General features: G+C 44.7%; 1 protein-coding gene and 1 long non-coding RNA gene across 2 annotated transcripts; one reads left to right on the top strand and one right to left on the bottom strand.

Annotated features, from left to right (window-relative positions):
• Positions 1 to 20293: 20293 nt before the first annotated feature.
• On the bottom strand, positions 20294 to 27684 carry LOC136159766 (uncharacterized). The gene is made up of 3 exons (XR_010661508.1): positions 27477 to 27684; positions 26461 to 26489; positions 20294 to 22060 (listed from the first exon to the last, which is right to left on the bottom strand). It is a non-coding gene; the product is annotated as an uncharacterized lncRNA (long non-coding RNA).
• Positions 27685 to 27926: 242 nt separating this feature from the next.
• Positions 27927 to 61477, top strand: ABCB10 (ATP binding cassette subfamily B member 10). Its single transcript, XM_065922331.1, has 13 exons — positions 27927 to 28460; positions 38184 to 38384; positions 39265 to 39467; positions 43484 to 43618; positions 44359 to 44505; positions 45616 to 45751; positions 47933 to 48028; positions 49162 to 49371; positions 51124 to 51203; positions 52335 to 52515; positions 56761 to 56804; positions 58829 to 58863; positions 59315 to 61477. Exons 1-13 carry the CDS (start codon positions 27980 to 27982, stop codon positions 59544 to 59546), a joined length of 2181 nt encoding a protein of 726 aa, XP_065778403.1. The 5' UTR covers positions 27927 to 27979; the 3' UTR covers positions 59547 to 61477.
• Positions 61478 to 61938: the final 461 nt, after the last annotated feature.

The following is a 61938-nucleotide window of genomic DNA, read 5'->3' as shown; positions in this document are numbered from 1 at the left end:
GAACCCTTGAGGAGATGAAAGGTGGTTCTTCTCTGTGGAGCCCCACAGTGAAGCAGCAGGACTGGGCCTTAGGTGGTAATCAATGTTAAGCCAAAGCAAAGCTATGTTATTTACACAAAGTAAATAACAAGAGACTCTCCGGGGCAATGTTCTGGTAACTGAGACATTTGGAGGTGGGAGGGGAGAGGGGAGTAGATAAAAAAGAAGGGAGCAGGGTCATAATAAAAGGTACCACTTATAGACTCTACTGTGTGTGCCAAGCATCAGGCTGGACACCAGAGGCTCTGTGATAAATCAGATGAGCTGGCACAGGGCTGGCACCTCCGTCTTCTAGTTACCAGAGAGGCCATGGTCTCAGTAGGCACTCAGACATCACTGAACTTAAATGTTTGCTTATGGGTGGAATGTCAGTAGCGTAATAATCTACCTGCTTCTTAGAAGTGTGCACAACAGCCCACGAAATTCCTGTCAGCTGTGATACTGCATATCTGACCTCTTATCAAAAACAAATACCTAAAATACTCCCAGCAGGTCAGCGGGGGTGAGGCAGCACAGGGCGCTGTCTACTGATGTGGTATCCTGCAAGTTCAAAGAGAAGAATGTTAAGTGTGTCCAGGAATTTTAAGATAATGTAAGAAAAAATGTATTACACTTAGAACTACATCAACTAAGTCCTTTCAATATTTGTGGGTGGTGCCCACTTCTAGAAGAGGTTATCAAGACTGTGTCATGTAGGGTAACTATTTCATGCTTCCAGATTTGTTTAACTGGTACCTCCATCTTTCAGTTAACAGAGAGGTCAGAAATGTGACTAGGTACTCAGATACCTGAAATGTTGGCATGTAGGTCGAACACTAACAACATTTGCTAAGCCTTCCCAGTAACTTGTTTTGTGGGGGCTTTTTTGTACCCAGTCATTTAAGCAGTTCCAAAGAACTTGAATGCCCTAGATCTAGCCTATTAAGTAAAAAAAAATTTCTTCTTAAGGTTAGTTGATTTAAAACAATGCTCATGGGAGAAGGTGAGGGTGGGATGTTTCAAAAGAACAGCATGTATATTATCTATGGTGAAACAGATCACTAGCCCAGGTGAGATGCATGAGACGAGTGCTCAGGCCTGGTGCACTGGGAGGACCCAGAGGAGTCGGGTGGAGAGGGAGGTGGGAGGGGGGATCGGGGTGGTGAATATGTGTAACTCTATGGCTGATTCGTGTCAATGTATGACAAAACCCACTGAAATGTTGTGAAGTAATTGGCCTCCAAATAATAAAATTAAAAAAAAAAAAAAAAAAAAAAAAAACAATGCTCAAAATTGAGTTTGATGACAAATTTCAACACTTTGTCTAAAACTTAACTCATTTTTTTTCTCATGTTATATATTCTCTGACCTAATGATCTGGTCCCATACAAAAGTGGAAAATTGGCAAACTATTTTTCTTAATCATTCATTTACTGCTCTAAGACCACAGAGATGTAGGTCTTGTGTTTCTACCACTTTATGTGCCTGAGTCAACCCGTGAGAAGGCAGCCAACCCTTCTAGGCATATACAACATGCAGTGCTGGTGTCAAGCTGGTCCAGCTGGACAAGCAAGCAGTGGCCAGCGTGCTGGAGCTGTGATAAGACACAAAGGTAATCCCCACAAAGATTCAGGAGCTCGCCCATCAGGTCAGGGGCCTGCTGGGACACACGTGCTAAGTAAAAGAACAATTGCAGCCTCTCTGAATTCTGGTGAGACATTCCACCCTCAGGGCAAGCCCTCCAGTCCGTACACCCCGTGACACAAAGGTGCCCCTGTGCATGGGGCATGGAACAGCGAGAAACTCTTCACCAGGCCCAGGCTACAGGCAAAACAGTTCTGCGAGGGCCACACGATCCAACAGTCCTGAAGCTAGTGGGGATGAGGCTGTGAGGGGCTGATGGCCAGCTCAAGGGAGAGGCATGATGCAAGCCCAGATGGGGAACAAGGTTGTCCTATATGCTACTTGAAAAATAGCTCCTGATTACGTGATTCGGAATGTAAAGAATCTGCCTGCAATGCAGGAAACTTGGGTTTAAACCCTGGGTCAGGAAGATCCCCTGGAGAAGAGAATGGCTACCTGCTCCAGTATTCTTGCCTGGAGAATCCATGGACAGAGAAGCCTGGGGGGTCCACAGTCCATGGGGTCACAAAGAATGGGACAGGACTTGAGTGACTAACACATTCCACTTTTCATTTTCATGCTACAGGCTCTGGGATGGCTCAAGGGCCCTGCATCAGCACTGCCCAACATGTGCTAGGTTGTATCAGATGCTTCAGTTCACAGGATCAGGGGAACCGAGAGATAGCCCATCACAAGATGTTGCATCCAGTTTGAGCCCAGGCAAGACAAGTGGGCACATGTGAGCCATGTGGGCAGTAGCCAAACCCCCACCCACCACGGCTGCAGCAGCACCCCTCCCTCAGCCGCCGTGGACAGCCACCTGAGGGGCTCCCCTACAAACAGTTAGTTAAACATAGAATGTGTTAGTCACTCAACAGTTGAAGCAGGAAGAAAGTGCCCTGACTCGATTTATGAGGCAGGGGCTCAATGAGAAAATTCAAGTCAGAAAATGGATTGCAGCTTCATTGTAGCAACACTTGGGAGTGACCCTGAAAGACAGCAGAAAGGGGAAATCTCCTAAAGCGCAGTATACCTGGTTATGTGTGCTGAGCAAAAGAAAGGCAGCTCAGAATGAGAATATATACAGGCTCATGGGCAGTGGTGAATGACCTGGCTGGCTATTTCAGAGCCATGGAAGACCAAGGACAAGGAGGTTGGAGATGGAGGACCTCTACGTGGATGGCCATCAAGGCCTGGGCTCAGGGTGGGAAGAAGTGGGAAGAGCATGCCATGCTCAGCAGAAAGCATCCACTGCAGAAGAGGCATCAGTCAACTACATTCATGACCAACTCAGCCTGTGGATGTCAGCCGATCTTTGTCATCAGCCACCCCAGCGCTGGAAAGACAGACACAAATGTGGAATGACCATAGTGCCAGAGATGGACGGCTGACATGCAGCTCGTCATGTGGACTTGCACTGGCCAAGCCTGACCTAGCTACCACTGTCTGTGAATGTCCAGCCTACCACCTCCCTGAACCCCCACGGTGGCACTATATTTTGATAGAACCAACCACCTACCTAGTGGCAACTTCGTTGTAGCACCCTGGAAAGGTTCACAGTTTGTCCCACAGGAATAAACCCTATTCCAAGCAGGATTGCCCTTCCTTCCCAGAGAACTCCAGCCAGCCCCAAACTTGGGGGCTCTGAAGAGCCTGACCCACCTGGCGCTTGCCCTAGAGACCCACTTCAGCATCCCATATGTCCCAGCACAGGCAGGACCCAGGCACCGAGGGGAGGCCCTGCCCCAGCGCAGTGGAGGAGCCCAGCTGGAAACAACACTCTGCCAGAATGAGACGCCCTCTTCCAGGCCTCGTGTTCTGGGTCTGAGACTTCTGTGCAGCTGTGTCTCCACTAGACAGGATCTAAGGATGCAAGAACCAAGGGGCTGACGTGGGAGTGGCCTGCTCACCATCCTTCTCCAGAGCCCACTGCCATCCCTACCCTTCTGCACTCTGGAGAGTCAGGGGTCCCAAAGGGAGCCCACCCTTGCCACAAAACAGTGTATAGAATGAAGTGGATACGGCTGCTATCTGGGAGCTTGGTACCCGTGGGTCCAGAGACCCAGAGGTAAGAGGACAAGCCCCATCGTGGCAGGAGTACCTGGCTGTGGGCATCAGGAAGAAGCAGATCCGCTGCCGGACCACAGGGGTGGTGGTCACTCAGGTGGTCAGCCTGTGTTGACCTGTGGACTCTCCCTTCCCCATCGTGCCCACAAATGTTTGAGTGAAACAACCCCAAGCTGGGAAGGAGATTGTACCCTCAGAAGTGAGGGCTGGGGTCACACCAGTCAGCCAGCCACCAGGACTAGCAGAAATGACAGGTGAGGCAGGGGGAATTAGAACAGCCAGTGGGGGAGGAGTCAGTGTGTGCTGGTTGTGGCCCCAAATTCACGAGCAGTGACATGCTACCATCCCTGGGTCAGGAGCCCCTTGGGGATGAACACACCCAAGTGCCCTGGAGCAGCTGCTCCCCAAACCACAGGTAGTGTGAAGCCCTGTGGCATGGAGGCAGCCAGGGCTGCCAGGAGCTGTGTTCCCGAGCCTCTGTCCAAGCCAGAGCTCACCGGCAGCGACGCTGTGGCCACAGTGTCTGGGGGCTCCGTCCAGCCTTCCATCTGCCGCCACGCTCTTCCAGGACCTCCCAGTCAAAGGCTGGGCATGACCTTGTTTGCCCAAAGCTGGACTCCTTGCAGGGACAGCATCAACCGCAGCATTACCACTGAGCTGAGCAGGCTTCGTCAGATGGCCATCCTCTGCGAGGCCCGCCCCGCCTGTTCTGCCTCCTTCCTTCGCTCCTTCCCCGTGGGTCAGGCCCCCGTTGTGACTGTGAGCTTTCCTGCTCAGCCTTGCTTCTTGCTCCTGCTTCTCTGTCTTTCCTAAGCTCTGCCTCACTCCCTGCCTTCCATGACCACATGGCCGTAAATTGGGTGGCAACCCGCAACAGCAGTCTGGAGTGCCTGAGTTCTGGAGCCGGAAGTCCAAAGTCGGGGTGTCGGTAGGCTGACGGAGGGATGGGCCCATGCCTCTCTCCTGTCTCCCGGGGTGTTCCTAGCTTGGTCAGCCCGATCTCTGCCCCAGCCTGAACACAGTGCTCTGTCCTGTGTGGTGGCTTCTTTTCTCTTGAGGGCACCACTCATGTCGGACTAAGGGCCACCCTCCCCGAGTGACCACCTCCCAATTTACATCTTAATTATATCCGCAAATATCCTCTTTCAAAATAGTCACGTTCACAGGTGCTGGCGGTTAGGGTTTCAACATATCTTTTTTCTTGGCAGTCGGAACATGATTCAACTTACACACCGCTAATAACTCACTTGCGTTCAGTGTCTGCTTCCAGAGGCCCTAACTAACACAAAAGGTAAAAAGGTGGGTGACATGTCAATTCAGTTTACGCAAAGAATTACTCAGTCGTCTAGCAGGATGTACCATGTTTGACTTTGCTATTTATCATTTCATTGTAACCCCGATACTGTGAAGCAGCAATATAGATTTCTTTCAGTTGATAAGGTTGGCCCAGAGGTCATTGTCCTGTAGGACATTAAGCCATTAGCCAGTTCAATAGTCCCTGAACTGACTATGTAAATCTCTACTTCTCAAATTCCTTTCTGAACCAAGCTTGTCATCTTACTGGTTCCCCACTAGTCTCAAGTTGAATACAATCTCTGACAGTTGTTCCTTTTGTATTTATTTGAGAGTCACATTGTAAACCTGTTAACATTGTACTTTACCATCACCTTGGACCTCCCTGTGACTATGAATTCACCTCCTGGCACCTGCATCCCTCCTCCCAGGAGCCCTGGGCATCCCACACATATTTTGTTTCTTTCAAGAACAAATTTTTGTGGGTCAGCCTTGCAGAAAAACCACGAGCCCATGAAGTTGACACTAGAAATGCTTAAAGGTCAAAGATGACAAATTTCCATTGTGTTTTCTCAACTGATAAATCTAAGAAGTTGGTGAATAATAGAAAATTGAAGAAGGCCACTAACAGAGTTGTTCAAATTCAGATTCTGCATGCTAGAATAATGCAATGTCTACAGTTTGAAAGGGCTCTGGTACCTAATTCAAACCTCACTATGAGTGATATTACACACACTTTTACAGATGAGAAAACTGAGTCTCAAAGGAATGTAAACAATCTCAAGCTATCACCTGGCATGGCTGGGAGTCAAGTCTACATTTTCAGTCTCTACACCAGCCTTATTCACACCTCAACTGCTGGAAAGGTTACTCTTCCTAAAAGTTGCATCACGTGTGTTTTACCCATGTTGCCAATACATGTGAACCTAATAATAATGCATACAAAAAAAGTAATGGGACATCTACCAGGAATTTCTAAAGTAAATATCACCATTATTTCTCTATATCTTAGCATAATATAAACTATTGAAAGTGAAAGTCGCTCAGTTGTGTCTGACTCTTTGCAACCCCATGGACTATACAGTCCATGGAATTCTCCAGGCCAGAATACTGGAGTGGGTAGCCTTTCCCTTCTCCAGGGGATCTTCCCAACCCAGGGAATCTAAAGTGAATCCAACTCAAAAGGAAATCATATTTCTTCTTCTTCTTTTTTTATTGAAATATATTTGATTTACAATGTCTTCTTAGTGTCAGCATACAGCACAGTGACTCAGTAATACATATGTGTGTGTGTGTATATATATATTCTTTTTGACATTCTTTTCCCTTATATTAATAGGCCATTATAAAATATTGAGTATAGTTCCTTGTGCTATACAGTAGGGCCCCGTTGATTACATATATATATATATATATATATATGTATATATATATATATATATATATGTGTATGTTAATTCCAGCCTTCTAATTTATCCCTTTCCTCACCTCTTTCCCCACTTTGTTAACCATAACTTGGTTTTCTATGTCTGTGAGTCTATTTCTGTTTTGAAAATCATTTTTCTGGATTCCACATATAAGTGATATCTTCTGATATTTGTCTTTCTCTAACTTACTTCATTGAATATGATAACCTCTAGGTCTATTCATGTTGCTGCAAATGGTATTATTTAATTCTCTTTTATGGCTGAGTAATATTCCATTGTATATTTATACCATATCTTTTTGTCTATTTATCTGTCAGTGGACTTTTAGTTTGCTTCCATGTCTTGACTGTTGTAAATAGTGCAGCTCTGAATGTTGGGATTTGTGTTTCCTTTTGAATTATAGTTTTCTCTAGATATATGCCCGGGAGTAGGGTTGCAGGATCATATAGTAACTCTAGTTTTGGTTTTTTTAAGGAACATCTGTACTATTCTCTATAGTGGTGCAATTTACGTTCCCACCAACAGTGTAGGAGGGTTCCTTTTTATTTACACCCTCTCCAGCATTTATTATTTTTATACTTTTTGATTATAGCCATTCTGAAGGGAGTGAAGTGATACCTCATTATAGTTTTGATCTGCATTTCTCTAATAATTAGCAATGTTAAACATTTTTTCATATGCCTGTTGATCATCGACATGTCTTCTTCGGAATAATGTCTATTTAGCTCTCTCCACTTTTTGATTGGGTTGGGTTTTTTTTAATATAAAAAAGTTGCATGAGTCTGTTGGTATATTTTAGAAACTAATCCCTTGTCAGTTGCATCATTTTCTCCCATTTTTGTTTTTATTTTCATTACTCTAGGAGATGAATCAGAAAAGATACCGTTGCAATTTATGTGGACAAGTATTCTACCTATGTTTTTCTCTAGGAGTTTCATAGTATACAGTCTTACATTTGACTCAAGTTTCTTTAATACAAGGGTAACATCTTCCCCTACCACCTTTCATTCTGTGAGTGTATGGTTATGCCAGTTATTGAGCCTGGAAAGCAGACCCTGAATTTGGAGATGTGGCAGACAAGTGCTTGTTTCTACCTAAATGCTCAAATGGGGTGTGTGCACAAGATGAGCAAAACTGTGCTGGGATTAGCCTCCACTCCCAGCATCTGTCAGGATGTGGACCAGACGGGGGTCATGCCAGAGTGCCCTCATGTGGTCATCATGTGCCCTACAGATCCTCTGCGAGGCCAGAGGGGACCCAAGGCTCAACTAGAAGGGCTGAGGACGGAGGACCAAGTGAGTACTTCCAGTAGTGATGCATCAGCCTGGATCATGGCAACGAGGATCCCCAATAGACTCTCCTGGGATCCTGTGGTACCACCTGTAAGAGGCAACTGACTCATTAGTCACTGAAACGTCTACCTGCCCAGAGAGCAGAAGGCAGCCTGAAGATTGTGCCAGTTCAAAGAGGGGCTCTCCTACCCCATCTGCCCCTCCACATGCCTCTCCACCCCCCACATCCTTTTCCAACACTGGAGGGGGGAACCAAGAAACTGGATATGATGTGGGTGCAGGAAGACTGGGAGAGAAGAAGAGGCTGACTGCAGGACAGGGAAAAAGGGACAAAGCCTTGTCCTGTTCCACAGGGACCTGCCCTGATCCACAGTGGGGAAGGTAAGGAGATTTGGTGCTTAGTTAGAACTTACTGTTACCTCTGAATAGCAGGAAATCCTTGTGCCTGCCTGCCTTTTCTTCTAAGAACAAGGGAAGATTACCTCTGTTCAATAAACTTTATAAGGGCTGTGGGAGACGAAAATTAAAATTGAATTTCAAGTATGTTACAAACACTGCTTGTTTCACATACCAGTTGTATGCGTATCAACACCCAGTAGGAAGGAAACCTGTTTAGTTTTGGCTTAAGGTGCTTACTAAGAAAAGTAATCCAAAATTTGGAAAGAGGCAAAGGGGATTACTAGGTGCTATTTCTGTGTTCAGCTCAAAGTTTCTAACAAGCTTGCTAGAAAAATCTTCTTAGTATTGATCAGGCTGTTTTACAATTCTAAAGAAGACTAATGTGAAGAACAGCAAATGATATTTGTCTTAAGAGTAGAGACGACATCCAAAACCATCATTTATTGCTCTGTGGGAAATTAGCCATGCTTATAGTAATGGAGCAATCTCATTCTACATAAAAAAAAAAGTCTTTCCTGATTAACATATGGACTTTTGTTCCTCAAATGCTCCTTGAAGCTTTATCACCCTGCTGGTCCCCTCATTAATGACTAAATCAACCCCTGACACATTGTGATTTTATATATGGATGAAATAGTCATGCTTTGTGACTTTTTGAAAATTAAACTTCACAACTGTTTCCAAAACTTACTTGGTTGTCAAAACCCTATAAGCTTTTTTCCTAATCTCATTAAGCCCACTGACATCCCTGGGAACCATATTTCAAGGAATTTACTTTGGAAATAGCTGCCAAGGCAGTGTATTAGAAGAACAAAGGAAGTGCATGGCTTGTAAATAGGCATGATAATCCTTGAGACTCCCTTGGACAGCAAGGAGATCAAACCAGTCAATCCTAAAGGAAATCAGTCCTGAATATTCATTGGAAGTACTGAGGCTGAAGCTGAAGCTCCAGTACTTTGGCCACCTGATGCAAAGAGCTGACTCATTGGAAAAGACCTTGATGCTGGGAAAGATCAGGGCAGGAGGAGAAAGAGGTGGCAGAGGATGAGGCGGTTGGATGGCATCACTGATAATGTACATGAATTTGAGCAATTCTGGGAGACATTGGAGGACAGTGGAGCCATGGGATCACAAAGAGTCAGACACGACTTAGGAACTCAACAACAATGAACAATGATGATCCTTATTGATTAAGCAAAAGGAAAATTTCAGGCAGTCCAAAAAGACTAAAAATCGAGACAGCACCCAATTCAAACACTCCTTTCATCCCCCAATCAACCCTGAGAGTAACGTGAGGTACCACTATTTGGGAAGATGGAACTAAAACATCCTCATGTCAAACATTTTGTTAGGTATTTGAATTTTGGCATAGATACATAGATACATGTAGGAACATATGAGATTGCTTGTAATTAAAAGAAGGTTCTTAATGTTATTGATGCCTACTTGGAGAAGACCAATAATCATAAAACTATATATTGGAATTACAGGTAACTGCACCACTCAGAGACAACTGAGCAATGTTCACCTGTTTAACCAACTGATTCCATTTGCAGAATCAGGATCAAACCTAAGATGCTATTAATGTCATCTCCTTACTTCATTTAACAATTTGTCATAAATATTTTCCCTTGTCATCAAATATTGTTCTGCATGATTTTTAATGGCCTCAAAGTTGTCCATTCTAGGGAGGTACCAAAACTTATTTGACGAAATATGGACCACTGAATTATGGACTATTCAGGTTGCTGCAAAGTCCCAACAATTTCTTTAGCCTGCATTCCTAGAAGTGGAATGTTAAAATGAAGTGTATTTGTCAAATACTTTTTAACATGTTGCCAAATAGTCTTCCAAAAAGATTGTACAATTAAGAAGTCCACCAATAGATTTATGAATCTGCTGGGGTTTTTTTATTCTCCACAAAATGGGGTATTGTACTTTAAATATTTTGGTTTATTATAGTGGTTAATATAACTGGTTATTTAACAGACTGATATTTCATGACTTTAATTAGCATTTGATTATTAGTAAGGTCAATACTTTTCCAAATATTTTGGCCATGTTTTCCTACTTGTGTGTTTATTTTTCCACATGAACTTTAGTATCAAATTGATTAGATCCTAGAAAGACTACTGGAATTTTTATTGAGGTTGTGTTAAATTGATAAGTTAAATTACAAAGAACTCATGTGTTTCTGATACTGAGACGTTCTATCCAGGAACACTGGACGTATTTCCATTTGTTTAAAATTCATTTTTGTATCTTTTAGAAGTGTTTCAAAGTGTCCTCAAATTCATATTCATTTTTAGTCTCCATCCTTAAATACATCTGCTATATTAAGCTGTCTAACTCTATGTCTGAAGGCCCTGTTTTGAGTGCTGTTACTGTGTTTTGTTACCTTAACGGAACCTCTTGTGGACTCAGTTTTACCATTTATTCTGACACTATTGTATTATCTGCAACAGAGATAGTTTTACTTCTGCTTTTTTACACCAATTCTCCTGCCTCTAGTTGACTTTCTTTTCTAATTAGCACTGGCTAATACCTCTAGTACAATGTTAAATAGTCATGTAGATAATGGACATCCTTTCCTTTACTTGACCTAATAGAAATGCCTCTAGTATTTTCCCTTTAAATGAGATGGCAGTTTAGAGCAAAGATATATGACATTACATATAAATATATATATGGAAATTATCCATCAATTTCTATTTTTAGGATTTTTTTTAAAAATCAGGAGTAAGAGTTGAAATTTGTCAATGATTTTTCATAGTCTAGGGATATAATATTATTTTTCTCCTTAAATCTGTCAATATGATAAACAGCTGACCCTTTAACAACATGGTTTGAACTCCAGGGGTCCACTTACACTCAAATTTTTTTCAGTAGTAAATATTATGAAAGTGAAAGTGTTAGTCATTCAGTAGTGTCCAACTCTTTGTAACCTCATAGACTGTAGCCCTCCAGGCTCCTCTGTCCATGGAATTCTACAGGCAAGAATACTGGAATGGGTAGCCAACCCCTTCTCCGGGGGACCTTCCTGACCCAGGATCGAACCCAGGTCTCCTGCACTGCAGACAGAGTCTTTACCATCTGAACCTCCAGTGTAGTACTACACAATCCATGACTGGATACCTCCATATCCTCAAACAGGAACTGGGGATGTGCAGGAACCTCAGACACAGAGAAACTATATATATACTAAGGGTCAACTATAAATTATTGTTGGATTTGCAACTAACAGAGGATCAGTGCCCCAAACTCACATGTTATTCGAGGGTCAACTATATTATATTAATGAATTTCCTAATATTGTACCAACTGTGCATTTCAAGATTAAATTGTATTTGGACATGATGCATTTTTCTTGACCATACTTTCTGGCATGTGACAAACCAGGGATCAAACCTGTGCCTCCCTGCAGTGGGAGGACGGAGTTTTAACCACTAGACCATCAGAGAAGTCCTGATGCACTGTTTTCTTAATGTGATATTTGATTCTATCCACTAATACATTGTTTAGTATCTGTCAAGGACTGAAGTGTGTCCACCTAAAATGTTGAATCATAGCAAACACCCTCTTCCAACAACACAAGAGAAGATGCTACATAGAGACATCAGCAGATGGTCAACAAAGCTAGTGGATGGGATGGAATTCCAGTTGAGCTATTTCAAATCCTAAAAGATGATGCTGTGAAAGTGCTGCACTCAATATGCCAGCAAATTTGGAAAACTCAGCAGTGGCCACAGGACTGGAAAAAGTCAGTTTTCATTCCAATCCCTAAGAAAGGCAATGCCAAAGAATGCTCAAACTACTGCACAATTGCACTCATCTCACACGCTAGCAAAGTAATGCTCAAAATTCTCCAAGCCAGGCTTCAGCAGTACATGAACTGTGAACTTCCAGATGTTCAAGCTGGTTTTAGAAAAGGCAGAGGAACCAGAGATCAAACTGCCAACATCCACTGGATCATCAAAAAGGCAAGCGCGTTCCAGAAAAACATCTATTTCTGCTTTATTGACTATGCCAAAGCCTTTGACTGTGTGGATCACAACAAAATGTGGAAAATTCTTAAAGAGATGGGAATACCAGACCACCTGACCTGCCTCTTGAGAAATCTGTATGCAGGTCAGGAAGCAACAGTTAGAACTGGACATGGAACAACAGACTGGTTCCAAATAGGAAAAGGAGTACATCAAAGTTGTGTATTGTCACCCTGCTTATTTAACTTATATTCAGAGAACATCATGAGAAACGCTGAGCTGGATGAAGCACAGGCTGGAATCAAGATTGCCAGGAGAAATATCAATAACCTCAGATATGCAGATGACACCACCCTTATGGCAGAAAGTGAAGAACTAAGAGTCTCTTGATGAAAGTGAAAGAGGAGAGTGAAAAAGTTGGCTTAAAGCTCAACATTCAGAAAACTAAGATCATGGGATCCAGTCCCATCACTTCATGGCAAATAGATGGGGAAACAGTGGAAACAGCAGCAGACTTTATTTTGGGGGCTCCAAAATCACTGCAGATGATAATTGCAGCCATGAAATTAAAAGATACTTACTCCTTGCAAGGAAAGTTATGACCAACCTAGCATATTAAAAAGCAGAGACATTACTTTGCCAACAAAGGTCCCTCTAGTCAAGGCTATGGTTTTGCCGGTCGTCATGTATGGATGTGAGAGTTGGTACTACTTTATAGTAGTACCAAAGTAGTACCAAAGCTGAGTGATTAAGAATTGATGCTTTTGAACTATGGTATTGGAGAAGACTCTTGAGCGTCCCTTGGACTGCAAGGAGATCCAACCAGTTCATCCTAAAGGAGATCAGTCCTGGGTGTTCACTGGAAGGACTGATGTTGAAACTGAAATTCCAATACTTTGGCTACCTGATGCAAAGAACTGACTCCTTGGAAAATACCCTGATGCTGGGAAAGATTGAGGGCAGGAGGAGAAGGGGATGACAGCGGATGAGAAGGTTGGATGGCATCACTGACTCAATGGACATGAGTCTGGGTGGACTCCGGGAGCTGGTGATGGACAGACAGGGAGGCCTGGCATGCTGCAGTTCATGGGGTCGCAAAGAGTCGGACACAACCAAGCGACTGAACTGAACTGAAAATGTTGAGTCCTAAACCACAGTACCTCAGAATGTTTGGAGACAGAGTCTTTATAAAGAGGTGACAAGTTAAAATGAGGTCTTTAGGGTGGGTCCTAATCCAATGTGACTGGTTTCCATACAAGAAGAGGAGATTTGGACCCAGACAGGCATACATATGGAAGAAAGGCCAGGCCATGTATGGACTAAAGGAGAAGGTGGCTGTCTGCAAAACAAGTAAGAGGCCTCAGAAGAAATCAAACTTGCTGTCCTCCAGGACTGTGAGAAAATAAATTTCTGTTCTTCAAGCCACCAAGTCTGTAGTATTTTGTTTAGGCAGCCCTAGCAAATAAGTATCTTAGCCTTGATAATCATAAGTGACATCAATGTGTAATTATTTTTGTTATTATTTTATGCAGAAAGCAGTATAAATGCTATACTGACTTTATAAAAGATTTCTCCAACATCTCTTTGTTGAAGTTAATCCTCTAATAGACTCTTCAAAAGGAGCTCATAAACTCCATACTTCCCAAGCTTTTGCACACTCAAAACAATTTTTCTATCGTTTTAAGACTTGAAGAACAACATAGTGGGTTGAATCAGTTCAGTTCAGTTCAGTCGCTCAGTCATGTGAGTGGTGTCCCACAAAAAAAGATGTTCAAGTACTAACCTCTGATACCCGTACATCAACTTATTTGGAAAATGGGTTTTTGCAAATATGCATGTGTGTGTACTAAGTCACTTCAGTCGTGTCTGACTCTTTGTGACCCTATGGACTCCAGCCCACCAGGCTCCTCTGTCCATGGGATTCTCCACACAAGAATACTGGAATGGGTTGCCATGCCCTCCTTCAGGGGATCTTCCCAACCCAGGGATCGAACCCATGATCTTATGTCTCCTGAATTGGCAGGTGCATTCTTTCCCACTAGTGCCACGTGGGAAGCCCTTTTGAAATAAATAAATATCTGCAGTGTTGGGATCAGAGTATCCTGGGTTTAGTATTTTTGCATTGCATTGCATCCTGAAATGCAATGGCTGATGTCCTTCTAGAAAAAAGAAGGTGAGATTTTAAACACAGAGACACAGAGGGAAAGACTCTGTGCAGCCAGAGACAGATTGGAGCCATGCAGCTACAAGCCAAGAATGTGGAGAGCTGCTGGCACCTACTGGAAACTAGGAAGGAGGCTGGAACAGATTGTCCCTCAGGGCCACCAGAAGAAGCGAATGCTGTCATCACCTTGATTTCAGATTTCTGGCCTCCAGCACTCTGAGAGAATAAATGTCCAGTGTTTTACCCATCAGGTTTGGCAATTGACTATGACAGCTGTAGGCAATAACACGGACTGAAATCTTCAGTTCACACTTTTTTTTCAGTGCTGTTCCATGATTGCCTGCCTTGTATGTTACTTGGGAGAAGTCTGAAGTCTGATGGCTGTCTAATTCTCCTGGCCTTGCAAGTTATTTAACCCTTTTGCCTGGAGGCTCTGAGAATTTTTTCTTTATGGTATAACTTACTATACTGGGTCTCAGAACTGACCATTCTGTGTCAATTTTCTCAAACAGTTGTGGGTTCTTTCTTTCTTATAAAGAATGATGGAGATTAGTGTTTTATTTGTTTCTTTTTTTGGCTGCATCATGGCTGCAGGATCCCAGTCACCCAGCTAGGGATGGAACATGAGCCACAATAGTGAAGGCCTGGAGACCTAGCCGTGAGGCCACCAGGGAGCATCCAAGTGGGTTCTTTATATAGTAGATTCAAGTTATTTTCATTTTTGGAATTTTTCTTGGATTATAGGTTGAAATATTAGTTCTGGTCTATTGTCTTGATTTGCTTCTCCAATTATAGAAACTTTGGAGCTTTATTACCTACCTGCCATTTCAGTCATTTATTCTCTGGCCCTTTATACTTCTTTTTCTCATTTTTATTCTTTGATGGCTTTTCTGACTTTCAATACCTCTCATCAGATTTTTTAAACTTTAAATTATTCTCCCTTGGGCTTGGGCACTTTGGCATTTTTTTCTTTAATTTGAGATGAGCTTTTCTTCCTTTTCTTTCTTGAGTTCAATCAACTCATTTCCTACTTTTTATGAATTTTGTTCTTAGTTCAGTAATTTCTTATTCAAGACATTCTTCATATCCCAAATGCTTATTTGGAGATAATTCATTTGTTTTTGTGTGTTGTATTATAAATTTCTTATGCTTTGTGCTCATTTAGGGGGAAGGAGGGCTTCCCTGGTAGCTCAGACAGTAAAGAAGAATCTGCCAGCAATGCGGGAGACCTGGGTTCAATCCCTGGGTCGGGAAGATCCCCTGGAGAAAGGAATGGCAGAATCAGACATGACTCAGCAACTAACACTTTCACTTTCCATTTTTATCAGCTGAAGTGCTTTTATTTTCCTTATCTGTTTCCTACTTACAATGATTTTGTGTTGATGAAAATTCTCCATTCCATGAACGGTGGTTTAGAGTTAGATCATAAAATCATAGCTCAGGACTGCCCTCTCTTGTCAGTGTAATAAAGTTCAATTTCTTTAATGAATGACTCTTTTGGAAAGGAAGAGAAAAAAACTGTTTATGACCTTTGATTTCAGTTCTTATAATGCCAAATTTCCTCCTCTTTCTTTTTTTTCTCTGTAACACCGAATCTTCAAAGAATACTTTTCCTTTCCTTTTAAACTTTCCTCCTCTCTTCTCCTTTTTCCTCTTTGAGGCAATTACCTTGGTCCAGCTCACGTTTAGTTTCTTGCCTTGTAGTCAGTGTTTGACCCACTAGAACACCGTCTTTTTTAAAAACTTAGTTTCGTCCTTAAGTTCTCCTTTCTCTTCTGATCTTAGATTGACTTTTTTTTTTTTTTTTTTTTTTAAAGATAGTTGGTGATCAGAATTTTTTTCCACTTATTTCCTTTCACTTTTGGTTGTTCTGGATCACTGTTGCAATGCTTGGGTCTAGTTGCCCCATGGCATGTGTGGCCTTAGTTCCTCAACCAGGGATTGAACCCCAGTTCCCTGCACTGGAAGGGGGACTCAGCCACAGGATGTGGTACTTATCAAGAGACTAATTATATTATAGTCATATCATCATTCAGTCTTTACTTCAGGAAAATTTTAATTTCCTATTTAATTTGCATCTTCTTATTTTCCCCTCAGTAAAATTTTATTATCTTCACAATTATCTTACCTTTTGCTTTTAATTTGACTCCTGGGCGTTTTATATTTGTATTGCAATTCTTAATGCTATTTTTTGCAGTGTATTCTCTACCTTCATAAAGGAACACTATTGTTTTTGTCAATTTTGGATTCAACTACCTTGTAGAATTCTCTTACTATTTTTTCACTTGACTCCCTCAGTTTTTTAAGGAGACACACTATCATTTGCATGTAATGATATTTTATCATTTTCTTGCTGATAATGACACCTCATTGATTGTTGTCTCTTCCAATGGTTGGGACCTGCAGCACACGTGTAGCAGTAGCAGGAATGATCAGCATCTTCGTCTTACTTCTGTTTTAGATAAGAAGTGTCTCTAGTAGTTAACTACTAAGCATAACTGAAGCTGATGGTTTGATATGTTCTTGTTGTTTAGTTGCTAAGTCATGTCCAACTCCAGTTCACAGACCCTGTGAACTGCATCACACCAGGCTTCCCTGTCCTTTACTTGCTCCCTGAGTTTGCTCAAACTCATGTCCATTAGTCAGTGATGTCATCCCACCATCTCATCCTCTGTTGCCCCCTTCTCCTTTTGCCGTTAATCTTTCCCAGCATCAGGGTCTTTTCCAATGAGTTGGCTCTTTGCATCAGGTGGCCAAAGTATTGGAGCTTCAGCTTCAACATCAGTCCTTGCAAATAATATTCAGGACTGATTTCCTTTAGGATGGACTGGTTTGATCTCCTTGCAGTCCAAGGAACTCTCAAGAGTCTTCTTCAACACCACAGTTTGTATCAATCTTTGGTGCTTTACCTTCCTTATGGTCCAACTCTCACATCCATCACTACTGGAAAAACCACAGCTTTGACTATATGAACCTTTGTTGGCAAAATGATGTCTCTGATTTTTAATAAGCTGTCTAGGTTGGTCATAGCATTTCTTCTAAGCAGTAAGCATCTTTTAATTTCATGGCTGCAGTCACCGTCTGCAGTGATTTTGGAACCTAAGAAAATGAAATCTGACACTGTTTCCACTCTTTCCCCATCTATTTGTCATGAAGTGATAGGACGGGATGCCATGACCTTTGCTTTTTGAATGTTCAATAGATTCAACAGGCTAGATCCAGTAGACAGAGTGCCTGAAGAACTATGGACAGAGGTTTGTAACACTGTGCAAGAGGTGGTGACCAAAACCGTCTCCAAGAAAAACAAATGCAAGAAGACAAAGTGGTTGTCTGAGGAGGCCTTACAAATAGCTGAGAAAAAAGAGAGAAGCAAAAGGCAAAGGAGAATGGGAAAGATATACCCAACTGAATACAGAGTTCCAGAGAACAGCAAGGAGAGATAAGAAAGCCTTCTTAAGTGAATAATGCAAAGAAATAGAGGAAAATAATAGAATAGGAAAGACTAGAGATCTCTTTAAGAAAATTGGAGATACCAAGAGAAAGATAGACATGATAAGAGACAAAAATGGCCAGAACCTAACAGAAGCAGAAGAGATTAAGAAAAGGTGGCAAGAATACACAGAAGAACTGTACAAAAAAGCACTAATGACCCAGATAACCACAATGGTATGATCACTCACGTAGGGCCAGACATCCTCGGAGTGTGAAGTAAAGCGGGCCTTTGGAAGCATCACTACGAACAAAGCTAATAGAGGTGACGAAATTCCAGTTGAGTTACTTCAAATCCTAAAAGATGATGCTATTAAAGTACTGCACTCATGCCAGCAAATTTGGAAAACTCAGCAGTGGTCACAGGACTGGAAAAGGTCAGTTTTCATTCCAATCCCAAAGAAAGGCAATGCCAAAGAATGCTCAAAATACCATACAATTGCACTCATTTCACATGTTAACAGGATTATTCTCAAAATCCTTTAAGCTAGGCTTCAGCAGTACATCAATCAGAACTTCGAGATGTACAAATTGGATTTAGAAAAGGCAGTGGAACCAGAGATCAAATTGCCCACCATACGCTGGTTTGATATAGTATTGTTTAAATCGGGTGTGCATTGTTCAAAGTGGCAGTTCTATTTTTATTGTGTTAGTTTAATAATAATAATGTTTTCTTAAGTCTTTTAACATTATACTGGATTTGATTTGTTGTTAAGAAATTTTCCATTTATATACTGGTATTTGTCTATCTTTTGATTTTGTGGATATCTTTAACAGCAATTATGAATAAAGCTGCTGTTCATAATGACTAATGAAGTCCATAAATAGAATTAAGAAACCTATCTTTTTCTATGATTTGATACAATGAAAATTAATTACTCTTTAACAATTTGGAAACAACTTACCACATTTTCTTTTCTTTTGTTCTTTTTTTATTTTGCTGTGCTGCCCAGCTTTCAGAATCTGTTTCCCAAGCAGGGATTAAACCTGGGCCACAGCAATGAAAGCCCTGAATCCTAACCAGTAGGCCACCAGGAACTCCTCCACATTTTTCTTTTAGGTAATCCTTAGTATCTTAAAAAATTTCTTCTTCCTTTATCTCTACATAGATTATCTTTAATTGTTTTCTTTGATTTTTGAATAATGGTGAAAAATCCAAAAGTTACAGAAGGACACTTACCCTTATATACTATTCACTTCTCCCCAGAGGCAATCACTGTTTCTTGTGTATCCTTCCTAACATATTCTGTGAATGTGAGTATAAGTACCTGTCAGTGTATTTATATTTTTATTTTTTACACAAATATACTATACTACACATGCAGTTCTGCACCTTACTGTTTTCATTGTATATCTTAGGGTATGGGTCCAAACTGGTCCATGCAGAGCTGTCTCTACATGGTCTTCCATTGCTTGAGTGTACCTCAATTTAGTTCATTTAATTAATGTCCTGATGCTGGACTGAAATTTACAGTCTTGCTATGGTAAACAATACTGTAATAAATATTTTTGTACACATTATTATTCTACGTGACACACCTATTAGAATGGCTAAAATCCAGAACACAGACAACACCAAATGCGGATGAGGTCGTGGAGCAACAGGAACTCTCATTCACTGTTGGTGGGAATGCAAAATGTACAAACACTTTGGTAGGCAGTTTGATGGTTTCTTACAAAACTAAGCATACTCTTATGATAAGATCCAACAATTGTTCTCCTTTATGTTTACTCTGAGGAGTAGAAAACTATGTGCATACCAAAACCTGCCCACAGATGTCTATAGCAGTTTTATTTATAATTGCCAAAACTGGGAGGCAACCACGATATCTTTCACTAGGTGAGTGGATTAATAAACTGCAGTACAACCAGGCAATGGAGTATTAGTCAACAATAAATAGAAATGAACGATCAAGCCATGAAAAAGACATGAATGAAACTTAAATGCATGTTATAAGTAAAAGAGGCTAATCTGAAAGGCTACATACTGCATGGTTTCAGCAGTGTTGTGTTCTGGAAAAGGCAAAATTATGAAGACAGTAAAAAGACCAGTGGTTGTTGGAAGCTACAGAGGGAGGGATGAATAGGAAACGAGTAGAGGATTTTGAGGGCAATGAAAATGCTCTCCATGATCCTATAACAGTGGATACAGGTCACTATGTGAAGTGAAAGTGAAGTCGCTCAGTCATGTCCGATTCTTTGCGACCCCACGGACTGCAGCCTACCAGGCTCCTCCGTCCATGGGATTTTCCAGGCAAGAGTACTGGAGTGGGTTGCCATTTCCTTCTTCAGGGGATCTTCCCGACCCAGGGACTGAGCCCGGGTCTCCCGCACTGCAGGCAGACACTTACCGCCTGAGCCACCAGGGCAGCTCACACGTTTGTCAAACTCACAGGATGGACAACACCAGGAATGAACCTAATGTAAACTGTGGGCTTTGGATTATAATGATGTGCCAGCGCAGATTCATCCTTTGTAACAAATGTCCCATAACAAATGTAACCAATTCCCAATGTGGGAATGTGCTGGTAGGGGAGGTTGTGAACCTATGTGGACAAAGGTGGTATGTGGGAAACGTCTGTAATTGCCACTCAATTTTGCTAAAACTTCTCGAGAAAAAGGAAGTCCACTTTTAAAGTCACAGGTGTGATATTTCAGGGTTAAAGGACACATACACTTAAGTTTTTAATATATATAATGAGCTTTCCATAAATACTGCAACAGTTTACATCAGCATTGCCTATATTTCCACTCACCCTCATCAATACAATGTAACTGAACTTTTTGATCTTTGCCAAACTGATAATGGACTAGGGTAACTGCTTATCATTTTAATTTTCATGTTTATTATAAATCAGATAGAACATCTTTTTTTTTTCTTGTATTATGTCTGAGTCACTTGAATTTCCTTTGGGGGTGAAGTGTCTGTTCATTTTCTTTCCATATTTTTCAGTTAGGTCTGCATCTAATTTTAGAGTTAGAAATACACAAATTGGAATGGGAATGATGGTATTGAGATCTTATATTTTGGATTAAAAAATACAGTCATCATATACTCCACAGTCAACTTTGCATCTTTAAGCATGAGATTAAATTATAACAGAATGAAAAAAGTCATAGGATATGGGTACTTTTTCTATATATCTGGATACAACATCAGCCTCTTAACATAAGGAAAAATACTCTACCTTAATGTTACAAACAGCATAGAATCAAGTGCACTGTCTACAGTCCTGACCTTTCCTTAGATCATGCAAGGTTCTTTGTGTAGCCTAAAATCTGGAGAGTTGCTGAACATGCTTTTAGTAAAACAAAGTTAAGCACTGTAGCATATGTGATCTGCAAACTGACGGTTTAAAGTAGCCTGAATAATTCAATTGGGTTTGGGGGAGGCTAAAAATTAGGAAACTGACAAATAGTGAGCATCTATTGCATTATCAAATGAGACACTGACTTTTCTATTACTTTCCTGTGAGTGGGTGAAAGTGGAGTCACTCAGTCATATCTGACTCTTTGCGACCCCATGGACTGTGGCTTACAAGGTTCCTCTGTCCATAGAATTTCCCAGGCAAGAGTAGTGGAGTGGGTATTCCAGTACTTTCTAGGAAAGTAGTACTTTCCTAGAGCTACCTTAATACAATAAAAACAAACTGGATAGGTTAAAACAGATTTACTGTCTCATGGTTGTGGAGGCTAGAAGTCTGAAATCAGGTTTTTGAAGAGCCAAGCTCCCTCTGAAATTTGTGGAAGAGTCCTTCCTTGCCTCTTGGCAGCTTCTAGTGACTTGCTGGCCATCTCTGGCATGCCGCCGTGTAACTGCCATAGCTGCTTTGCCATCACAGGACATCTTCCTTGTGGGTCTCCATCTTTGCAGGGCAGTCTTCTTATAACGGTACACCACCCCTAATCCAGGACGACCTCATCTTTACATCTGCAATAACTCCATTTCCAAGTCAGGTCCCATTCTGAAATCCTGGGGTTTAGGATTTCAACATACCTCTTATGAAGGGACACAATTTAATCCATAGCAACCTTTTACCAGTTTATTCTGGGAGGTGAGAGAAAGTGAAGGTCAAAAATTTTGACACCTATATCCACAGCACTCAGCCCACCTGAGCCATGTGGGCATTGGCGGTAAGCACACGATGAGGAGGAGTCACCAAAAGCTTAGATTTCAGAGGAACTTATAGAGCACGGCTGGCCCTAGTGGATCCCACCCCTTTCCTCGTTGGTGATTCACTGAACTGCAGGCTCCACCTTCAGTCATCACCCTGCCACCCTGGCCCTGATGGGATGAGTTGCAAGCTGGAGAAAAAAAGAAACACACTAAGAAAGGTGAAATGACTCCCGCCCCAAAGTCAGATTACAGACCAGACTGTAGGCCAGGGAGACTTTTTCCACTTCCTGGGCTATTGTGCCTCGTGGGGGCCGCCTCCTGCTGTCCACCTTGTTCCCTTTTTAAAAAGACAAGAACCCACAGGTGGAGCTGTCCCTGAAGTAATCTCAACTGACCTCAAGTTTCGAACAAAAGACATCCTTTTTGAATTTGACACCTGTTGGCCACCTAACCTATTAAAAGTCTATTCATCAAAGGCCAGATTTTGCTGCTTGGTTCAGTTACCCCTCCACCAAGAGTCCTCTGTCTCACTGTGGGAAGCATTTGAACTTTTGCTGGTTTTCTCAGAATTAACATGCAGCCTTTCCTTGTTTTCCTGAGGAATTTTGTACTATTAATCCACTCACATCTAGGTGGTTTGTTCTCTTCTTTCCCAAACACATTTTAGAGCATCTCTTGCCCTTTTCAGTGGCCAAGGGATTTTATGCTAATTTCTAGAAAGGGAATGAAAAGTTATTGTTGTTTTTAATTGTTTTGGTTGCGATAGGCCTTTGTTGCTCTGGTCGGGCTCTCTCCAGCTGTGGTTGCAGGCTTCTCATCACGCTGGCTTCTCTTGCTCTGGCCCATGGGCTCTAGGGTGCACAGGCTCAGCAGTGGCAGCACAAGGGCTCAGGAACTGTGCTGCCTGGGACTGGCTGCTCTGAGGCGTGTGTGTTCTTCCCAAACCAAGGACCAAACCCATGTCCCCAGCATTTGCAGGCAGATTCTTAACCACTGGACCGCCAGGGAAGGCCTATCCTTATTTTAAAATGGTAAATGCATATATATACATATATATAGATATAGATATAGATATACAGATATAGATATGTCATCGCCAATATACTGGATTGACCAAAACATCTGTTCAGGTTTCCTGTAATATCTAACTGACAAACCCAAATATTTTGGCCAAACCAGTATATAACCAGGATATGTGTGTGTGTGTGTGTGTGTGTGTATTTACAGTCAGCAAATCACTAGACCATTCAGTCAGTTCAGTCGCTCAGTCATGAATCGTTGCGACCCCAGGCCTCGCAGCACGCCAGGCCTCCCTGTCCATCACCAACTCCTGGAGTTTACTCAAACTCATGTCCATCAAGTCGGTGATGCCATCCAGCCATCTCATCCTCTGTCGTCCCCTTCTCCTCCTGCCCCCAATCTCTCCCAGCATCAGGGTCTTTTCCAATGAGTCAACTCTTCGCATGAGGTGGCCAAAGTATTAGAGTTTCAGCTTCAACATCAGTCCTTCCAATGAACACCCAGGACTGATCTCCTTTAGGATGGACTGGTTGGATCTCCTTGCAGTCCAAGGGACTCTCAAGAGTCTTCTCCAACAACACAGTTCAAAAGTATCAATTCTTCGCTGTTCAGCTTTCTTCACAGTTCAACTCTCACATCCATACATGACCACTGGAGAAACCATAGCCATGACTAGATGGATCTTTGTTGGCAAAGCTTTTTAATATGCTATCTAGGTTGGTCATAACTTTTCTTCCAAGGAGTGAGCGTCTTTTAATTTCATGGCTGCAATCACCATCTGCAGTGACTTTGGAGCCCCCCAAAATAAAGTCTGACACTGCTTCCACTGTTTCCACATCTATTTGCCATGAAGTGATGGGACCGGATGCCATGATCTTAGTTTTTTGAATGTTGAGTTTTAAGGCAACTTTTTTACTCTCCTCTTTCACTTTGATCAAGAGGCTTTTTAGTTCCTCTTCACTTTCTGCCATAAGGGTGGTGTCATCTGCATATCTGAGGTTATTGACATTTCTCCTAGCAATCTTGATTCCAGCTTGTGCTTCTTCCAGCCCAACATTTCTCATGATGTACTCTGCATGTAAGTTAAATAAGCAGGGTGACAATATACAGCCTCGACGTACTCCTTTTTATGACCTAAATCAAATCCCTTACAATTATACAATGGAAGTGAGAAATAGATTCAAGGGATTAGATCTGATAGATAGAGTACCTGAAGAACTATGGATGGAGGTTTGTGACACCGTACAGAAGGCAGGGATCAAGACCATTCCCAAGAAAAAGAAATGCAAAAAGGCAACATGGTTGTCTGAGGAGGTCTTACAAATAGTTGTGAAAAGAAGAGAATTGAAAAGCAAAGGAGAAAAGGAAAGATATACCCATTTGAATGCAGAGTTCCAAAGAATAGCAAGGAGAGATAAGAAAGCCTTCCTCAGCGATCAATGCAAAGAAATAGAGGAAAAGAATAGAATGGGAAAGACTAGAGATCTCTTCAAGAAAATTAGAGATAGCAAGGGGACATTTCATGCAAAGATGGGCTCAATAAAGGACAGAAATGGTATGGACCTAACAGAAGCAGAAGAGATTAAGAAGAGGTGGGCAAGAATACATAGAACTATATAAAAAAGATTTTCATAACTCAGATAACCACAATGGTATGATTATTCACCTAGAGTCAGACATCCAGAAATGTGAAGTCAAGTGGGCCTCAGGAAGCATCACTATGAACAAAGCTAGTGGAAGTGATGGAATTCCAGTTGAGCTATTTCAAATCCTGAAAGAATATGCTGTGAAAGTGGTGCACTCAATACGCCAGCACATTTGGAAAACTCAGCAGTGGCCACAGGACTGGAAAAGGTCAGTTTTCATTCCAATCCCAAAGAAAGGCAATGATAAAGAATCCTCAAACTACTGCACAATTGCACTCATCTCACATGCTAGCAATGTTCAAAATTCTCCAAGTCAGGTTTCAGCAGTACATGAACCATGAACTTCCAGATGTTCAAGCTGGATTTAGAAAAGGCAGAGGAACCAGCGTTCAAATTGCCAACATCCACTGGATCATCGAAAAAGCGAGTTCCATAAAAACATCTACTTCTGCTTTATTGACTATGCCAAAGCCTTTGACTGTGTGGATCACAATAAACTGTGGAAAATTCTGAAAGAGATGGGAATACCAGATCACCTGACCTGCCTCCTGAGAAATCTGTATGAAGGTCAAGAAGCAACAGTTAGAACTAGACATGGAACAACAGACTGGTTCTAAATCAGGAAAGGAGCATGTCAAGGCTATATATTGTCACCCTGCTTATTTAACTTATATGCAGAGTACATCATGAGAAATGCTGGGCTGAAAGAAGCACAAGCTGGAATCAAGATTGCCGGGAGAAATACCAATAACCTCAGATATGTGTGTGGATGACACCACCCTTGTGGCAGAAATGAAGAACTAAAGAGCCTCTTGATGAAAGTGAAAGAGGAGAGTGAAAAAGTTGGCTTAAAGCTCAACACTGAGAAAACTAAGACCATGGCATCCGGTCCCATCACTTCATGGCAAATAGATGGGGAAACAGTAGAACAGTGGCAGACTTTACTTCTGGGAGCTCCAAAAACACTGCAGATGGTGATTACAGCCATGAAATTAAAAGACACTTACTCCTTTGAAGGAAAGTTATGACCAACTTAGCATATTAAAAAGCAGAGACATTACTTTGCCAACAAAGGTCCCTCTAGTCAAGGCTATGGTTTTTCCAGTGGTCATGTATGGATGTGAGAGTTGGACTATAAAGAAAGCTGAGCACCGAAGAATTGATGCTTTTGAACTGTGGTGTTGGAGAGGAGTCTTGAGACAGCAAGGAGGTCCAACCAGTCCATCCTAAAGGAAATCAGTGAATGTTCATTAGAAGGACTGATGTTGAAGTTGAAACTCCAATACTTTGGCCACCTAATGCGAAGAACTGACTACTTGGAAAAGACCCTGATGCTGGGAAAGATTGAAGGTGGGAGGAGAAGGGGATGACAGAGGATGAAATGTTTGGATGGCACCACTGCCTCAATGGACATATGTTTGAGTAAACTCTAGGAGTTGGTGATGGACAGGGAGGCGTGGCGTGCTGCAGTCCATGGAGTTGCAAAGAGTGGGATCCAACTGAGCGACTGAACACTTTTTTTTCTTTTTCTTTTTTTTGGTGTGATGACCATATAAGTCCAGATGATATTTTAGACAATATTTATTCCCTGCTCCATCCCCTCATTGTGTTTTTTTTTTTTAAAAAGAACCATGGCTGTTTTCTCTAGATTCTATGTTAGGAAATAAAAAAAAATCTTGCTTGTATATCATATGATAGCTGGGTGGGCTTTTTGTTTCAAAGCATGACAATTTTGTCAGGGATAATTTTCAGATTATCATCTGACCGATTGTTAGAAGTGCAGGCAACACAGAGAGTTATGGTTTCTTCATGAGCTACACTTCAGGTATTTTCTTCTTTGAATCCAGACCCCAGAGAGTGCTGGCTGAAAAAGTCTGTTGGACTTCATTCTGAAGAAGGCAGAAAGAAAATGCCAGTCTCACCTTCCCCAGACAGCAGCAGCAACAGTTCTCTGAAAAGTAAAAAAGAGAAAAGAAAAGGAAGATTAGACTTGAATAGAAATTGTCACTTTTTCTCCCACTGGGAGGTCATTATTTGACATGATGTGGGGTATGTGGCACTATATCTCCCTTGCTTTCAGAAGTCATCTAACAAAATCTCAGGAGGACTTGCTTACTCATAAATCAGCAGTGTAAGCTTCAGTCACAATACACCTTGCATTCTAGGAGGTAGACACCAAGGAGAGGCGGTGAGGGTGGAGTGGTGAACTATGGACTCCCTGCCCCTCTGGGTTCAAGAGGTTGGAATTTAGAGGGTGGCATGCTTCCTGTTGTCTTCACAGGGGTATTTAGGTGGGATTTAATCCTACATTACCTCTCGATTATTAGTACTTCACCTCAAAAGTCCTACACTCCTTACCTACCAGGGCCCCAGATAGAGGTAAGTGAGGCACTCTCCTGGGGGCAAAATTTAGGGAAACTCTAAATAGCTCCAGTAATCAAGATAAACGGTATTCTAAAGAAAAAAAGAAGAAGAAAACAAATTGCAAACAAAGCTGCTAATTGCTTGATTTTGTAAACAAAACTTTGAGGGGTTGGGATCAATGTGAGAGAGAGAGGTGGGCTTGTCCAAGTGCAGGGACAGATCGTTCATTTCAAATATTGATACATTGTTCATCATGGATTTTTCCATTAATTGTGATTTTTTAAAAATTTGAACTAAAATATATTTATCTTGATCATTAACTTTTTTTTTTCTAATTCATAAATATTGCAACGGAGGCAACTGTCTTTCACTGGCCTCATCCGAGTCCCAGCCTTTAAAATAGTGACAGGTCGACAAAAAGCTATCCACTTTTCCTAAAACACCATTCTCAGATAAGGACCAGGCCCTAGAGTACGGACGCCAGGCCGTGAAGTCCCCGCGTCCCGGGGGGTTTTGACCTTAACCTGGGCTTCCCGCACTCGGGTTTTACACAGCGCGTTCTGCCCGGCCTTACCCGGAGCAGCCAGCCGGCGCAGCCGGGCCACCTCCGCTCAATGCACGTCTGTCCACCGTATGAGATGGCCCTCTCCTCTCAGAGCTACCCGAGTTTCACCCTCCGCCAAGCCCGCGAACACCAGTAGCCCGCTGCGGTCAGAAGCCGGCACGTGTGACCGCTCCTGCGCGCTCCGGTGCGCCGGCGTGACAGGCCCGCGCCTCCCGGGCTTCTCCCGAGCGGTCCAGGAGCGCGAAACGCGCCGTGCGCGGCAGTGCGCAGGCGCGGCGGCCCAAGGCGCTTCCTTCCGCCTCCTCCACCGCCGGTCCCGCGGCGCGCTGCGCTCTGGGCCGCCCGGTGGGGGGCGCTGTCGACGGGCGCCGGAGACGGGCGGGGGCCCCCGGGGTGGTCGGGGCCGGACTCGGCGCCCTGGGGCGGGGCCGCGCGGGCGGGGATGGGGCGGGCGAGCGGCGGCGGCCAACTGCGGGGGTGGCGGACCGAGGCGCACGGTCGGACGCGGCGCCATGCGCGGCCCCCCGGCTTGGCCGCTGCGACTGCTCCTGAGGAGCGGCGCAGCCGCCCGCTCCCCCAAGACCCGGACGCTGTCGCCGCACCCGGCGTTTGCGAGGCCTGGGGGCGTGGAGCCGGCGCTGCTCGCTGGTGGCTGGGTCGCGCGAGCCCCGCGGCGATGGGCGGGCGGGGGTCCCGGCGGCCCCGCAGGCGGCGCGGGCCTGGCGCGGCTCCTGGCGCTCTGGGAGCGGCCCCCCGGACTGTCTAGGTGCTGGGCGCTCTCCGGGCCCGTCGCCTCCAGGCTCGCGCGCTCCGCGCTTCCTGGCTGCTCGACCTTGGTCGCGCGGGCCGCGGGGGAGGCTTGGCGGCGCGGGCCGGCCTTGCCTGCGGCCGCGGCGACTCGCGATCGTGACCCGGCCTGGCCCGCAGCAGCCAGGCGCTCGGAGGCGCAGAAGCTCCTGAGCCTGGCGCAGCCCGAGCGCCGGAGGCTGGCAGGTAGGGCCCTCCTCTCGGTCACCGGCGACCTTCCCCGTGCGAGGTCCGGGGCCGGCGAGAGGGGCACTGAGCGGGCGGCAGGTGGCCTGGGGCCATTGGACTCGGTGAAGAGGACAGGGTGCTTTTACCTGGGCGTCCTCCCTGGGGGTACGGACGGAGCGCGCCTGCTGTAGCGGTGTGGATCCGCAGGTGCGCGGACAACCTGTAGCATATTATGCAAATAGAGAGGCATCTCCTTATTACAGTCGTCAGGTCTGTTTCGCTTTTATTTTGCCAACGTTCTCAAGTGACCTGGGTTGTTTGTTTGTTTTTACCCTATTTTTGTAAAATGAATCGTAGATTCTAGTAAGCCTATTTTGTAATATGCACTTGAAGCACTAAGAAAAACAAACATTATTTGCTTCAGGTTAATTTCTTAAGCAGCCAACATTATTTTTACTCCGTGAAGCAAAACGATGTAAACCTTTCAGGTTTGTCCCGTTTTTGCTTCACTGAGTGGTAGGCAGGAAGTTACTAAGCTCTTCAGAAGAGTCAGCACTGGCTATAGTCAGTGATCGGTAAACTCTAGAAGTGTTGAGAAACTGCAGATCATAACACAGCTAAATCATAACTGAGTAATTTTAAAAAGTAAAAATGAATATCTTTAGAAACAAAATTCAGATTTTGTATAGTCTCATTTTTAGCCATAAAATGGAGGAATGTTTCGATGCAAAGTCCTTGTAATATCTAAACGGCTTTGTGGTTTCTCCAAATCTTCATTTCTTTTAATAAGTATTGAGTCTTGTGTGCTAGGCCCTTGGGTTCCATTGATGAGCGGAAGGAAACCTGGTTCCAGCTCCTGCTGGGGCTTGCAGTTTAGTACTGAAGGGGCATTAATGAAAAGATCATGTGACTAGAGATAAAACTGCAGGTTTGATGAGGGTTGGGAAAGAGGGCTTGTAATGTTCTTAGGCTTGAAGCAGGTGACAATCCCACATTTTTTGTTACAAATCTGCTGCTTCAGGAAGGATAGTCCTAGAGAGCGATTTGTGGTATAGGGCAGGCTGGTGTGGTAGAGGGCAACAGAGTGTGAATGTTTTACCTCTCCCTGACTTTTACAGCTTCGTGGGGTCTTGGAGGTATAAGGAGAGTAATCTTGTCACTTGTTTGTGTGTGTATTTTTGATGGAAAATTTTTTTCCTTGTTTCTCTTTTAAAAGAAAAACTTGAGACTGGGAGTCCTCATTGGACTATGAGCTTCTTGGGAAAAGAGCTGTGTCTGCTTCATCTTCCTGTCTAGTCCTTAGCGTGTGTGTGGCATAGAATCGGGCATAGTGTGCCTTCAAAGAAGGAATAAGTGATGGTCCGACCAGGCCCACATGGAAACCTGAGTTTAGAAACCCTGAGCACTGCAGGCTGTGTCCATCATCTTCATATGTAATTAAAAATAAGTTAGGAAATCCAGTTTTGTTCCTGAAATTTTAGATGTCAAGGAAGCTTTTAGGTATCAGGCTCTGGGTGCCCACGCGTTCTGGCCATGATGCATGGCCCAACCCCGCCTGTCTGCTTGGTCACGTTCCCTATACCTTTGTACTTGTTCCCACATGTCCTGTCTGTTAGCCTGCTCAGAAGACAGCCTTTAAGGAGGCAAGAGCTGTACCTCCTTTTATTTTAAGAAGGGGAGCTAGTTAGATTTGCTGCCTTGAATAAGTGTGACTGTATAATTTGCGGGAGTAAGTCTGGGATTGGTACACTAATTTTTTCCCACCTTTCAAACAAATAATCTGCCTACAATGCAGGAGATCCCAGTTTGATCCCTCGGATGGGAAGATCCCTTGGAGAAGGGAAAGGCTACCCACTCCAGTATTCTGGCCTGGAGAATTCCATGGACTGTATAGTCCATGGGGTCATGAAGAGTTGGACACGACTGAGTGACTTTCACTTTTCAAGCAAACAATATATGCATACTGTATTTAATATGATGAAAGCTCCTTATTAGGACATAGGGTTGCCTCAAAAGATATTCTATATACTATGTTGCAGCCACTCTGAATGTTGACATTTGTAAGATAAAGAGAAGGTTGAGGGGGGATCACCTCAAGATACAAAGATAATTTGTAACTTATCCTTGTAGGAGCAGCCTTAGATGTTGGCCCATCTCTTTGCAATGCTGGAAATAACTAGCACGTGTGTGTGTGTGTGTGTGTGTGTGTGTGTGTGTACTTTAAATCAAGAGACTGAAAAAAGCTGAATTGAAGAGAAGGAATTCCACTGTTAATTTTTAGAAACAGGAATACAAAAATTCTTCTTCAGAAGTTTAACTATATGATTGAATCTGTGTTTTCATCTGTGTTCAGCAGTTTGCTGAAAATGTGCCTGAACTGTGACCAGAACTCTTTGCTCTTAAATCATCTGTATCCGAAACTTTAAAAGCAGGGTCTGCCGTCCGAGATGCCTGCAGGTGTCTGCAGAAGACTGTCATGTCCATCTGTCTTCTGAAGGAACCACAGTCCTTGATGCGCCCCGTGGCCCTTCCTCCCTGTGTCTCACTTTGTGTTGGAATTTGCAGATATCTTTCCACAGCTGTGGCCTCCAAGGTTGCTCTGCAGTCACTTTTCACTGATAATTCGTCTTATCGTCTTGGTCACAGGAGCCTTAGAAGATGAAGGAGCTCACTGAGGCGCCCCTGTGGCCGAGGGGATAAGAGGGGACTGGTCTGAGCTCTGCTCCGGGTCTGGCAGATAGAAGAGGCTGCCGGGGGATCCAGTGGGTGAGAGGGTGGGAGCGCCGTGCATGGAGGTGGGAGCTAGGAGTGAGCCCAGGGCCTTAGGGGGCAGTGGGATTATAGTGATGGAGGGTCTTGGTGCAGTGGCCACCACGGAGACTGTCTTGCTCATAATTCCCAGATGCAAGAAAGAAAGTGAAAGTCACTCCGTTGTGTCCGACTGTTTGCGACCCTGTGGGCTGTCCATGGAATTCTCCAGGCCAGAATACTAGAGTGGGTAACCTTTCCCTGCTCCAGGGGATCTTCCCAACTCTGGGATCAAACCCAGGTCTCCCACATTGCAGGCGGATCCTTTACCAGCTGAGCCCCCACGGAGGCCCAAGAATACTGGAGTGGGTAGCCTATCCCTTTGCCAGTGGATCTTCCTGACCCAGGAATCGAACCGGGGTCTCCTACATTGCAGGCGGATTCTTTACCAACTGAACCACCAGGGAATATTCCCTGGTAGGTCACTGGTCAAATGTGGAAGGTGCATGTCCAGGCCTCCACCCCCAAGCTGTTCACTTAAACACTGGTAAGGCCTTGTGTGGTTTGAGACGAGGACAGTTCTTAGAGTCTGATACCCGCCAGGAGCTTTTGCTCCATTCATAATTGAATATTATGGAGCTAGACCGTTAAGTGACCAGAATGAGGAGTGATGAAACCAGTGGGTGTGGTAAGCAAGTAGAGGGAGAGCCATGCTTAGAATGGCTACATCCTGCAGCCCAGGTCGGGGCTGAAAATTCTGACAAGGACAGTGCTCGTGGGGCAGTGAGGCTGAACCCATAAACAGAATTGTTCCAGAAAGCCTGCAGTGTGTATTTGCTTTGGAAATACCACATTCCAGAGAAAACCTGAACATCCTGTAGCTGTGCTTTGAAACATGCTAGTTGGAGTTGATTCAAGAGTGAAATACCAGACACTGAAGGGACTTAGTATGGGGATAAAATGTGAATTTTCTTTACTTTTTAATATTCATTGAAGACTGATACTTTGGATATATTGGATCAAATAAAATATGTCATTAAAATTAATATTACCTGTTTCTTTGTAATGCGGCAACTAGAAGATTTTAAGTTCTGTGGGCACGTGTGCTGGACAGAAGTGCCAGTCGTGGGCAGGCCCATTGTGGTCCCTGCAGCACAGATGCCAGCTCTGTCACTTGCACTCTAGCCTGGCCCAGACCTTTCTCTCCAGGTCTCTCCACAGCCTCAGAGGCTTCCTCAGCGCTCCACTTCCTGCTGACCGGCGGCCCTGTCTACCTCTTGCCTTGTCCAGTTTAGCTACTTGCCAGGCTCCTTCACTTGAGCTTCTCACCTGCCCGGGCCTTCTATTCCTGTGTTCTCTGTGGACACTGAAAGCTCCTTTCCTCCTCTGTCCCTGCTCTCAGAGAGTGGGACCCAGCTGGCAGGGGCCCAGGTCAGTCCTGACGACTCACGATGCCCCTGTGATACAGATGCTGCGTGTGTGCGCGCTCAGTCCTGTCTGACGCTTTGTGACCCTAGGGACTGTAGCCTACCAGGCTCCTCTGTCCATGGGATTTTCCAGGCAAGAATACTGCAGAGGGTTGCCAGTTTCTTTGCCAGGGGATCTTCCAACCCAGGGATCTCCCAGTGGCAAGTGGATTCTTTACCAGTAGCTCCAGCTAGGAAGCCCAGTATGTTAATAGATAATAGTGGATACTTGTCGTTGGCTGGATACTGAAACTGGGCTGGAGATGTCGTGTGTGTGTGTAATTTCTCACATTTCCTTGAGGGAGAGGTTGTTCTTATTGCCACCTTCTAGATGAATAAACTGAGGTGCAGAGAGTTTGAATGAGTCAGTGGAGGTCAGACAGCTAGATGACAGAGCTAGGGCACTGATCCTGTCAGTCCCAACTTCAGAACTCCCCAGACTAGCTCTTAAAAATGCCTGCATTCCTTGTCACCATCCTATCCCCACTGCCCCTCCTCCCCACTTCACCTTAGTTTCCCTCTTTCCTGGAGCAGGGCAGCCTCAGGTCCTTTCATTTCACTCTTCAGCCAGAGTGAATCATTTAAAATACAGACCTGACCGGCTCACTCCCCAGCCTGAGGCCCTGTTAGGCCTGCCTTGCTGCAGCGGCCCTGTTCTGAGAGCCTGGAGCGTCCTACCTTTTCTCTGCACCACAGTCCCTGCTGCTGCTTCTGCTGCTGCTAAGTCGCATCAGTCATGTCTGACTCTGTGTTACCCCATAGACGGCAGCCCATAGGCTCCCCCGCCCCTGGGATTCTCCAGGCAAGAACACTGGAGTGGGTTGCCATTTCCTTCTCCAATGCATGAAAGTGAAAAGTGAAAGTGAAGTCGCTCAGTCGTGTCCGACTCGTAGCGACCCCCTGGACTGCAGCCCACCAGGCTCCTCCCTCCGTCCATGGGATTTTCCAGGCAAGAGGACTGGAGTGGGTCGCCAGTGCCTTCTCCGACCACAGTCCCTATCCCAGTGTTATCCGGCAGCCTTTCTGCTCCCTGGCTCTCCTCACCCTCCCCAGCAGAGGTCCCTGGTGTTTTCTCAGCTTGGTTGTGCGAAGATGAAGACAGAATTTTGTCTCAGAGTGTGATTCTGCAGTAGATGAACTGGGTGACCTTGTGCAAGCTCCCTCTAAGTGCTTGAGTTTCCTCTCTGGAAAATGAGGATGGTGAGAGCATTGTTGGAGGAGACAGTGCATAGCAAATGCTTCAGATAGTGGTGGGTAGTTAGTACCTTAGTCTGTGAGTGACATGGGGCTTGCTGCACATGCCTAGCTCAGTGGGCAGATGAGTCCTTAAAAACTCTGTCCTATGTCTAGCGATGGTAGACAGGCTGTGCAGCCATTGCCGCCCCCAGACCTGCCGGTCCAGGACCTGGGTACTGGCCAGAGACCTTCTCCCAGCAGCCTGCCTTTCAGGTTTTCCTTCTTTCTTTTCAAGGAGATTGCTCTCATTCTTTGAATGTCGTGACTGGGTAGACTTAGGGTAGTAGAAAAATGCTTGAAAATACCTGTCAAGAGACAGTAACAGTCAGGCAAAGAAGAGGAGTAGCAAACGCTGAACCATAGCAAAAGGTGGAGAATATCCAGAAGGATTGTGGTTTACTTGGCTCATCAGGTTTGGGGAGGAATCAGAGATGATAGTTGTGGTGCAAATCTACATGATTCATGAATGTCAGAGACAGTGTTGTGTAGTAAAACCTTAACAGAAATCCAGCTAACCCAAAGCAGAAATTTTTTTTTTTACTTGTATACATTTAACTTGTAGAAGATCCAACCAGTCCATCCTAAAGGAAATCAGTCCCGAATATTCATTAGAAGGAGTGAAGCTGAAACTCTCATACTTTGGCCACTTGATCGGAAGAGCTGACTCATTTGAAAAGACCCTGACACTGGGAAAGATTGAAGGTGGGAGGAGAAGGGGGCGACAGAGGATGAGATGGTTGGATGGCATCACTGACTCAATGGACATGAACTTGAGTAAACTCCGGGAGTTGGTGATGGACAGGGAGGCCTGATGTGCTGCGGTCCATGGGGTCCCAGACTGAGTGACTGAACTAAACTGAACTTGTAGAAGAAAGAGGCAAATGGCAATAATAATTGTTTGTTTTTGTTTTTAAAGGGGAGATCCTGAAGCGATTTTTTTAAGATGGACTATTTTGGCTTTGCTGGCTCTTTGTTGCTGCGTGTGGGCTCCCTCTAGTTTCAGCGAGTGGGGCTGTGCCCTCGTGGCGCAGGGCCTTCTCACCACAGCGACTTCTGGTTGCAGAACGCAGGCTCCAGACTTCAGCAGCTGTGGCACGTGGGGTTAGCTGCCTTGCCGCGTGTGGGATTAGTTTCCCGACCAGGGATCAAAACTGCGTCACCTGCATGGTCAGGTGGATTCTTAACCACTGGACTGCCAGGAAGTCCCTGGAACGGATTTTAATTCAGCCAAATTCCTTTCTCTTTGTAATCATTGTCATTACTGTGTAAGAACTAGTGTGTATTCATGCTGTACAGGTTCTTATTTTGGAATCATAACTGAATTTGAAAACTGGAGGCAGGAGGGAGAGATGAACCTTGGTAGCACTTGGCATGCGTTACACTTACGGAAATATTTGCCAAAGGGAAGAACCAGACTAGAGAAACTGCCTGCTGGTGACAGATGAAACAGGTCTTCCAGGTTAATTCCTGGGTCGCCAGCATGCTGGTTTCTGTGGCCGTGCCCCTGCAGAACCTAAGCTACACATGCTCCCAGGACCCTTGGGCTTTCAGTCCTTCTGAGCAGAGTCATCAAGAATACCAAGTTTTAAACAAGATCCTGAGTCTTACAGCAAAATAAAATGGCACTTGGCCAGGTTTATATTACGCAGTCAGGCTGTGAGGAAAGGGTTTTAAGCCAGGCACGTGGGTTTCCTGGCTCCTGTAAAGGAGTCATTTCCACACGAACTTTCTGAGCTATCAGATCTTATGTTTCTCTTTAGGCTGTTGGTGAACTCTGACATGCTTTTCTCCCTCCTTTGCCACGGTTCAGTTTGTTCATTCATCCAGCCAGTATTTATTGAGCTTATACTATATGCCTGTCCCTGCAGGCAGTCAGGATATAACAGTGAACAAAATAGATAGAAACCTTTTCTCCTAACGGAGAGATACAGTAGATAAGTGAAACTTCCCAAAGACTGGGAAATGCTGGAAAGAGAATGAAAGGTGTGTTGGGGTCTGTATTATAGATGGGATTGCAGAGCAGACCTCCTTTGAGGAGAGGTGTTAGAAGACCCCCAGGAGGGAGAGAGTATGGGCAATATTCCTGACTTAACAAGCTCATATTTCTCCTAGAGCTGTTTGCCAGCTGAACTATTGGTTGGCAGAGTTTGCGCTTAACTCTTCGTATTAAGGTTTTATAAAAGTGAAGCCTTTCACTGAAGTGTTGGCTTTAGGCAAGACACAGAGAAGCTATTTGCAGGGTGTTGGGAGCACCCATCCCCCACACTGTGTCCACTTAGGGTCCTCGCCATTGACTGTTCAGTGATGGTGCTAGCAGGGGGGTGGGGGGCCAGGAGGGACAGAGGGAGCCCCAGGAGGACTGAAGGTTCACAGTGGCATACATATGCACCCTGCCCCAGTCACCTGGTGCCAGTCTGCAGAAGGAAGCTGTTACTCCTTTGTTACTTCCCTGGAGATGTTTTGTGCGTGCATGCATGCTAAGTTGCTTCAGTCATGTCTGACTCCTTGCTATCCTGTGGATTGTAGCCCACTAGGCTCTTCTGCCCATGGGATTCTCCAGGCAAGAATACTGGAGTGGGTTGCCATGCCCTCCACCAGGGGATTTTTCTGATCCAGGGATTGAACCTGCGTCTCTCATGTCTCCTGCATTGGCAGGTGAATTCTTTACCACTAGCACCACCTGGGAAGTTCTTTGACCATGGCCCATCTGTAAAGGTAAACATGTGGATGTATGTGTTTATTTTTGAAAGATCATTGGGTGTGTCAGTTTAGGGCTTCCAACAAGCAGATGTTGGAACAGAATTAGATATACAAGAGATCTACTGGGGTGAACACATGTGAGAGATAAGGCCAAAGGAAGTAGGAGTAGGTGGGCAGAGCCTTTGGTCACAATGCAGGTCTGAAACTATGATCCTCCTTGAAAGTTTCTATTTACTTTCTTAAACTGTGGATGCCCGTGGAGAGGTACCAAGCGTACATTCCAGACGCTCAGATAACATATAGAAACTGAGCCATTTGCCCGCTGGGTACACAGCTTCAGGCTAAAGAATTTCTAGGGTTGTTTGTGCCTACATGAACTTAAGAACCAACTAGCAAAAAAGCCCCACAGACATTTGTGTCCTCAGCTTTTCTTGATCACAGCGTGTCTTAGTGGATTGCTTCATGTTGTTTCCTATAGAGTCACCTCATTGTTTTTAATGACTGCATAATATGTATAAAATACATGTTCCATAATTGATTTAACTTTTCTTCACTAAGGAATGTTTAGAGTATTTTGAATCTTTTGCTGGTATAAGCAATGTCTTAATGAACACCCCTGAGTGTACCTTTTTTTTGCATACACATATGGGAGTGTATCTATATGTTAGAGATCGAATTGGTGGACGAAAGGGAATGTGCATTTACATTTGACCGGTAGGATCTCATCACCTTCCACTGCGACTGTGCCCGTTTGCATAGCTACTAACAATGTAAATGCTGCTTCCTTGCAGGTTCACTAACAGGGTGTTGTCAAACTCTGAGCTTTGCCAACCCAGTAGATGAAAAATGATACATCTTTGTGTTTTAAATTTGCATTCCTTATTATGAAAGTAGTTAGCTGTGATACATGCTTTTCCTAATTGGATTTTTTCAATATTTTCTTTTCTGAAAAGATTCTATGCCTTCGTCTTTTTTTTAAAGGAGTGTGAACAGTTGTGTTCTTGCATATTTTTATAATCATGGTGATACTCTGGTACTTTATTTCCCAAAGCAGTCATATTAAGAAGGAAGGTATCACATGTGTAGTGGATGCCCATACCTGCTTTCCATGGCTTACAGTCTTGTGAAATATTAGACATAATCAAGAGCTTTACCTGCATAGTTTGATCTTCAAGGTAAGATACAGTTAGATGCCAAGGAGTAACGACATATAGCATGAATGTAGGAAAAACATCATCTGAGTTGAACCCCTAGATCAAGAGGCAGGAGGGAGACCAGAGTGGATTTTTGTGGTTAGCTCTCAGTTACTCCTGGGGAAGAAGAGAGGAACAGACCAGGGTAAAGCCAGGTCATCTGGTCTGGATGCTTGGGTAGGATCCCTGCCCTCTACAGACACCCTGCCTGATGTGACCCAGAACCAGATCTGGCTCTCCTCTTCAGTCGGGGGTCCAGGGGCTAAAGGGAGGAGACTCCCAGCCTCTGAGAGCATCACACGCTCTGAAAAGTTTATTCGGGAAAGAAGCTGATGAACTCAGCACCCTGTTCCTTGGGCAGAGCACCGATGAACCGGAGAGTTGCTTGTGTTTTCCAGCTGCAGTTGGGTTTCTGGCGGTGTCCAGTGTCATCACCATGTCCGCCCCCTTCTTCCTGGGGAAGATCATCGACGTCATCTACACAGACCCCTCTGCAGACTGCAGCTCCAGCCTGACCCGCCTCTGCCTGGCGCTCGGAGGCGTGTTCCTGTGCGGCGCCGCGGCCAATGCCGTCCGTGTCTACCTCATGCAGACGTCAGGTGCCGGGCCCCTGCTCCTGGGCGGCCTGGGTGGGGCGGGTCTCATGGGCTCCCTGTGCTCCAGCCCCGAGGGCAGGGCCAGTCCCAGGCTGGAGATCGTGGTGGGCAAGGGACTCTGCTCACCCCTCCTCGCCCGGCACTAGAGCTCAGTGGCCTGGGGGTCTCCAGGAGGTTGGGTGGTGGTGCGCAGCCGCGGAGCTGCCCGCGGGGGGTGGCCCTGCCCGTGGCGGGGTGAGGCTGCTGCGTGCTGTGTGTCCCCTGGACATCCTGCGGCCCCTTCCCGTGTCCGTCCCCGCGGAGTGCCCGCGGCGGGGTGAGGCTGCTGCGTGCTGTGTGTCCCCTGGACATCCTGCGGCCCCTTCCCGTGTCCGTCCCCGCGGAGTACCCGCGGCAGGGTGAGGCTGCTGCGTACTGTGTGTCCCATGGATACCCTGCGACCCCTCCCCGTGTCCGTCCCCGCGGAGTGCCCGCGGCGGGGTGAGGCTGCTCAGTGTCGCTCTGAGGCCTGCTTGTTGATGGGCACTGAACACCTTGGTGATGGAGCCTGGGACACCCGACTCCACGTCGATTGCTGGCCGCTTAGCTGATAAAATGCTCTATAGATAATTAACCAGCTCTTGCCACTTGAAAGTTCAGTCCAGGAAAGGACTGTGAAAGAAGCAGAATTAGCTTGTGAGCAGTGAGCGTGGTAAAACTGTACACTGCACTGTTGGTCACTGTCCTCTGTCATCGGCCCCCGGGCTGTGGTCTCTGCGCGGAGCTCTATGCTGGGTGCAGAGCGCAGGCGCCTGGTTGTGCGTGGTCTCCCACCAGGCCGGGACCTGGACAGATGCTGGTCTGCAGCGGAGCCCCCACTGACGCCGCTCCTTTTGCCTTGCAGGTCAGCGCATCGTGAATAGGTTGAGAGCTTCGCTCTTCTCCTCAGTGCTGAGGCAGGAGGTGGCTTTCTTTGACAAGACACGCACAGGAGAGCTGATCAACCGTCTGTCGGCAGACGCAGCCCTCCTGGGGCGCTCAGTGACGGAGAACCTCTCAGACGGGCTCAGGGCTGGAGCACAGGCTTCGGTTGGCATCGGCATGATGGTACGTCCCTCAGCTGCTGCGTCCCGTCTGTGCACCCTGGCAGGGTGAGACCACTCCCGTGAGCTGTGCGCAGTACCATGCAGAGGCCTCAGGGACCCAGGGCAGTTGCCTTGTTGGCAGTTGCCTGAACCTTCGTTTCTTATGGGGAGAACAGATTGTGGCTTTTACAAAAGCTTACCTTGTTGCCTGGGTTCTAAGAATGCGTGAGGGTGGGAGTGAGCCACAGGTGGGAAGAGCCCTGGGTGCCCAGTGCTGGATGGAGGAGGAACACCAGTCTGTCAGTCTGTCCAGCCATCCGTCCTCAAAGGCAGGAAGCTGCCACTGTCAGTCATCTCTGCAGGACCTGAGGGCTGCTTCCTGTCCTCCTCCTGTCAGGGGCAGGGTGGGCTCCCTCTGCATAGACAGGCAGCTCTGCACTCATTTACCCTCTCCACCCATCACATCTGTTCCTCTTTAGCTGGGGACTGGAGGCCCTCACATCTGCTTGCTTCCCTGCATACCAGGTGTCTGAAGACACACCTTCTCCTGTGCTGCTGACCGAGAGAAATGTAGTGCAGGCCACGTGTGCAATTTAAATCTTCTAGTTGTTGTTGTTCAGCCGCCAAGCAGTGTCTGACTATACATGGACTGCAGTACACCAGGCCTCCCTGTCCCTCACCATCTCCTGGAGTTTGCCCAAGTTTATATCCATTGAGTCGGTGATGCCATCCAACCATCTCATCCTCTGTCATCCCCTTCTCCTCTTACCCTCAATCTTTCCTACCACCAGGGTCTTTTTCAATGAGTTGGCTCTTCACATCAGGTGGCCAAAGTATTGGAGCATCAGCTTCAGCATCAGTCCTTCCAATGAATATTCAGGGTTGATCTCCTTTAGGATGGACTGGTTTGATCTCCTTGCAGTCCAAGGGACTCTCAAGAGTCTTCTCCAGCACCACAGTTCAAAAGCATCAATTCTTGGCCGTTCTACCTTCTTTGTGGTCCAACTTTCACATCCATATATGACTACTGGGAAGACCATACATACCCTTGACTATATGGACCTTTATATATAAACTGGTATCTATGCTTTTTAATACACTGTCTAGGTTTGTCATAACTTTCCTGCCAAGAAGCAATTGTCTTCTAATTTCATGGCTGCAGTCACCATCCTCAGTGATTTTAGAGCCCAAGAAGAGGAAATATGTCACTGCTTCCACCTTTTCCCCTTCTATTGGCCATGAAATGATGGGACCGGATGCCATGATCTTAGGGGTTTTTTTAAATATTGAGTTTTAAGCTTGCTTTTTCACTCTCTTCTTTCACCCTCATCAAGAGGCTCTTTTAATTCCTCGCTTTCTGCCATTAAAGTGGTATCATCTGCATATCTGAAGTTGTTGGTATTTCTCTAGTAGCCACGTTTCAAAAAGCCAAAAGAGGAAATTCAACAGCAGTTTAGTGGTTAGGACTTCACCCTTTCACTGCTGAGGGCCTAGGTTGAATCCTGCAAGCTGTGTGGAGCAGCCAAAAAATTTTTTAATAAAACAGAAAGGTGAAATGAGATTAATTTTGATAATAATTTTACTTAATATAAACAAAGTATTATCAATTCAACATGTATTCAACATAAAAATTGTTAATCAAATATTTTTCATATTAGGATTCTAAAATATACTATATATTTTATACTTATAGAACATTGAAGTCTGGAGGCTTTCATTGCAAATAATCAATATTTAGATTTTGTAAAATTTGTGGTTGAAGAAGCACACACAGAAATCTCCAGACATACTTAAAACTTTTTTAGTAACTGAGTAGAAATGGGATATCAGCTTTTAAGATTTAATTTGAATTAAAGCTAAAATTTAAAATGTAGTTCCCTAGCACACTGACCACCTCTCAGGTGACCAGTAGCCATCAATGCTGTCATCTCGGTGCAGTTCTAGACCCTAGAATGAGGACTGTGGCTGATTTTTCCTCACAGGTGGAAACACTGAGGTTTCTGACCAGTGTTCCAGAGAGCACTCAGTCCGGAGCAGAAGGCTGTGTTGCCAGAGTGAGCCTGTAAGGTCTACCATACAGAATGGAAGACAGCTTTGAACTCTTGTGTACACGCAGCCAAGACAGAAGCCAAGCTCTGGGAGAAGGCCCTCCTGTACCAAATAAAGCACCGTTTCCAGATAAGAATAGTCTGGGGCTCAGGAAGAGTGGCAGTTGAAGGGCAGGGCGTCAGAGGGGGCCTGTCTCAGTGCCTTGAGCTGCATCACAGCCCCACGAGTGGGGGCTCAAGCAGCAGAAGTGCGTTTCCCTCAGGTCTGGGCTCTGGGAGTCCCAGGCCGAGGTGCTGACACAGTAGGATCGCTCTGAGGCCTCTTCCCTGGGCTCGTGTGCAGCTGCCCTCTCGCTGGGAGCACTGTTCACGTGGCCTTGCCCTGTGCTTCTGTGCAGAGAGCTGGCTACTCTCTTATGAAGACAGGATCAGGGCCATCACCCTTATAGCCTCATTTTACTTTCATTCCTTCCCTCGAGGCTCCGTCCACACCCAGCCCTGTGGGGTGTAAGGCCTGTGAGTTTTGGGGGGACGCAGATGCCAGCTTATCGCAGGGCCTCATGAGGAGACATCCCCTGGCATCTGGCCTTCAGCTCTGGAGGGACTGACATGCTCATTGTTTCTCACGGGTCCCTGGACCCGACTATGGTAAGCCTGCTTCCTAGAACCTAATGATGTCTATACCATACTGTCAGTTTAGTAGTTCACATGTGGGGTCTTCCTCCCCGCATTGAGAGGTGTGTTCCTGATTCTCCAGCGCTCCTTTCCGTGACAACACCTGCCCCATCCTTCAGAAGGTTATCTCTGAGCATGCAGCTGGAGCAGAGGGAGGCAGGGTCCTGAGACCGTCCCCAGGCTCAGGGACACCAGGGGGCGTTCCTGCCCTGCCGTGCAGACAGCTTGCCTGGGCTGTGTTGTGTTCAGACCTGCCCGATTGCCTTGCTGCTCCGCCTGTGTCCTGCAGGCCACAGACACCCCAGTGCCTGCTTGTCTGTTCACCGTGGCCCGTCCCCAGAGGTCGAGGTACTGAGCTCACTGCCGCCTCAGGGCCTCTTGCACTTTCTCTTCCAAGACCACAGGGCACTCTGGGTTCTCTCTCTCTCTCTGTCTCACCTGTTTTCTCTCTGACTCCCACCTCTCCTCTCCCCTTAGATGGAACGCCCCGTGCGTCAGTTACCTCCCAGGTGCCTAGGATCGTGCATGCTGCCTGTAGGCCTTAGGTACTCAGTTGTTGAATGAGTAAATAAGTGAATGATTGCTTGATCCATCCTTCACTTTACATTTCAGTCTGCAGCTTTCCCCCAGCATTTTAGGAGAGTCTTACAATGAAGATACTATTTTATAATTAATAGTGATGCTAATACCATTTAAAATATAATCACCTAATTGCAGGGTTGGCTATAGGAAAACCCTATTGTGTTACTTCCTTTTTGGGCAACTCCAGTTGTCAGGAGATCCTCCTTTCATTGAGTCCAGATCCATTTGTCTGAGAGTCCAGTCCTGTGAGCCATGGAAGCAGCTCTAACTTGGCTGTCACACCTCTGCACGTCCTCCTTCAACTTTGTCACCTGATGTGGGGATTTTGGTCTTGCTGCCACCTGAGTCATCTCAGGGAGACATTGATGCGGACTTGAACACAGAACTACTGGCGTGGTCTGGCCAGTGTGGAGCAGACGGGGTCTCCTCCCTCCATTCCCACTCCGTTGAGCAGTGTGGTCTGGTGCACATCACACTGGTCCAGCGCTGCGCCGGCAGTGGGGCAGCATTGCAGGGTCAAGGAGCTCCACAGCTTCAGAGGCTGTCTGTCACCTTACTCCTGTGTGGCAGGCTGAATACTCATGGGGCTTCATGAAGACTGAGAATGTCTGAAAAGTTCTACCAAACAGCACCTTTAGGCCTACCTATTAATTTAAACATACACACGTTTACAGTGGGCAGTGAGAGTATCTTGCTACTCTGTGTAACACGTATGTTTGGGTTTTTTTGACAGTTTTTTGTCTCCCCTAAACTGGCCACTTTTGTTCTGAGCGTGGTGCCTCCAATATCCATCATCGCAGTGCTTTATGGTCGATACCTACGGAAACTGACCAAAGTAACTCAGGACTCCCTGGCACAAGCCACTCAGGTAAAGGCCTCCCCCTGGTGCGGTCTCAGAGCCAGGTTATCGGTGGGCAGACCCTAAGGAATGTGTTTAACCTTTCCAGAAAGTACTTCCTTTTCCTCTTGTTAGCCCTGCAGATCCTAGAAACCCCAAGCACTCTGCCTTCTAGACTAGATTTCTACCCACACCGCAGCACTGATCCCACTTGACTACATCATATGAACTTATGTCACTGTTTTTTATAGGATGAAAAGGCTAATCATATTCTGAAAATAGTTGTCCTGGATGATGCTCTGTCCTTTATTAACTAATAAAAGTAGCTTTGTAGTGCTGTCCTTGTAATGCTGTCCAGTTTTGTCTTTTTAAAAATTAAAAATAATCATTATATTTTTGTTACAAAAACCATGCATATTTATGAAAATAAAATTTTGAGAAATATGAGAAAAAAATGCATAATCCTAGCTCTGAATGAATGTTATTAACATTTTGGAGTCTGTCCTTTTTATCTTACCTTTCTCACTGCATAAAAATATATTTATTTATCTACCAACCCTCTCACTTATTTTTCTATCTACCTATATATATGATGCGTGTATGTATAGATACATATTTGTTTCCAAAAGCAGGATTCTTCATATACTCTGCTTTGTAATCTGTTTTTTACTTAGTTGTATATGACAAGCAGCTTTCCGTTGATAGTATCTTAAACATGAGAACCACATTTTAATTTTGCCTCCCCTGAAATGTTTGTATTATTCTCCCAGCTAGCCGAGGAACGTATTGGAAACATCAGAACTGTTCGAGCTTTTGGGAAAGAAATGACTGAAATAGAGAAATACACCAGCAAAGTGGACCATGTGATGCAGTTAGCAAGGAAAGAGGCATTTGCTCGGGCTGGCTTCTTTGGAGCAGTAAGTTGATCATTTTGGAAAGAGTGAAAAGTGTAGACTTTGTGATCAGGAGAGATTTTTATTCTGTGACTCTTGTCATACATAGAAAATACTTCCCTTCTCCCTCAAGACTAAGAATTACCATTCTTAAAAATATTTTTGTGAAGGAGGGGGAAAACAAGTATATGTAATTAAAGGAAAGGTGGTGAGACCAAAACTGTGGGTTCAGGCCCTGATTCTCAGAGTATGGTCCAGACTGGGCACATCAGCTTCACCTGGAAACTGGTTAGACACACAGATCCTCAGCTCCACAAAACTCTTGGAATGTAGCTGGCGATCTGTCCTGTAGCACCAGGTCATTCTGGTGTAGGCAGTTTTAAACCCACTGAGGATTAGCCAAAATAACCTCAGTGTATTCAAGAAGGGGGTATAAGAAAGTTGACCACATTGATCACAAGGAGCTCAGGTAGGACATCGAGCTAGAAAATCACCATGATGGCAGAGTCACAATACTTTCAAAGTAGAAAGATGGTAGGGGTGATTCAATAGCGGCCGTAACTGAACAGACGGGAAGCCCTGAGGAGGCACACTTACAGAAACTGTGTACCTAATGCACATCAGAGCAGGTGAGCCCGGTATCTTATCTGCTTCCCCGTGCAGCCTGCCCAGCCCACCATGGTAGAACACATCGATTTCTTCCACTTAGGGGAGGGATCCTGAATATCATTTTTTTTTTCCTTTGCAAATTGATTAGATTGAGTAAAATAGGAATCTGATGGGTAGCTTAGTATCTAGGTTTCCATGTTTATGAGATTATTGCCTTCAATATTACAATATTTCAAAAATAATTTTGAGGGACTTAACCTGACTTTCCAGCAGTTAAGATTCCATGCTTCCATTGCAGGAGGCAGAGATTTGATCCCTGGTCAGAGAACTAAAATCCCATATGCTGTGCAGTACAGCCAAAAAAAAAAAAAAAAAGAATTTTAAAATTGAGACTAAAATGTAGTGTTTTGGAAGAATCTTGCTTGGTGGTTACGTGCATAAAGGGGGTCTGCACAGTGTGAGTGCTTTCTGCAAGGGGGCCTTTGGCTCTCACCTGACTTCTCACCTGTTTTCTTCTGTCCACAGACTGGGCTCTCTGGGAACCTGATCGTGCTCTCTGTCCTATACAAAGGCGGGCTGCTGATGGGCAGTGCCCACATGACAGTGGGAGAACTCTCCTCCTTCCTAATGTATGCTTTCTGGGTTGGAGTAAGCGTCGGAGGTATATAATTTAAATAGGCTTGGGGAATTAATGAAAAATCAGTTTATAGTTTCTGAAACGAAAACCTAACTTTTCCATTACTCCACCACTCACCAATTGACTAACTGCAAAAACATTTCCTAGAATGTTACACCAACCTGACTTTGAAGGACGGAATAAAGATGACTGCAATCCTCCCTGGGTTGAGAAGTGTTAGATTTTGCAGGCCCCCTCCCCCCATAGCTCACAGAGCACAGGGTCTCACTGGATCTGTTCCCAGCCAGCATGCAGGGCAACCTGTTCTCTTTCACTGTAGCATGGATGCTGGGGGGAAGGATGGTATGAACAGGCATGTGCAGGAACCCTCATCCTCTGATGGTGATGTTTTCATGATGGGCAGCTTGCTGGTGGGGAGAAGGCAGCCATGTTCAAAACTAGTGAACAATCCAAAATAGAAGTGGTAAAGTACACGAGACACAGTTGCTTGCTTTTGTAAAGTGCAAAAGCTCAGTGCCCAGCTTTCCTTGTCCCCCCCTGAGCGAAGGGAAGCAAGCTCCTTGGAGGCAGAATTGTGTGGAGTCTGCAAAGCCCCAACCAACCTGGAGCAAATGATTTCCTGCTTTTTGTTTTCCTTCCTTTCTTTGAAAACCGAGACGGAAAGGTTAGATCAACAGCTTCAAGTCTGGTTAAAGGAGCTCAGGTATCCCACAGGGTCACCTCAACTTTTTATTTTCAGGGTGCCAGAGTTTTCTCCTGGTTAAAGGAGAGGCTTTTCCTTAGACATCCGCAGGCAAGTAAGGATTTTTCTGGACTGAGAGTTCCAGAGATCCATTTAAAATAACATTTTAGCCCTGCTGGCTGGTCTTGAAGAAAAATCTGGTCCAGGATGTTTCTGGGTGCTGAGTGACTTGCAAGACAAGACCCATTCAGGATGCTGGCGCGATGACAGTATTGTTCCTTTCTTTCCATCCCTGGGGTTGGGTCTGACAGGCGGTAGGGTCACACATCGGGTGGTCATGTTTCCCGCTCTGAACAGATGTGCTGGCCGCCACCTTCCCTCTCTGTGACGTTTCTGTGCACGTTTCATACTTAGCCATCGTCAGCTTTCCTCCTGGCTCCCAGTCTTGTGCTCTCTGCCACATTTGACTTGATCTTTCTTAGAAGTTTATAATTTTAATGAACTTTAGCTTAACAATATATTCTTTCATGGAGTGTGCTTTTAATATACTTAAAAAGTCATCTCTGAACCCAAGGTCATGTAAGTTTTTCTCTTATGTTGTCTTCTAGGAGCTTTATAGTTTTGCATTTTATGTTTAGATCATTTTGAGTTAATTTGTGAAAGGTGTAAGGCTTGTGTCCCTATTTGTTATTTGCACACGGAAATCTAGTTGTTGCAGCACCATTTGTTGAAGTCTACCCTTTCTCCATTGAATTGCCTTTGCTCAACTTTTGAAGGTTGATTGACTATATTTATGTGGCTCTGTTTCTACCTGATGCATCCTTAATTTAACCTGAAGGTTTTAGTCCACTGTATCTTATACAAATATTCATATACCTGAGGATATTTGAATTGCATTTTTTCAGCACCCTTACTGAGGGAAAGTGTTACAAAGTATATGTTCTGGCAGTTGATGTGGACCAGTGGACTTGAGGTTTTAAATCATAGTTCAAAGGTGACTTTTAAGCAGAGGTTGTTAGTGTATCTAACATTGCCAAATTTCTTTTCAGTTTTCAGCCTAGTAATGTTTTATTTGTTGAGTTGGAAAGATGGGTTAATTTTGTGGATGTGCCTTTTAAATGAATGTTGGGGTACCTTGTATTCCTTTTTAATATGAGATAAACATTATATTTTATTTTTATTGCTAGACTTTTGACTAAGCAGACTTTTCTGTAACATTGTGATTTTAATTCAGTGGTTGACTAGTATGACTACATATATTTGTAAATCCCCTGATCAGACCAAAGCCTTATGAGAGATAATGAAATTGGAGGAGGAGAAGCTGAAGGGAAACAAGGGTATGAGACAGAGGGAATTCTGACAGATTCCCAGGAAGCTGCTTCAAACCCTTCAAACCCTGTTGTTTGAAAGTAGCAGATTTTATGTTAAAAGCAGGCTATTGTCACTGTCCCCAGAGGGCTGGGGGTGGCAGAGGGCCATTTATTGGCCGATGATGGATGTGCGCCTTTGCTTCTCATCCTCAGGTCTCAGCTCCTTCTACTCAGAGCTAATGAAGGGACTGGGTGCTGGAAGCCGCCTCTGGGAGCTCCTCGAGAGAGAACCTGAGCTTCCTTTTAATGGTGGGTCTGAACTGGGTTTACTTTTCTTTGCTGGGATTGAACATGTGTGGTTTAGGACAGTGAGACCAGCTTCGTGCCCTACCTGGGAAGGATGAGCACGAACTAGACCCTGTCTTTACCACGACAGGGAGGGACGGGGCCATCGGAGGGTGGGGCCATCGGAGGGTGGGCTGTGAGGACAGATTGCTGTTGGGTGCTGCTGGGGGGGCCCCAGGGCATCCCTGGAGGTGGGGGGCCTGACCACAGAGTGCACACACCGTTTCCCTCCCTGAGCTGATGTGTTACCACACACGGCAGGAGGAAGTGCGTGCCGCTCAGGAGTGCAGACTGGAAGGGCCTGGCCAGGGACCAGAACTGTCTTCCTTCGTGATTTTGACATTTGGGGCGGGGAGGAAAGGAAGAGGGTTCATGCATAGGAAAGCCTCTGAGTTGCTTGGCTTTGGGGATGGGGTGGAGGATGCTGAGGCTAATTGGCTTTGAACCATCTCCTTCATGAGCTGCTTCACTAGAAGCCAGTGTTTGAGGCAGCTGTGGCCTGGGCCCAGCAGGCAGGCTCAGTGGAAGAAGCAGCGATCACTGTCAGCTACTCACTGGCCCCAGGGCAATAGTGAATGCCAGCATTCTCCACTGTGATAGACGCAGGAATGAGCCCGACTGGGAGAGATGGAGCCACTTCTCCCAGTCAATAGCAAGGTCATCCCGGGAAGGAACCGACCTCTGACCCCCTCGAGCTCTGGGGCTGTTGTGCAGTGCCTGCCTGTTCATCATGCTCTTAAAACAACTCTTTAGAGAAGGTGAGATAAACCCTGGATGGGGGGCCTGCAGAGGCAGCCCACAGGGAGAAGGCCACTGGACTCGGCCCGCAGCTCTTGGGCCGGAAGCTCCATCAGCTGCTGCTCGATCAGTAGGACTAGGATGCGGTTTTGGCCTCTGCGGCCGCGAGGCTCCAGCACAGCGGCAGGCGTGCAGTGCCCTGGTGCAGAGCAGGCTGGGGGCGCGGGACTCGGCTGCCTCCCGATGCCTGAGAAGAGCTCGCTGTGCTGGGCCGAGGTGCGGTCAGGTCGGTGGGGCCTGGGCTCAGCTGTGCTCATGTGCTTGGCGTTGAGTGATTCGTGTCCTGTCTTACCTTGCAGAGGGGGCTGTTTTGAATGAGAAAAACTTCCAGGGTGCTTTGGAGTTCAAGAACGTGCATTTCGCCTATCCAGCTCGCCCAGAGGTGCCCATATTCCAGGATTTCAGCCTTTCCATCCCATCAGGATCCGTCACAGCACTGGTTGGCCCAAGTGGTGCTGGCAAATCCACAGTGATTTCCCTCCTGCTGAGATTGTATGACCCTGGCTCTGGTGAGTGGTTCAGCGTGTTGTGGGACAGGGGCCTCTCTTGAGCTCTTCTACTCCTGAGCCCTGGGAGAGGGTCCGAGTGTGCAGAGGCCATGCACTGTGTGAGTTCTGAGCGCCAGAGGGTGTGTTCCCAGGGAGGAAGCCCCTTAAACAGCGGTGTCACTTTTCGGGCTGTGCGCTCACCCAGAAGGCCTGTCGGGCATCGTACCCTTTGTGTCAGCTCCTCGTCTCCTGTGCAGCGTCCCGTGCACCCGGAGAGGGGAGCAGAAAGGGGCCTCTGTGCGGCGCCGCTGACTGCACGTGGAGAGCGTGTGCCCGCGCCGTCCGAGCTGCGCAGGCGCCTGAGGGTCCTCCCGCCGGGCGCCGGCCTGCGGGCCGGGCACGTGGGCGTCAGTGGCCCCTCCCGTGCTGCTCCTGAGGCTCTCTTCAAGTAGTAGATATTTTCTCATTTCGGTTTGTGTTTCTAACTGGATTATAGCATTTTATAGAGCAAACAACACATTCTGTTACTTACTTATTGTCTTTTTAAAACTGAGATATAATTGACATTTAACAGTTTCAGGTGTACAACATAATGATTCACTATGTGTATATATTGTGAAGTGATGAATATATTGTGAAATGATCACACAGTCATTAGTGTGTCAAGTTAACATCCCTCACCACACATAGTTGATATCCTTCTTTGTATCAGAGTCTAGAGAAGATATTCTGTATGTGTTGGGTTTTTTTTTTTGGATTAAGGAAACGTCTTTTCTCCACAAGAAAAAGATCATTGGTATAAAATAAAATAAAAAATGGGTTTATTTAGTTTTGGTCATGTGATTTGTGGGATTTTAGTTCCCCGACCAGGGATCGAACCTGGGCCCTCAGCAGTGAGAGATTGGAGTCCTAACTGCTGGACCACCAGGGAATTCCCTAAAATCATGAATTTAAAGAGTAGGTCTTATAGTCTTTTTGGTTAGAACACTGTGAGAGCTGGTCGTGTGCCAGGGAATGATCTCATGTGCAAAACCACCAAGTGTGTTAAAGTGGATATCACTACACTGTCTGCCTCTGGAATCACTGCCTGGACTTACCTTCTACTTGCTATAAAATTCTGAGCTTAGGAAAATCCTAGTGAGAGGGATGTAAAACACTGAGTCTCTGGTTTCTTCATCACAGTGAATAGATCAGGGAGAAAAGCAACTGCACTTATATTCCTGCCTTGTGGAGCCTGTACAGAGCACTTATGCTTTCTTAGTCAATACCTCAGATTTTTTGTAGGTGTTTGAAATTTTATTTTTGGCTTGTATAGTGTCATATAGCTAACTGAGAAAGAATAGAATTTCTTGTGTTGGTCACTGTCATCGTAATCAGGAGCCATGATTTCGTTCCCTCAGGGTGTAAAGGTAAATTCTGTTAGCTGAGGTCAAAGAATTACATCTGACATTGAAACTCTCTGCCATCCTGTCAGTCAGATAGCAGACTCTTCTACATCTGTGTTGACACAGGAAGGAAGACAAGCTGGAGGGATGAGCTAGGTGGGCTGGTCATCTAGTCATCACAGGTAGAGAGTAGGTGCAGATGATCCAGAAAAGTCCCTTCCAGCTCTGAAAGTCACTAAAACCCATTGGTTTTAGATTTGTTTGGAGATTTTGAGTATCTAATCTTTAAAAAACTGAGTCTGGAGTTTTCCCGCCAGATCCCATCTGTGTTTCTGTCAGTCACTGCCCCCATGGCACCCACTGACCTCTTTCCCTTCTTCCCTGCAAGGAACAATCAGCCTGGATGGCCACGACATCCGTCAGCTAAACCCAGTCTGGTTGAGATCCAAGATTGGGACAGTGAGTCAGGTAAGAGGAGAGGGATCCATTTTTATTACATTTTCTTTTAAAATTGATTTTGTCATTTGCTTTTCTCTTGGTCTTGGACCTTTCAAAAGAAAAGGAATGGATGTTTTTCAGATGTAGTAAACTAACCTCATCGGGCAGATTGTTTAGGTTTGTAGTGCTGTTTCCTGAAGACCTTAGAAACTTTAACCACTTGAAGCATTATCTTTTTCCAAAGGTGGACACTGTCATTACTTGTAATGCTGGTAGTCCAGAAGATTGGGGAGAAAAAGATACAGCTTTTTAGCTTCTTTTGATTCTTTCTCAGTTCTCATGTTCATTAGTAGCCGGTCTACTGTTTTGCCAGGGTTTCAGAGATAAGCGAGCAAAGACTATGCCAAGAGCCAGGTCCCCTTGCAAAAGGTAGAGGATTTCAAGAACAGTAATATGGTCTCTTTGATGAAGCTGTTTTCACAAGACCACTTAGTGCAGGGGAATTTTGACAAGCTTTTTATATTTTTATTACCAAGCTTTGTGCACAACAGACAAACCCAAGCCTTCCCCCACTCCTGGGCCTCTCCCTCCAGTGAACCCCCCCTCAGCCCCACTCCTCGGGGGACGGGTCAGGGACAGTGATGGGCTTGGCTCGGGAGTGCTAGGGTAACAGCGGTGCCATTTCCTCATTAAGGGTAGAGCAAGAAGCTGGGAGTTTATTAGCTGTTTAGGACAATTCCACAGAACAGTTCTGTGCAAATGCCACTTTCCCATCTGCTTTGTGTTTCAAGAAGTGACAGAAAGAGATGGACTCTCCCTTCGTCCTTGGAAGGCAGGCAGCTGGAGAACGCAGACGGGGCCGAGGTCTTCCTCGGGAAAGGGGACTTGAATTTACAGAGCATCTGCTACATTCAGGGTGAGGGCAGGATCCTGCAATGGTGATCTTCAGATGGTAAAGTCAGTCCTGCTCGTGCTAACATGTGAATCGTTTAGTCACTGTGGGGTAAATTGATGGAAAATGAGAAAATAGAACCCCTGCCCCCAAAAAACCCAGTATATATTCTCTGGGAAAAGTTCTTAGATGTAAATATTGTACTAAGCTCCACTGTATTACTGACCTTTTAAAATTTTCAATAAGTATGTTTTGTTTCCAATGTGTAGGAGCCAATTTTGTTTTCTTGCTCAATTGCGGAGAACATTGCATATGGTGCAGACGACCCCGCCTCAGTGACCGCTGCGCAGATAGAGCAGGCAGCTGCTGTAGCCAATGCAGCTGCTTTCATCCAAAATTTCCCTCAAGGATTCAACACTGTGGTCGGAGAAAAGGGCGTTCTCCTCTCAGGTGCGTTTTTGTTACTCTTCGTCGCAAAACGTCTCTGCTCCAAAAAACTCTCCAAACATTTCCTATCACACTGTTGTTTTTTAATTAGGCTTTTGTCATTAGAGTTTATGAAATTAACATTTTTGTTTTCTCAGATCTCTTTTGTATGTGACAATTCCCCAATTCCCTTCACTTTCTCCCCAAAGGTGTTTTTCCAGGCTCCCACTGGAGGTCCCACTGGGTAGTATTCAGCCACAGCCTCTTTTTCTCATCTGAGAATAGATGTTTTACAATTCAAGATCCTTGAAAGTAAGACAGACACTGGATGGCAGGATGACTTGTCCTGGGAGGCAGAGACTGAGCCAGAGGAGATGTGCAGCTGGAGGAGATTGTGTGTAGACCCAGGACTGACAAGCTTTTCTATAAAAGACCAGAGAGTAGATGATTTAGCTTTGTAGGCTACATGTGGTCTCTGTCACAGAGTCATCTTTTTTTTTTTTTAAACAACTCTTTTCAAATGTAATAACCACAGAGAGGCTCTGGTCCAGACCTGACCCAGGCAGAGCCCGTCATGTCCTGTTCTGGACAGTGGGGGCTCACGGGCCTGTCGCACCACTGGGATTCCAGTGCTGGGACTCCCTGCGATGTCAGCTCAGGCAGCGAGTCAGATCACATTATGGGGGTCGAGTTACAGGAGGGAAAGAGAAACAGTTCTGTTGCTTTCAAGTGCAAAAGTGGGACCAATGAATAGAGAAGTAAGTTTAGTTCAGTCACTCAATCATGTCCTACTCTTTGCAGACCCATGGACTGCAGCCCTCCAGGCTTCCCTGTCCATCACCAACTCCCAGAGCTTGCCCAAACTCACATCCATAGAGTCGGTGATGCCATCCAACCATTTCATCCTCTGTCGACCCCTTCTCCTCCTGCCTTCAATCTTTCCCAGCATCAGGGTCTTTTCCAATGAGTCAGCTCTTCACATCAGGTGGCCAAAGTATTGGAGTTTCAGCTTCAGCATCAGTCCTTCCAGTGAACACCCAGGACTGATTTCCTTTAGGATGGACTAGTTGGCTCTCCTTGCAGTCCAGGGACCTCTCAAGAGTCTTCTCCAACACCACAGTTCAAAAGCAGCAATTCTTTGGTGCTCAGCTTTCTTTATGGTCCAACTCTCACATCCATATATGACTTCTGGAAGAACCATAGCTTTGACTAGATGGACCTTTGTTGGCAAAGAAATGTCTCTGCTTTTTAGTATGCTGTCTAGGTTGGTCATAGCTTTTCTTCCAAGGAGCAAGCATCTTTTCATCTTTTCATGGCTGCAGTCACCATCTTCAGTGATTTTGGAGCCCACCCCAAAAAAATAGAGAAGTAAAATTTTGGTTAAACACAATTCTGTTTTGTTTTTATTACAAATATTGAGAGGTGCTTCCTTTCATGATGATCTTTGTCACTGGACCTGCACGAGCAGGGGAGGGAGGCCTCCATGTCAGAGTGAAGGCTGGCGCAGGAATCCTTTCCAACACTAAACTTTCTGCTTAAACTTAGGCTACAGATAGTTTAACACAAAAATGTTTTAAGATTGTTGTGTATGATTTGTTAAAACTACAGGCAGTAGATGAAAACCTGCTTTTGATGGATGGGGTACGTTACGGCCTAGCACTGTTCCTGCGTCTCTGGGACAGCGTGTTCTCGGGCAGGATGCTGGGAGCTGACAGGGATGGAGGTACAGAGCTGGGGGTGCCTGTGATCGGCCCAGCGGTGTATCACCTGCTCCCTGGGGACAGAGTCTGTGTGTCTTCCCTTCACCAGGATTCCCAGGCTCTGTCTCCCAGTGAAGGAACCAAAGGTTTCAGTCCACTGTGGAGGAAGGGGTGGGCTTCTAGCTGCAGACACCCATGTGCTCACTGGCACCTGGGATTTTCAGAGGTGACTAAAGCCCTCACTGGCCACTCTGCCCACCCACACTGAGCATTCGGACCCCCACCAACCAGAGAGGTTCAGATAGAAAGGGTTTTTCCTCCCTCCCTCGTTGTGAGGATGGGATTGCCTGGTTGAGGGAGGCTTTCAGCAGTACCATTCATTTCACTTTAAATGATTAACTTCTTTTAGATGAAATAAGAAGTATGTTCAGCCAATACAGTTAATTACCGAGGACGGAACTGAGTTTTCTCACATGATGAGCTAAGTTAGAAGGAGCGAGTTGTGTCTTGCTGTGAGACTCCATCAACTTTGAGTTAGGCTAGTGGCCCTGGAGGAGAGCAGAGGGCCAGTGGGACAGAGTTGAGGAGAGGAGTTAGCACTTCCTGTCCTTCTGCATTTCCCCTACGCATCCCACCCCCTTTTTTAGTAGAGTTAGAGCTGACAAGCATGGCAGGAGGGGGTTAGAGTAGCTGCTGTCTCTGCCGCCCCCAGTCGCACGCATGCAAGTTGTTCCCCAGGTGGGAAAGAGAACCAGCTGAGCGTGGACGCACAGTCACGCTCCGGGTGGACAGGAGCATCACCATTCCAGCTGCCTTCGCTCTCATCAGTTCACGCCCTGCCCTGAACCCCAGCTCCCCTGAGTTTCCTTTGCCTTTCCTCCTACAAGAGACACTCTGCTGGGGGAGGGGGAGCAAACGTGTGGTGATGAGCACAGCCCGTGCACAGTTCAGCAACACGTGAGCCGCGAACTTCCAGATGTTCGGACTGGATTTAGTAAAGGCGGAGGAACCAGAGATCAAATTGCCAACATCCGCTGGATCATCGAAAAGGCAAGAAAGTTCCAGAAAAACATCTATTTCTGCTTTATTGACTACGCCGAAGCCTTTGACTGCGTGGATCACAGTAAACTGTGGAAAATTCTGAAAGAGATGGGAATACCAGACCACCTGACCTGCCTCTTGAGAAACCTGTATGCAGGTCAGGAAGCAACAGTTAGAACTGGACATGGAACAACAGACTGGTTCCAAATAGGAAAAGGAGTACGTCAAAGCTGTATATTGTCACCCTGCTTATTTAACTTATATGCAGAGTACATCGTGAGAAACACTGGGCTGGAAGAAGCACAAGCTGGAATCAAGATTACCGGGAGAAATATCAATAACCTCAGTATGCAGATGACAACACCCTTATGGCAGAAAGTGAAGAGGAACTAAAAAACCTCTTGATGAAAGTGAAAGAGGAGAGTGAAAAAGTTGGCTTAAAGCTCAACATTTAGAAAACTAAGATCATGGCATCTGGTCCCATAACCTCATGGGAAACAGATAGGGAAACAGTGGAAACAGTGTCAGGCTTTATTTTTTGGGCTCCAAAATCACTGCAGATGGTGATTGTAGCCATGAAATTAAAAGATGCTTACTCCTTGGAAGGAAAGTTATGACTAACCTAGACAGCATATTAAAAAGCAGAAACATTACTTTGACAACCGAGGTCCGTCTAGTCAAGGCTATGGTTTTTCCAGTAGTCATGTATGGATGTGAGAGTTGGACTGTGAAGAAAGCTGAGTGCTGAGAAATTGATGCTTTTGAACTGTGGTGTTGGAGATGACTCTTGAGAGTCCCTTGGACTGCAAGGAGATCCAACCAGTCCATCCTGAAGGATATCAGTCCTGGGTGTTCATTGGAAGGACTGATGCTGAAGCTGAAACTCCAATATTTTGGCCACCTGATGTGAAGAGTTGATTCATTGGAAAAGACCCTGATGCTGGGAAAGATTGAGGGCAGGAGGAGAAGGGGACGACAGAGGATAAGAGGGTTGGATGGCATCACCGACTCAGTGGACATGAGTTTGGGTGGACTCCAGGAGTTGGTGATGGACAGGGAGGCCTGGTATGCTGTGGTTCATGGGGTTGCTAAGAGTTGGACACGACTGAACGACTGAACTGAACTGAATGCATGGTCAGACCTCGGCAGTGCACTGACCAGCTGTGAGGCCGCCTACAGGGTATTCGTGGCACAATCTTTCATCTGTGAAAAGGGAATCATTATAGAATCTACTTCACAGGCTTGTTGTTGAGATGAAATGAAATAATATGTGTAATGCATTTAGGAAATACCTGGTACATAGGAATTCCTCAGTGTTAGCCATGATAATAATTCTTATTATTAATCTCTAGAGTGATGAGGAAATAATATATTTCAAAGATACGTTTCTATTCTCTCATCTATCTCAACTTGACCAACTGGGAGAAGCTACCTTCAGATTGCCATATGGCGTATCAGTAAAGCCTATTACCAAGAATTTTTGTTAAGACGTTCAATTTAAAATATATACATATATTGTCATTGTCAGGTGGGCAGAAACAGCGAATTGCAATTGCCCGTGCTCTGCTTAAGGTAAGGCTGAAGCCACTTGACTGGGGGTTTTTGGCATTGTTCTTAACCAGGGACCTTGTAATTAGTAATGTACAATTTTTCTCCTTCTTTCTTTTTGGAGGAGGTGGGTAGGTATATTGTTGACAGCTCTGGTGAAAGATGAGTTGGGAATTCCACTGACTGTGTTCAAATTTAAGAAGTATTTCTTGGGGATTGGGAGCCCAGTACAGTGCTGGGATTATCAGAGGGAGAAAAGCTTAACACACAGACCTCCCGCCAAGTAGCTTACTGAGTACTAAAGAAAAAAGGATGTCTGTATGTGTGTAACTGAGTCGCTTGGCTATACAGCAGAGGTTTGCACGATACTGTGAATCAACTGTACTTCAATATAAAAAGTAATAAAATTAAAGAAACATGCAGTCTCTAACTGGAGAAACAGTAACTATATCAAAATACCAAAACAGTACAAGTATACTTACTTGTATAGTATTTAATAACCTGCTCAACTGAATGGTGGGCTTCCCTGGTGGCTCAGGGGTAAACAACCCGCCTGCCAATGCAGAAGATGCACGAGATGCAGGTTCAATCCCTGGGTCGGAAAGATCCCCTGGAGGAGGAAGTGGTAACCCACTCCAGTATTCTTGTCTGGAGAATCACATGGACAGAGCAGCCTGGTGGGCTACAGTCCATGGGGTCACAAAGGACAGGACGGAGAATGAGCACAACAAACTGAATGGTACAGACTTGAAATGCTTACACAAGACTCCTAAGAGGAAACGGAAAAGCTGAAGTTCATAGGCATTGCATATTTTAGGAAATGATGGCCTTCTCCTTTGTTAGATAAGTACTCTCCTCAGATTTAAAGGTGATTAAAAAAAAAACCAGCTTTACTGAAGCATGATTTGCATATCATAAAATTGAGCAGTTTTAAATGTACTTTTCAGTGACTTTTAGTATATTTACAGAGTTGTGCAACCATCATAATCCAGTTTTAGAACATTTCCATCACCTTGATATACCTGAGCAACCTTTCTGCATTCCCAGCCCCACATCCCAATAATCTACTTTGACTTTGTCTAGATTTGCCTTTCTGGACATTTCAGGTAAATGAAAGCAGACAGTGGTTTTCTGCTTGTAGCCTCCTTTCCTAGTAGAGCTTCTAAGATTCCTCCATGTTGTAGCCATATCAGTACTTTATTCCTTTCCAGTCCTTCGTATGGACAGACCACAATTTGTCTATCACTCATAGGTTAATGAACACTTGAGTTATTTCTGGTTTAGGGCTGTTAGAAATAGCACTGCTCTGAATGGTGTACAAGTTTGTGTGTGGTTATGTTTTCATTTCTTGTGGATAGATTCCTAGGCAAGACTAGAATTTATCTGTTATATACATTGGCTGACTCTTCTTTCTTTTCAGTTTTGTGTGTACTGCTCCCAACTAAACTCCAAGCGGACCCTGAGAGTTAGACTATCTGACTCACTTTAGAGCCCCATCTAATACTTTTAGGTGTTTCACCTGCAGAATAAAGCTGCACTATAAACATCCAGTTCATTGATCACTGTGATAATGGTTTAAAGTCATCTCTAACTCTTCCATTTATGAGCTCATCTCAAGCACAATATGAACCATTTTTCATCCTTTGTGGATGCTTTATTGTGGTAGAATTCACACACTATATAGTTCACCCATGAACAGCATATAGTTCAGTGTTTGTGTATTCAGAGTTGTTCATCCATCACTGTAATCAATTTTAGAACCTTTTCTTCATCACCAAAATAACATTCACACATACCCACACACCTTGTTTCCCCATTTACCTCAACCCCAGGTGACCACACATCTGCCCCTACAGATGTGCCTGTTCTGGACATTTCCTGTAAATGGAATCATAGACTTTTATGTCCAGCTCCTTTCATTAGGGTGTTTTCAGGGGTCATCCATGTTGTATCATGTATCAATGCTTTATTTCTTTTTATTTCTGAGAGTTCTTTTTTTCTAATAAAATTATATCTTTCTTATCTTTTTAATGTTTTTCCTTCTTCAGAATCCCAAAATTCTTCTCCTAGATGAAGCAACCAGGTGAGGATATCTTAATGTGTAATTATATTAAATCAAATTCTTTCTTTTTCACAAACTTACTCTTCTGTATTTTAAGTGACGTGGCCGAGAACACCTTACACTTTAAAGGGATGGGATATGAATTAATCATGACAGTTGGGAGACAGGATGAATTGTGAGTTGAGGGTTCTAGGTCCAATTCAGACCTTTGTGATGAATCCCTCATCACTTATCAGCAGATATGAAAAATCCTTTTTAACTTACATGGCAGTTCTCTGGAGATCAAGGGTTCAGAGCTTCTTTTTTTGATAGTCACTTTATAAAATTTAGATAGTTGGCCCAGGGAGTTGCAGTCTTGACTATAGCAGGGGTCAGCTGCTTACAAGGGGCTCGTGTGTGTGCGCCAGGAAACGCATTGTGTGAACAGTATGCATGGCGCTGATGCCGCCTTCCTGTGGGCTCTTCTGTTTAGCGCACTGGATGCTGAGAACGAGCACCTCGTACAGCAAGCCCTGGACCGACTGATGGAAGGAAGGACAGTGTTCATCATTGCCCACCGTCTGTCCACGATTAAGAACGCCAACATGGTAGCTGTCCTTGACAGGGGGAGAATCATTGAGTGTGGGAAACATGAAGAGCTGCTTTTGAAACCAGATGGGATGTACAGGAAGTTAATGAACAAACAGAGTTTTGTTTCAGCATAAAGAAGCGATTACTGGGAAACTTAATATGAGAGGTTTTAAAGCAAAGCTGCACTGCGCGGGGGAAAAAAAACTCAGACTGTATGAAATCTGTAAATCAGACTTCAAGTCATTTGAAATCTGCCTATTTTTTCCAAAGTTTGTAAAATAGTTTTGAGATGAATCTGTTCTGAAGACCTTTTTATTCAGAATTTTAATAATTATAACTTTCTAAATGGTCTAGAGCACTGATGTTATTTTCAGGTTTTGTATTTTCTTTTATCTTAGAATATTTTGATTAATAGAGCATGGCACCTCATTTTCTTTTATCTGCTGTTATAAACTGAAGTTATTGTCATACGACAACTTTTAAAAGGGAATTATAAATAAAAAGCCTAATTATTTTAGGCCAGTTCACCAATCACTGTGTAATCTCTTGGTAGTACTCTACCTACTTTGGGTCTCATCTTACCAGGTAGCATGATAGACGGTGAAAAATCTAACCCTTTATTTTATCCTGCTAATCTCATAAAGCAACCTATATGTATATTGTTCAGTTGCTAAGTCGTGTCCTACTCTTTGCAACCCCATGAACTTCAGCACGCCAGGCTTCCCTGTCTTTCACCATCTCCTGGAGCTTGCTCAAACTCACGTCCATTGAGTCAGTGATGCCGTCCATCTCATCCTCTGTTGTCCCCTTCTCCTCTTGCCCTCTATCTTTCTCTGCATCAGGGTCTTTTCCAATAAGTTGCCTGTTCGCATCAGGTGACCAAAGTATTGGAGCTTCAGCTTCAGCTCTAGTCCTTCCGATGAATATTCAGGGTTGATTTCTTTTAGGAAATACATATATATACAGAAATACGTAATGTCACATGGCCAGGAGGGGTCATTTATATTTCCTGTCTCCTCTGTCTTCAAAGGGATGAAAGTATAGCAATCTGTGTTCTTTTGGGCTGAGACTGTGTTTGCCTGTGTGCAGTTTTTCACGGTTTTGGCACCTGAGAGCCTGATGAATTTTAAAAACGGAAGAAGCCCCATCCTTTGAATATGAGAACTTCTGTTTTCATTATTTGTGTATTTGGGAAGTGAGGCATGAACTACCAGGTGTTATCAAAAAAGATGTAATTTTACACTTAGGTTGTCTGTAAGCATGTATCTTAAAAATTATCTTTTAAGAGTTTATCATTCCTAGTCAACTTTTACAGTGTTTTTTCAGTTAAATAGTTATGAAATTTCATTCAATGAGGCTAAATTCAAAAATTATTAATATAGCTGTAATTTAAATCTTAAAACATTTGAAGGAAGCTTATACATTCTATAAAATGTCAAGAAACCTTAAGAGCTTGTCACCCTCTGAAAAGAGTATATAATTAACCATCTTTCTTCTATTTGTTGTTATAGTTAAAGCTAAACTTCTCAAAAATTCTTCAAGCAATGTTTTGAGCATTGGTTTGGATTTGTTGTATTCATATCTGCACTATTAAGTTGCCGTTCCCTCAAGAAAAAGTACTTTTTCTGTAATGATAATGTCAGAACCTAAGAAGTAACAATGTTGATATGACTAAAAAGGAAGTCTTCTCAGGTCCTAAGTATGGTGATTAGCTTCTTGATTATACTGGAAGAAACCACTATTTCATGATGAGCATGGAGTATTACATTTTATTCTACATAAGGGAATTCATTAATGAATTCAATGAATAAATGAACTCTGTTCTTTGAATTTAAACAGTACATCTGTGACAATCATTTTTAACAAGTTTACTCATATTCTTCATGGTTTACTACTGTGGTGGTGTTCTGAAAAAGCAGACAAAACACAATTACAAGGTTGAATCTAAAGGAAATATCTTTGTGCCACAGAAGTATTTACAAAATTGAATGTAATCATTATATTTTATTTTCTAATACAAGGTATTCCCTTTTATATTATGGATTAAAATTTATAGTGAACTTTATCTGTGTTTGTCATTTCTTGTAAAACTTTTTACTACATTGTTTCTTACTATAATTTATAAAGATTCAAGACTAAAAAAACATTACAAACATAGGAAAGTGGGAGTAATTATATGTTCCATTCCTTTCATTCTAATCTGTTTTAAAAATTTTGCTTACTTATTTTTGGCTGTGCTGGGCTTCCGTCGCTATGCAATGGCTTTCTGTAGTTGCACCTAGTGGGGCGGCTACTCTCTGGTCTGGTTTTGGGGCTTCTCACGGGCTGACCCTGTGGGCTCAGCAGTTGTGGTACACGGGCTTAGCTGCCCCTTGGTATGTGGGATCTTCCCAGACCAGAGATCGAAAGTGTCCTCTGCATTCACAAGCAGATTCTTACCCACTGCACCACCAGAGAAGCCCCTAATCTAAGGCTTTTAATGTGCTCACTTGTTATTTACAAACATTGTTCAGTTGCTTCAGCACA

The sequence above is a fragment of the Muntiacus reevesi genome, chromosome 2 (genome assembly GCF_963930625.1).
Source record: "Muntiacus reevesi chromosome 2, mMunRee1.1, whole genome shotgun sequence".
Classification (NCBI taxonomy): domain Eukaryota; kingdom Metazoa; phylum Chordata; class Mammalia; order Artiodactyla; family Cervidae; genus Muntiacus; species Muntiacus reevesi.
This window is presented reverse-complemented; position numbering and strand designations above follow the sequence as displayed.

Excerpts from the sequence above, each read along its gene's own strand:
- ABCB10 (XM_065922331.1), top strand. The coding sequence starts at position 27,980 with ATGCGCGGCCCCCCGGCTTGGCCGCTGCGACTGCTCCTGAGGAGCGGC. Across the intron at positions 44,506-45,615 it reads GGGCTGGCTTCTTTGGAGCA|ACTGGGCTCTCTGGGAACCT; the intron begins GTAAGTTGATCA and ends TTCTGTCCACAG. Across the intron at positions 49,372-51,123 it reads ATTGTATGACCCTGGCTCTG|GAACAATCAGCCTGGATGGC; the intron begins GTGAGTGGTTCA and ends CTTCCCTGCAAG.